Source organism: Eubalaena glacialis, chromosome 1, assembly GCF_028564815.1.
Source record: "Eubalaena glacialis isolate mEubGla1 chromosome 1, mEubGla1.1.hap2.+ XY, whole genome shotgun sequence".
Classification (NCBI taxonomy): Eukaryota; Metazoa; Chordata; class Mammalia; order Artiodactyla; family Balaenidae; genus Eubalaena; species Eubalaena glacialis.
The window spans coordinates 41,480,229-41,552,317 of record NC_083716.1 but is presented as its reverse complement, the minus strand read 5'-3'; positions in this window follow the sequence as shown (position 1 = coordinate 41,552,317).

Below are 72,089 nucleotides of genomic sequence, written 5' to 3'. Positions count from 1 at the left end.
AATGGTAATAGGAACATACATATCGATAATTACCTTAATGTAAATGGATTAAATGCTCCAACCAAAAGACACAGACTGGCTGAATGGATACAAAAACAAGACCCGTATATATGCTGTCTACAAGAGACCCACTTCAGACCTAGGGACACATACAGACTGAAAGTGAGGGGATGGAAAAAGATATTCCATGAAAATCGAAATCAAAAGAAAGCTGGAGTAGCAATTCTCATATCAGACAAAATAGACTTTAAAATAAAGACTATTACAAGAGACAAAGAAGGCCACTACATAATGATCAAGGGATCAATCCAAGACGAAGATATAACAATTGTAAATATTTATGTACCCAACCTAAGAGCACCTCAATACATAAGGCAAATGCTAACAGCTATAAAAGGGGAAATCGACAGTAACACAATCATACTAGGCGCCTTTAACACCCCACTTTCACCAATGGACAGGTCATCCAAAATGAAAATACATAAGGAAACACAAGCTTTAAATGACACATTAAACAAGATGGACTTAATTGATATTTATACAACGTTCCATCCAAAAACAACAGAATACACTTTCTTCTCAAATGCTCATGGAATATTCTCCAGGATAGATCATATCTTGGGTCACAAATCAAGCCTTGGAAAATTTAAGAAAATTGAAATTGTATCAAGTATCTTTTCCAACCACAATGCTATGAGACTAGATATCAATTACAGGAAAAAACCCATAAAAAATACAGACACATGGAGGCTAAACAATACACTACTAAATAACCAAGAGATCACTGAATAAATCAAAGAGGAAATCAAAATATACCTAGAAACAAATGACAATGAAAACAAGATGACCCAAAACCTTTGGGATGCAGAAGAGCAGTTCTAAGAGGGAAGTTTATAGCAATACAATCCTAACCCCAAGAAACAAGAAACATCTCAAATAAACAACCTAACCTTACACCTAAAGCAATTAGAGAAAGAAGAACAAAAAAACCCCAAAGTTAGCAGAAGGAAATAAATCATAAAGATCAGATCAGAAATAAATGAAAAAGAAATGAAGGAAACAATAGCAAAGACCAATAAAACTAAAAGCTGGTTCTTTGAGAAGATAAACAAAATTGATAAACCATTAGCCAGATTCATCAAGAAAAAAAGGGAGAAGACTCAAATCAAAAGAATTAGAAATGAAAAAGAAGTAACAACTGACACTGCAGAAATACAAAGGATCATGAGATTACTACAAGCAACTATATGGCAATAAAATGGACAACCTGGAAGAAATGGACAAATTCTTAGAAAAGCACAACCTTCTGAGACTGAACCAGGAAGAAATAGAAAATATAAACAGACCAATCACAAGCACTGAAATTGAAACTGTGATTAAAAATCTTCCAACAAACAAAAGCCCAGGACCAGATGGCTTCACAGGTGAATTCTATCAAACATTTAGAGAAGAGCTATCACCCATCCTTCTCAAACTCTTCCAAAATATAGCAGAGGGAGAAACACTTCCTAACTCATTCTACAAGACCACCATCAACCTGATACCAAAACCAGACAAACACGTCACAAAGAAGGAAAACTACAGGTCAATATCACTGATGAACATAGATGCAAAAATCCTCAACAAAATACTAGCAAACAGAATCCAACAGCACATTAAAAGGATCATACAACATGATCAAGTGGGTTTTATAACAGGAATGTAAGGATTCTTCAACATACGCAAATCAATCAATGTGATAAACCATATTAACAAATTGAGGAATAAAAACCATATAATCATCTCTGGTGGGAATGTAAATTGATACAGCCACTATGGAGAACAGTACAGAGGTTCCTTAAAAATCTAAAAATAGAACTACCATACGACCCTGCAATCCCATTACTGGGCATATACCCTGGGAAAACCATAATTCAAAGAGTCATGTACCACAGTGTTCATTGCAGCTCTATTTACAATAGCCAGGACATGGAAGCAACCTAAGTGTCCACTGACAGATGAATGGATAAAGAAGATGTGGCACATATATACAATGGAATATTACTCAGCCATAAAAAGAAATGAAATGGAGGTATTCGTAGTGAGGTGGATGGAGTTAGAGTCTGTCATACAGAGTGAAGTAAGTCAGAAAGAGAAAAACAAATACCGTATGCTAACATATATATATATGGAATCTAAAAAAAAAAAAAAATGGTTATGAAGAACCTAGGGGCAGGATAGGAATAAAGACACAGATGTAGAGAATGGACTTGAGGACACGGGGAGGGGGAAGTGTAAGCTGGGAGGAAGTGAGAGTGTGGCATGGACATATATACACTACCAAATGTAAAATAGATATCTAGTGGGAAGCAGCCGCATAGCACAGGGAGATCAGCTCGATGCTTTGTGACCACCTAGAGGGGTGGGATAGGGAGGGTGGGAGGGAGACGCAGGAGGGAGGGGATATGGGGATATATGTATACGTATAGCTGATTCACTTTGTTATACAGCAGAAACTAACACAACATTGTAAAGCAATTATACGCCAATAAAGATGTTAAAAAAAAAACTGTCAGATAAAAAAACTTTAGAACAATGATGCCTATTATACAATCAATGATTTGCCATGTGGTATCCTTTCTTACTCACTGCAAATCTGCAAACCTATAAACTACAAATCTGCAAACCTTCTGGTGAAGAATATCAGCTCATTGATACGTCTCTGAAAAAAAAAGTAAATGATAAAGGCAGATGTTAGAGAAGATGAGCCAAATTTCCTTTCAAGAAATACATATTTATGAAAGACAATCCGTGAAAGGAGGTGAAGACGTGCGTATTACACATTTGTCAAATCATCTAATATCAGACACCAATAGCCTATGAATATAGGGAAGAACCTTTGTTTCTTAACGTTACAAATCAAAGTACCAGTAATTTGAGAAAATGATCACTGGTATAAGTACTATCAATTCTGATGTCCATTTCATCAAAATTATGCAATCCATAGGCATAAAGTTGTTCACAATGCTTCCTTTTTATTTTTTTAATGTATGTGGGATATGGAGACATGTCCTCTCTTTCATTTCTGATATTGGTCATTTGTGTTTTCTCTTTTTGTCTTGATCAGTTTGGCTAAGGCTTATAAATTTTATTGATCTTTTCAAAGAATCAGTTTATGGTTTCATTGATTTTTCTCTATTTTGTTCTGATTACTTTCACCTAGATCACAGTGGTTTCCTGAGCGACGAACAGCTGACCCAATAAGATCAATAAAACATGATGAGAATTTTGTCACTGCATTTATGTAGGCTGAGGCTAATTCCACCATCTTGTTACCATATGCAAAACTTAGTTTGGGCACAAAATCAATACTCAGAAGCAGGCAGACCTTAGAAACAGAAAATCTGGATCCTGGTATATCCTTTGAGTCTCAGTCAAACTGAGCATATAATCTCCCTTTCGACTATTTTTGTTACATGAGCTAATAAATTTTTTTTGATTAAGGCATTTTGGTTTGGGGTGTGTGTGTGTGTGTGTGTGTGTGTGTGTGTGTGTGAGACATACAATCTAAAGAATCCTAACTGATAAAATAACCTTTGCAACTTCAGATATGAAACAAGTCTAGTAATAATTTAAAAAAAAGAATATCTGCAATAACAACAGGCATCTAAGTTTTTTTGTCAGGATGGTAGACTAAGCTGACACATGAATTCTGCCTATCCACTTGATCTTCCTTCAACATACACTCATACTCTCCAAACATAAAAAAAAATACTTGCTAAATTGTTTTCTAATTTAAAATACCTATATAAACTCAAGAGCAAAAAATAATAAAGGAAAATTTCAAGTTATGAGAGGTAGAAAACATGGCCATAATGATGAATTTAAGAGGTCCAAAAGCAGATATGCTCTCAGTATGATTGGGGCTGAAATTTAATGCCCAGAGAAGAAATAACAATAATAATTAACAGTTATATAACATTTATTATATTACACACTGTTCTAAGCAATTTACATACATCAGATTATTTAATCCTCACACAAATCTATGAGGTATGTACTATTATTACGCCTCATTTTTGAAGAAACTGGAGCAGAGAAAGGTAAATTAGCTTACTTATGGTTAGTTGGTAAATGTTATAAAAAGAAAGAAGAAAAACTCTGCCCAATCTGTGAACAAGGCTAGAAAATCTCTACTTCACTAGTCTAGGGGTATAGCAAGAAGCAATTGGCCTAATGGAGCTGTAAGTAGAAACAAATTCCAACAGCAACCCCACCAGGAAATAAAATCAGAATCCTTAGCCTGCCCTGAATAAGGGTGACTAGTAAGGTGCAGAAACCCTGAGCTGAAAGAATAGTATAGAGTAGAGACAGCGGCAACTATAAAACCTCATCTGTTAGGAGAGTTTTCACAGTTCAAGGTATGCTGGGACTCCCAAGAGAGATAACTTTCGTAGAAAATGAACCAAAGGCAAAAGTTAAAATACATGAAAAAGTCTATCACCAAGAAATATAATCCACAGACTCAACAAAAGGAAGAATTCATACCTGAGAATCTAGAGATAATAGAGCAATCTTAAAATGACTTTAAATAAGTATCTTTAAATTGTTCAAAAAAGATAAAAGTATCATTCATTTTTCTGGCACATCCAATGTGCCCTTCATGATGCTCTACATGATACGCTCAATTAAACTTAACAGCTGTATGAGGTAAATAGGCAATGTTGTCTCTAATTTAGTGTGAGGAAAATGAGAGCTTAAATAAGTAGTCCAGGGTCATATATTTAGTAGATGAAGAAGCCAGGATTCAATTCAGTCCAGGGGCTATTTTTGACAAGAGGGGCATTTAAAGATCCTAACTGAATCCAAAATACATCACTACCATAGAGTATTAAATGGTCTAAAGCTATCCAATCTATTTAATTCAATTTATCATTTAATTAATGTGCATCCACTTCAGGTTAGAACTCTGCGGACATATTGATAAGAGAATGTAGTTGCACTTAGGACTCAATTTAAGACAAAGACAGAAAGAAGACATGATAAATTTAGAAGTGCCACAGAGTATGATAAACAAATTAGTGAACACTTCTGAATTAAATTTACAACTTAACTCATTCAGGGCACAGGTTCTTAAAAGGAGGTGGTTGTCTAGAAGGAGAGGAAGGAAGATGTTTGTGGTAGAAGACATAAATGGTAATATCTGCTGTGAGCCACTGTGTGAGACCAAGAGAGAAAGAATAAAACTCACTTCTTGATTGTTCAGAATGGTGAAGCTAAAACCAAACCATGTCAACTATAAAAAGTGTCTCAATACAAGATGACCAATTCTCAGAAACCAATCTTACCTTAAAGTAGAAGGTGTATACACAAAAATATGGGTACACTGGAGTTTAAAAAAAAAAAAAAAGGTCCCATAGAGGGAGACATGGAGTACAAAGGGCATTCAGATTCAGTGGAAGAAGTTGGGTACCATCTTAGTGTCCTTTCTCATTGTGGCACCTAGAATATTTTCATAATCAACCAAATTTTTTTGGCAAACTGGAATAAGTTATGAATGATTTGAAACCCAGGATGAGGCAGCTTGGAAGCAGGTAACAATCAGCAAAGAGTTCCAGCTTCCTCAGGTACCACTCTGAGAACTAAAGGGATTGTCATCTCAAGATACATAGTTTCAGAAGCTCTAGTCCTAGAGACCAAAATAACTTATAATTCATAGCGCATAATGAAAGTTTGGGGATATTATTTTTATTTTTTATTTCAGGGAGATAATTTCTATATACCTGTTTTCTTCCACAGGAAAGGAGATCAGTGACTGTAATGCTCTGTCTCTGGTACATTATTCATTCTGCTCCAGGGGAGGTAGAGTGAACTATCTGATGGATGAATTTGGGTAGAACAAACTAGGTGACCTTTTTTCCTCGTTGGGTTTGCCTTTCATCTTCTCTCAGCTGTTCCCCCAGGAGAGACTCTCTCTACCACATAGCAAAAGCCACCCCAGCCCAGCTCTTCCATGTCTGTATGGATAAGTCTGTATAAATAAGCACTCCTGTCCACAGATACAAGCTGTGTCCTCAAATCTCATCTTTATCTGAAATAATAATTATATTTTGATAATCCATTTTCTATGTTATAATATTTCTCAAATGAATCAGACAGAACACAAGTATAAAAGAAGGGAGATATTTATTATGCTTTCTCTATGTCAACACTATGTGATAGAACATTTTGCAATGGTAGAAATGTTCTATAATCTATGCTGTCCTATATGGTAGCCATGTGTGGTACAGAGCACATGAAATGTGGCTAGTGCAACTAAAGAACAAACATTTTTTTTTTTTTTTTTTTTTTTTTTTTTTAATCAAGATGGTTTACTATTTTTTTTTAATTTATTTATTTATTTATTTTTAGCTGTGTTGGGTCTTCGTTTCTGTGCGAGGGCTTTCTCTAGTTGCGGCGAGCGGGGGCCACTCTTCATTGCGGTGCGCGGGCCTCTCACTATCGTGGCCTCTCTTGTTGCGGAGCACAGGCTCTAGACGCGCAGGCTCAGTAGTTGTGGCTCACGGGCCTAGTTGCTCCGCGGCATATGGGATCTTCCCAGACCAGGGCTCGAACCCGTGTCCCCTGCCTTAGCAGGCAGATTCTCAACCACTGCGCCACCAGGGAAGCCCCCAAGAACAAACATTTTTAAACTGTGTTTAGTTTTAATTTTAAATTTAAAACTCAAGCAGCCACACGTGGCCAATGGTTACTCTATGAGACAGAAAACCTTAGATCCTAATGCCTTTTACTTTCTTGTGTTTTCTTTCCCTCTTTGAATCAGAGGGAATATATGTAGCAGTTTATAGGGCTGACTAAATAAGAAATGTGTTTACACACGAATTCTATCTTGACTTAAACCTCAGTGAGTGTATCATGAAGGATTGGTGGGTAGGGGAGGAACTGTTAATAAAAATGTATGGGACCACCAAGGACAGAGGGAATGACAGTATCTAGAAAGATCCAGACAGACTTCCTAGAGGTGTGTCATTGAAGGTAAAAACTGAGTAGTCCACATTTGGACACTAGATAATAGAGCTCTCGCTATGAATCTCTATGAGGATAAGACACCTACTGCCTACTTTATAACTTTGCCCAGGGTTTTAGTCAGTTTGGTTTAAGAAACCAATACAGATAGGCTGTCATCAGTAGAAAGAGATGTTATTGAAATAAAACCCAGGTATCTATGTCTGTTCTATAAAGACCATATCTGTCTTAATTATTACTCTTTCCTGGGTGTTAGTGATACAGTAATATATGGATGGCAACATGACTGATACCCTGCAAGAACAGGAAGTTCAGAAGGGTCTCTCTAGCAGCTAGAACCTGAACTACAAGTTGACGAACCTGTTCAACTCTGTCGGCCTGTCAAGAGCCTCAGGGCTTTTCTCATCTTAGCTTCCCTCTGTACAACTGCTTCATTCTTTTCCTTCCACAGGCCAACTTCCTTTACTTGAACGTGGTCTAACTCCACTCTACATGGTCTCTGATCTCCCAGTTCAAGGGCTCCAGGATAAACATTTAGAGTGTCTGTGCTCCAATTACACATTTGTCTCGTTGGTTTAGTTTAAGCCAAGTGCCCCAAAAGGGGCAAGGCAGACAAATTACTGCTATAAATACCACCCTTAGGATTAGATTTGATAATGTGATTAAGCAGAAGTGAATGAAAATGAAGTATATTGAGGGGGTTCCATACACATTATTCCATACACAACATTACTCTAGGGGTTCCATACACAGTATTCATTTAATCCTCCAAAAAAAACCCTCGAAGTTCACTTATATTATTTATTTCCTACAGATGAGAAAATTGAAGTTCAGAGAAGCTAAGGAATATCCAAGATATTAGGAGTACCAATAGCAAGTCCTTTTTGCACTAAAACATTCTTCTTCTGCCTTCAATTATGTTTTAAATATTCCTCAGCAGAATTTCGTATGAGGTAGGAAGTAGGACTATTCTGACACATATCATGACTTCTTGCCTGGGTCTCCTCTGAACTCTAAGTTCTTATACTGATTCCTTATGCAACAATTTGGCCTGTGTGTGTGTGTGTGTGTGTGTGTGTGTGTATGTTGCTTTCAGTATACTGAGTGTGCTTTTAACATGGAAGGACTTAGACCTTTTTTCAGCTCTTCACGGAGATTTATCCTTTATGGTGCTAACCCTAGAAAAGTAAATGTGCATTTTCAAAGTTCAGATATTTCAGGGATATATGTATATGTATAGCTGATTCACTTTGTTATAAAGCAGAAACTAACACACCATTGTAAAGCAATTATACTCCAATAAAGATGTTAAAAAAAAGAAAAGAAAAAAAAAAAAAACCTATGCACTAACACACCAGAGCACTAACATGAACAGTAACAATCCCAGTCAAATTATTAGCATAGTGAAGGCTTTTCAGACACTTTTACCAGCCTCACAATTAGTCACGCTTTTGCAGCCTTCAGCCCAGGACTCACATGACCTCCATTTAGATGTATGTTTTTGAGGGCAATCACCTCCAAAGAAAAAGTTCAGATATTTCTAAAGGTAGATTTCAGTCTACAGCCATACCACCCTGAATGTGCCCAATCTCATCTAAAGGTAGATTTCTGGTCAAGAGCATTGTGTTTTGTACCTTTTAGTACAAAAAGATACAAACTCCCACTTATAATGTAAGTAAGTTCTGGGGATGTAATGTACAGCATGGTGACTAGAGGTAACAATATGGTATTGTATATTTGAAAGTTGCTAAGAGAGTAGATCTTAAAAGTTCTCATCAAAAGAAAGTAATTTGTAATTATGGGTGGCTATGGATATTAACTAAACTTATTGTGGTAATCATTTTGCAATATATACTTATATCAAATCATTATGTTGTATGCTTAAAACTATTGCAATGTTATAGGTCAATTATATCTCCATATATATACATATATATGTATATATATGTGACATATATTCAAAAAGCATCTTTCTCATTAGGAAAAAAAACTGAATAAAATACATGGATAATTTTTTTAAAAGAGCATTGTCATTTGACCAAATCTCTTATAACTTGTTTATCCTTGAAAGAAATAGGGGATGGTTAGCCAATGCTACGTGTTTTTTATTTTCATGAAATGCTTGTGGAGGGTGGAGTGGGCACTGCCTAAAAATTCACAGCCTCTGAGTGTGCAGATAAGCACCAGAGCAGAAATGGCTTTAACAGACTTTGGAGGAAAGGAGCCATTGCTAATGGGGAAAAAAAATCAATCATACATACAAAACCATCCCCTTCTTGGGGGTTTGTATAGACCCATGTTTACTACCATTTTAGTATTTGTGTTTCAAATTTTTTGTTTTTATTTTTTGAAGGGTCTCAAAATGTTCATAACAATAGATAACATGTGATAGACATTCACTGTGTTATAAGCACCATGCCAAGCACTTCAGGTGCATCATATCAATCTTTACAACAACCTTATTAGCCAGCTATAAATATTCCCAGTTTGTATCTGAGGAAACTGAGGCTCAGAGGAATAAAATTACTTGCCCTGAATCACCAGATAGTAAGTGGCAAAGTAAGGAGCCATAGAGCCTGAATCTATAGCTAATGTTCTTAACTACTGTATTCCTGTACTGCCTCCTTTAACTTTAGGCCTCAGTTAGCACAAAGTATCCACCCTATATTTAATCAAAACAGAGAAAGGTTTCCTGGGCTTTTTCTCTGTCACAGGATTTTCATTTATCTTTGCCAAGTCTCCCAAGATATAGTTATCTAAGTTTCATAGCTCAGCTCAGGTCTAGCTAAACATTTTGAATATCCCTGCCTTCATCGCCTGCCATGCCCCCCTGAATTTTTGACCATCTATCTCACCACAGTAATTGTTTATAATAGCAGAAAAGTGCCCATCATTATATGATTATTTAAATAAATCATGGTTCATCCATAAGATACATATGTAGCTACTAAAGAGCATGTTATGGAAGAATATCTACTGAAATGGAAAATATTTTCCACTATGCTTAAAAGTAATAAAATAAAATATTCTCTATTACTCCTTTTGGTAAAGACATATACACAAATGTTAACACTGGTTACTTTTATCTAGTAGAATTACACATGTGTGTTTATTTTTGCTTGACATTTTCTACAGAGAGTTTATATTGCTTCTGTGACAAGAAAAAGTTATAACTTTTAAAAAATCATGGAAAATCTTCAATATTAAACTCAATTCCACTGCTTTTACTAAATCTTTGGCAGGCAGCTGTGATCCTTCTCTAATCAAAACTCCTATAGCACCTGGTACCTCTGCTACGAACGTGGTATGTATACTGACTTGCTTTATGATTACTTTGTATATAAGTTTAACTCTACAATATAGTAACTAGGATTTAGAAGAACGAAGAAGAATGTGTACGTGCTGTTCCTAGCCTCAAAGCCAGAGTACTGAAAATTCAGCTAGAAATTACAGCTCAAGGTTTTCTATTTCCTTGTTAACCTCACACATTTACTAACCCTTACCTATCACATAATTCATTCACATAATTACTAAATATATATATATTTATGATATATATATATATATGTCACATAGATCTAAAGAAAAGAAATGCTTAGCACACTTATTGTATATCTGGACTCTTCAGAGACCTGGAGACTCTTTCTCCAACAATTCTACGTTTACCTGGGGAATATCTTGGACTTCCCCTAAGATTCAGTTTGGAAAAGGTGTTTGTCACCTGTAACCTGAAAAATGTTTTTGAAAATACTAGACTGTAGACATAATTCAAAGAATGGAAAATATAAAATTTCATATGGGGGGGGTGGAGGTGAGGAATGGAGAGCTGAATGTGGAGGTTAAGATCCTGTCCTGAGTCATCTCCTAACAATATCAGAGAAATTTCATTGGCATGAGTTCAAGCCACCAAATACTGAATTCCTAGCACACTTCTTAATTCCTAGAATGCTTGATATATTTTGCTATTGAATTTGCTGACAAAACTATTGAAAATTATTTTGTATATTCTACAAAGTGCCAAGTATACACTAGCTGCTGATGACAACTAGTGAGCAAAACATTCATAGTTCTTGATCTCCTGAAGCTTACAGTGTAATGAAAAAAGGTATGAATTGAATGAGCACATACGTAAGTATACAATTTCAAATACTACAAATGAGAAGTACATGGTACAATAAAAAGAGATTTGACCTAATTCAGGGCACACAGAAAGCTTCCTTGAGGAAGTGAAAATTGAGTCAATATATGGAAAACTAAGAGGAATTCATTATACAAAAGGAGAAGAAAAAGGAATTCCAGGTGATGAAAATAGCATAGGGAAAGACCCAATGGCAAGTAAAAGCAAAAGTCTAAGGGACAGAAGGAGGCAGCACAGCCGCAGGAGAAAGAACAAGGGGGAAATGGAATGAGCAAATGCAGGAGAGGAGGCAGCATTGCAGGACAAGCAGAGGGTTTAGTCCTACTCTTAAGCACAATGGAAGCAACTGATGGCTTTTAATAAGAAGGTGATATGATCAGCTTTTCCTTTCAAAGGAGCATTCTTACTGCTGAGTGAGAACAGATTGGAGGGAGACAAGGAGAGATACTGATAATCAATTTAGGAGGCCATTGTAAAGTTCCAGGTGAGAAATGATACCTTGATTAGAGTGGTGGTAGAAATGGAGCAAAATGGAAGGATTCTAGAAATATTTAAGAGGTCAACTAATCGGACATGGTGATGATATGTGGGGGTTATGAAGAGGAAGGTGTAATAGGATTCCGACTTGGGGAAGATAGAGGATACTGGATGAAAAACAAGATTAAGGAAGTCTTAAGAGTCATAAATTTGGGTTTAGACATGTTTATTTGAGGTGCTTTTGAGGCATTCAAGATAAGCTATCTAATATATCTGGAGCTCAGAGAAAGCTAGAGATATAAATTTGAGTCACTGATGTATAGGCAGTACTTCAACCTAATGACCTGAATGAAATACTCTAGAAAGGGTTATCAAGTAACAGGAGAAAGGAGAGAGCCCAGACTGAACCATGAAGAACTCCAGTAAAATGACTAGGTAGAAGTGGATGAGCCTGAAAACAAGAGAGAAAATAAGAACTGAAAAGAAACAGAAAACCAGGAGAGAATAGTATCATAGAAACCAATGGGAAATGAGTGTTTCAAGGAGTAGTTGACAGCATCAAATGCTACTGAGAAGTAAGGAAAATGAAGCCTGAAAGTGTTTAACTGGAATACAGCATCATCAGAGCTCATTATTGTCTTAAATAAGAGCTGTTTGGGTGAAATGATGGAGGCTGAAGTGAGATTTTAGTGAATAAGGAGTGAACAGAGGAAGAGTAAATGAAATAAAAGTTGTAGGAAACTTTCTAAGAAATTGCATATACAAATGAAAGAAGAAATAATCTATAATATAATATAGAGAATAGTATAAAGAAAATATAAATATATGAAGACTAATATTTCACTACAATATGACTTTTTAAAAGGCAGGGATCTTTACCTCTTCTGCTCATAGATATATCCCTAGGACCTAGAATATTGCCTGGCTCATAATAGATAATAAATAGTAAGAGAAAGATGTGAATCTGTCCTTAGGAGCTGAAATAGGAAGGCATCCAAAGCACATTTGGAAGGATTAGTCTCATAGAGGAAGAGGAAAAGCTCTTACAATAAAAAGGAAAAATGACAGTGTGAGGGCAGATCTATGAATATTTCTATGTTTTCCAATTCACAGCTTCTATTTTCTCAAGTAAGGTTGGGGTTCAGATTGAGGTGAAGCAAAAAGAGGAAGTTAGATAAAAGGAGAGAATGTCTGCAATTGTCATTGGTGAGTGTGTGAGAAATATATAGTAGAATAGAAGGGTCATGGGGAAGGTCTCTGAGGTTGGGGATCATGAGTTCACGGTGGAACTCATCTCTACTTCTGTGACTTTCTCCAGCAGAACTCGAACGCTTGTAAGCAGACAGACATGGAGACCAAAGATGGTTTGCTTGTGTCAGGGTTGGAGCTGACATACAGCATAATAAAAAGACACATTTCAAATTTCTTTTGGAATTATTCAGAAAACTCTTTGTTCTGTCACTTTGTCACTGTCCGAAAGTGGTAACTAAATGATTGTGACTAAATATATAAATAGGCCTGAAATAGTTAAATTGGATAACTCAACACCAGCTGCTATATAGCTAAGAGGACTTCTAATCAGGGAGGAGATAAATTAAACAAATACAAATAGGGCTTCCTAGAAATGGAGGAGATTCTTTCAAGCAATACTCAGCCAGAACAACAATAACAACAAAAAAATGTCCCAGTATAAAGTTCCAAAAGCCTGAACATCTTCTTTCACAGATAAAGGAATTTCTCATAAGAAATAAGGCATTTGATAATAGAGGTGTTTGCACATCAACCCAAATGGTTAAAATTTTTCTATTACTCTATTGTCTCTCTAAGTTGTTTTTCTGATAATAGACTCCATGGGATATAAATAAGACTTTTATTTAAGTAAAAATTGATTCTGTGACTAAGTAAATTAGAAAACTGGTTTAAACAGAGTTAGAAGGACTTTTGTACTACAGTACCTTTCGTATAGAAACATATGACATGAATGTCTAAAGTTTGATTATAGCATACAGATTTCCCAAGATTCTTTGAGTAGGAGAGCAGTTTTATGAGAAGTAACTTATGATTACTGTAAAACAGTGCTCTAAAAAAAAGAAACTCCATTTTTTCACATGGCAGTTCATTATGGTGCTAATTGGACTATACTTTTTTTCTTTTTTTACTTCTGTATGACCTAATTTCCTCGTGCTATAACTGAAATAAGAGTTTCTTAAGTGTGGCCCCAGATTACCTGTATCAGCATCTTATTGCTCTTGGTTAAAATTGCAGAATTTTGTGCCTTAACTCAGATCTAAAGAATCTCTGAGGTAGAGACCAGGTATCTACTTTTAAACAAGTGTCCAATTATCATGTTAACGTTTGAGAACTGACGATTTAAGTCTACTTCCTCTTTCCAGTCGTTATCACCTGTATAATAAACTTTCAAATACATTTGGAGACTGATATGAAGTCTCTTCCTTTTACCAAAAGCTGATTTTTACAGGGTACCTGTGACCCTGCACTCTTATATTAGCATCTGGCAAGAGATTCCTTCTTTATGTTCTCCATCTCCAGTTTGTTTTTAATTCTTTGCTGGTGATATGAATTTGCTAGTAGAATTTGCTAGAAACTTTTTGTAAAAACTTTCCTTCTAATGGTAAACAATACCATCTATGCTCATACCAGTAAAGAAGAGAGATAACAAATTATCTAAAAAATTGTATCTAGTCAAAAATCTAGACTGTCTTATTTGACAATAAATAAACAAATGAACAACTTTTAAAATTCTTCCTCAGATAAGGAATAAAAATTACTAAATTAACCAGTATATGACATAAATTGCTCACTTTGGTTTGCCTGTATAAACAGAGTTATAATGGGATTAAACTTCAGAGTTCTCTACTAACCAAGACATTCAGTGAATGAGATGTTCTAGTTGACCAAAATTCTCATCAATGGAGAGAAGTATTTAAAACGTCATAATTTAAAATATCATAAAATACATTTCACATTAATATTGCATTAAAATCCAATGAATCTTAATGGTTCAGGGTATAATTCAAGCTATTTTATGGATACTAGTTAAGTTCTTCCATTATTTTTGCATTTTTAATTTCTGTTTCATAAATCTTCTGGTAATCTCTGGCAAAAATCTAGACTAAGACAGCAAAATGAAAAATCAACATAATTTGGATTTTTGTTCTTATTTTGCCACTAAAAGACAAATCCTTAATCTTCCCTGTCTCAATTTCTATAACTATAAAATGGAATGGTTGAATTAGGGTAGACTGAAGTCCCCCTCTCATTCTAAAGCTCTAATTTCTCTAGGTTATTGCTTTGCACGTGTGCAAGTGCACACACCACACACAGAATTTAAACGTGCTGGATTGCAAAGCACTGCATATGTATGATACAGTCCTCCAAAGACATAAAGGATAGTAACCATTAAATTTATCTGTGGATGTTAAAATTCTTGCCTCCCATCAGTAATAAAGTAGATGTTGCTTTTCCTTCCATTGACTTTATTCAAGGGTTAAACTAACCTTAAAAAAACACAAACATAATTTATTCCATAGAAAGGACAACAACTTGCTTTCAAATGTGTACTTCCATCACTTTTAAATTTTGTTTAATTAGGGTGAGGGGTGCACACTGGAAACGTTTTAATGGTACTGATTATTACTTGGAATGCAGCATTTCGATAAAAGTCATCATAACTACAAGTCTACACAATTTGTATGAATAGTTGCAGCCATGCAGGAGCCACAGCTCCGATGTTATGTCTCTCGTCACTAGCATGTACCATTGTGAGCCAGGCTGCGGCACAAGGCCTGTCTGCTTCCTCACACTAGTTCTCGCTCCCTGGGGAAAACAAAGGCAGACAGCAGCTTTCCTCCTCTTTTCAACAGACACTCAGAGGGTCTGTTCCTTATTATCTTTGGAAGAAAGGACACAGGTTTCCACAAGCGACTTGAGCTGGTATCAGTTCTGAGATCAGAGAAGATGAGGTAGGTCCTTGAGACTCTTCTGCAAGACAAACTTTACTGTTGTTGCTGCTGATAAAAGTAAGATCTGCAAACATTCAGCAACTCTGAGGAGATTCATTTTTACTTACTAACATCTTTATGATCATCTCTTTTGTGGAGAAAAAGAGGCTTAAGTGGAGAAGGTAGGAGCCATTAGATAGGAGGAATATTCATAATAAAAGAGAGAGAGAAAGAAAGATGAGATCCAGTGAGAAAGGAAACTTCCTGGACCCCACAAAGAGTTACAATGTGAAAGACATCCCTTTACCTCCAGCACACAGTGTGGGTCCACACTTACCATAGGAGATTTTCTTACTTGCATCAGTCAATTGACTTCTATGAAGCAATCACAGTAATTTTTTTTTTTTTTAAAGAAAAGGACAACATGGCATAAAAAAAGGAGTCTTGGGGCTTCCCTGGTGGCGCAGTGGTTGAGAATCTGCCTGCCAATGCAGGGGACACGGGTTCGAGCCCTGGTCTGGGAAGATCCCACATGCCACGGAGCAACTGGGCCCGTGAGCCACAACTGCTGAGCCTGCGCGTCTGGAGCCTGTGCTCCGCAACGAGAGGCCGCGATAGTGAGAGGCCCGCGCACCGCGATGAAGAGTGGCCCCCGCTCGCCGCAACTAGAGAAAGCCCTCGCACAGAAACGAAGACCCAACACAGCCAAAAATATAAATTAATTAATTAATTTAAAAAAAAAAAATTCTCTTTAAAAAAAAAAAAAAGGAGTCTTAGACTGGACTCAGGGAGGCGTGGGTTCTAATCCTAGTTCTGATGCTCGACAGGTGTGTGATATTAGGAATATTGCTTTAACATCTCTGCCCCTTAGCCTCCTTGTTTTAAGATTAAGACATTCCATTCAGATTATCTCTAAAGTCTCTAAAAGTAAGAAAATTTAGCTCTAAAATCCACTGAACTTATGTTCTTTCTTTGGTCTAATGGAGTTGTAAATTTTTAACATTTTAAGTTAATACAAATTTATTCATGTAAACTAGAAGCCCCTCAATTTACTTACACTTTCCAACCAAATATTGATGCATTTAAAGAGAAAAACTGTATTTCAGCAAGGCCACCTAGGAGCAAGAATAAAAACCAGCTGTAGCACAATACTCTCAAGGACTGCCCTTGGTAAAAGTTCTGAATGTGTCTGTTCATGATGAAAACCTAAGGGAAAAATGAAATGTTATATTTCCCTTTCATTGGATGGAAACTAATAATACATAGAATAAAATAAGGCACCAACCCAGAGGCTTTCTTCTTTAACTAGAGCATCTGTGTGGACACTGTGGAGCCATCAAGACTGAATTCCCTAAATCCATTAGGAAAATGCTGATTTTGTCCTGAGTGACAGAGCAGTAAGTAGAAAAGAGTAACTGACACAAAGAGGGTAAACTGTGCTGAGAACAGAAACATGCGATCATTGACAGCCCTTGGACAAAATCCCTTGGCCAATTACACTTCCTAAGTACCAGTCCAGAATCTATCCTAGTTTAGCCTCTGCTGATGGCATGTTTATTGTATGGAATCAATCCCAGCTTGTATTTATCTCCTAATTTTTTAAAACCAAAATAAACATTTACCAGCATTATTATAAAACAAGATTCAGGTTTACTGTGGAGCCTAGAGGGCTGATAAGTGTGGCTGAAGCTATACCTAGAGATGTAGAGATCTTGGGAATCCTTCTTCTGGTTGAATTGCAGAGCTTCTCCCAAGGTAAGAGCCACCAGCCCACCCTCTCCTAAAAGAGTCTCATCAGGACATTGGATTCAGTCCCCTCATATATACTCAAAGCCAAATTCTGTCTCTTTGCTCTCTGGAACAGAAATGCCCTTATTTTTCCTATACATAGCTCAAACATTACTTTTTGGAATATAAAAATCACTCACCACACATCTACAGTTTAACTTCCTTATCATTGGAAAGCCCTCTGGCTCACTTTTCACTCAACCAACCATCCTTCCATTTACCACATAAATGTCCATGTTGTCTTGCTGGGGATTTGGGAGCCTACATCATCGCATTTCTTCTTCAAATTCTACGCTGGTTTGTAAACAGGTACAGCAATCAGTGGGGGGTAAAATATGATATTATGTTTGTTGAAGGCAAGATAGAGGTGAAAAATCTGGCTTGAACCCAAGAAAGTTAGATATCTTCATCTTTGCTCCTTAAATTGAACGCACTTAACCAGTTACAGGCAAAGAAGCAGAATTCCAGTCTTCTATTGCATGGGGAGGGATGTAAATTGTGCTTAGACTGTTCACCTATTTATCACAATTATACACACCTTGTAGAAATGTACCCGCACCATTACCTAAATAAAACTGAATTTAATTATTCCTCTTTTATTCTTCTCTAGGTTAGATTGCCTTGTGTCTTTTATTGTTTTAAGTCACGATAGCAAGTATTAAAGAGTCATCCTGGAAAAAAAACAGAAAGGATATTTAGAAAATAATATTAGCACTTGCACAAGCAGGTGAGAATAAGATTTACTAGCCACAGAGCTGTTACCAGGTTCACAGTTCTCAGAAAAGACCCAGAAATGTGTGGGTGTGTGTGTGCGTGTGTGTGTGTGTTGGGTGGGGGTGGGGTGGGGCTGGCTCGGGAGTGAACAAAGCTATGTTTGAAGCTAAAGCTGTTTCAACTTTGTGTTATGGCTTTCTGGAAACATGCCAAATGTTCAAGTGTCTTAAAAAAAAAAAAAACACTAGATTTCCTGGTAGACCAAAAAATAATTAAGAAAGTCTGAGTAATATTAGAAATTGGGCTTTGCTCACCATTTACAACATAATCCTAATGATACGCTGAGAAAACAATAAAGTGATACATCAAAACCCTGTGAGAATGTTTGTTAAAAAAAATACACTATTTAAGATCCTTTTTGCTATCAAACCCATAGTTATGCAGAGTTTTTAACTCAAGTTGTTTCTATGTCTATTATTTCTCTTTATTACCACAATACCCAATAAGATAGGAGGGCAGTGGGGCAAAACCATAATTTTTCTCAAATTCTATTTCTTTCTTTTTTAGTAATAGGACCTTCCATTTTTAGTTGGACTTATAGTAGTCTTAAAAAAAAGATCACATTTTCTATGTTCCCTTGAGCTAGATATGTCCATGTCACTAATGCCTGACCAATGTATTGTGTACAATTTCTGGGAAGTGTCCTTAAGAGCCATGATCTAGCCCTTATTCTCCCCTTCCTCCTTCTTGCTGGCTGAAATGCAAATGAAATGGCTGGTATTCAAGCAGCCATCTTACCTATGACATGAACTTAGGATCAAAAATTACACAAGACAGAGTCAGGAGATAGAAGAAGACTTAGCCCCTGATATGCAGCCATTTTAAAACTTGGAACTGCTTATCTCTGGGCTTTTGCATGAGAGGTAAATAAACCTCTTATTTGAGCCATTTGTATGTGTCTGTTTTCTATCAGTTATAACCACATCTAATTCTAATATAGGTAAGTAGAGAATTCACAGTCTCTACTAAGGGGACAGACATGTTTCAAAAGTAAAATTTGGGGATTTTTAGCAGGATAATACAATGTAAAAAGTGTACATTATGTAACATATCAATGGGGTGTGGAGCAGCAACCTATAATCAAATTCATTAACATTTTTTGCAGCAACATATCAAATACTTACACTAAATGGGATAAGTAAAGCTATAAATAGCTTCTCATCAGTTTATGCCCAATTTTACCAATAAATCAGTACAGGTCTGGTTAACTTTTACCACCAAATTAGCATCAAAAACCTCTTGATTTTTAGAGACTTGAGACTTCAGTATTGTGGCCAAAAGATCATATACCTATATCATCTCCTTTTTACAGGTAAGGGAGCTACAATGTAAGAGATTAAATAATTTGCTTGATGCTTCATGGTGAGATAGATGTTAGAGTTGAGATTTCCTGGCTCGACTGAGGGTCCTTTTCATTACATAATAACATTTCCATTTTTTCCATTTCCATTTTTCCAAAATAACATTTCCATTTTTTCCAAAGTCTTCACTTATTTATTCATTCATTCTAAAAAATACTGACTGAACATAAGCCATGTGCAAGGCTTATACTCCAGGAAGTATACTCTGGGGTGTATCTTAAGCCATGCTTCTCATCAAGGGTATGTATACTCGGTTGCTACAAAGCCACATTATAAATATGGAACATATGTTCATATAAAGACTTGCACATGAGTGTTCTTAGAAGCTTTATTTGTAATATCCTCAAACTGCAACCCAAATATCTATCATTAGAATGTCTATTATTCCATTATATGGTATATCCATAAAATGGAATAATACTCAGCAATAAAAAGGAATAAATTATACATGCTATAATATGGATGTATAAACCATTATATAGAGTAAAAAAAGAGAGAAAAGAGCAAATACTCTTTGATTCTACTTATATAAAATTTTAGAAATACTAACAAATCTATAGAGAAAGAGGATCAGTGGTTGCTTGTGGGGAGAGGTACAGAGAAGGGGAGAAGGGAGGAATTACAAAGGGGCACAGGAAGCTTTTGAGTGACGAATATGTTCATTATCTTGATTGCGGTGATGGTTTCACTAATATATATGTCAAAACTTATTGAATTGTACACTTTCAATATGTGCAGTTAATTATTTGCCAACTATACATCAATAAATCTGTTTTTAAAATATGGAACATCTTCCTGGACTGTGAGTTTTACCAGGAGGTTTGAAAGGAAAACTCAAGGACTTAGACTTTCTTTCTATTAAAACAACATAAATACTACAATGTATAAAGTAAAAGTGAGTCACTTCTCAAGGTAAAAACTCTAGATGTCAAAATTTAATGCTTACGGTGGGCTAGGTCTAGCTAACTCTTTAAGATACCCCAGAATCTGGTTATTTTCACTCTTCTCTGAAGTTAGAAGACTTTGGTGGTGAAGTTTGAAGTTCTGCCAAGGGGTTTACAAGGTCATACACCAGATGTAAAAAGTCCCCCAATACCTATAACATACCCCTGGCTCCAAGTTTCCTGTGGTTTTAGTTCTGTCATCGCATCTTCTTAAATCATTGACTCCTTGTCTATTTCTATTTCTAGGAGCACTAGCTATTTATAATCAAAGGAATAAAAATAGAGGAATAGTTCTTGTGCTACCATAATTGTACTATCCTGGGACAAGAGGAAAATAAGCCCTGTTATATAAATACCCATATTTTGTTTCTAGTATTTTTTCCCAGAGAATTACAGATTAAATCGGGGGCAAATCTTGAAACACCTTACAATTCTGACACTGTGGAGACCATAATGTCCTATGGACCCACCTGAATAATCAGAAACAAGAGTTTATCACAGATATTTCCAATTTTATTCAGATGTTTCACATAAAGAATGTGTAACCTTCTTGATGAAAACAACACCATGATTCTATGAATTTCTAGATTTTATAAAAGTAGAATTTTAAAGATTCAGATAAAACATAATTATAGGTGTGAACACCTCTCTAGAAGATGGTGCATATTCGTATACAAAAGAGAAAAGAAAACAAAACAAAACAAAGCTTTCTCGACTCCTTGAGAGAAGGATACTCAAATCCTATAGGGCTTAGAAAACATCATTCAGAGGTAATTGAAGGGCAAGTTAGAAAACAGTAGGAGGGTGCCTATCCTAAATATTTAGGATCAAGATCCAAATTAGTTTATCTCAGGGTACTAAAAAGATTTGCTTGATATGATCTTAGAGCAACACTTAGTAATCTTGGAGGAATCTTTGAGAAATAGTGGAGAAAACTGGAGGAACAATTTCTAATCTTCTAAATGCGGAACAGATAAATTATATAAACTATGGAGAAGTAAGAACAATGTTAATTCCCACGAAAGTACTAAAACCATCTGCTAAATGGATGGTTTATTACGCTTTCAGAAAAAAAGAAATGTTACCAGAATGTGGCAAATACTCATTAAAAATTTCTGTCTAGGGCTTCCCTGGTGGCGCAGTGGTTGAGAATCCGCCTGCCAATGCAGGGGACACAGGTTCGAGCCCTGGTCTGGGAAGATCCCACATGCCGCGGAGCAACTAGGCCCGTGAGCCACAACTACTGAGCCTGCGCATCTGGAGCCTGTGCTCCGCAACAAGAGAGGCCGCGATAGTGAGAGGCCCGCGCACCGCGATGAAGAGTGGCTCCCGCTCGCCGCAACTAGAGGAAGCCCACGCACAGAAACGAAGACCCAACACAGCCAAAAATAAATAAATTAATTAATTAAAAAAAAAAATTCTGTCTAAAATAATCTGTTTCATCTCATACTAAGTAGGACAAATATATGTGTAGGCCATGATGGAATGTATCTTCAATTCATTCCAATTCAACAAATAACAAATTCAACAAATGAAACAATGTGTTGTTACACACTGATAGATTAGGTGAAGATATAGGAGAGCTGTTCTTTGGACCACATTAGTGCTAAGTGGGATCTCTGGTTGTTTACCACAACACTGTACTTGGCATTACACGTGAAAAAGACACTGATAAACTAAATTGAGTCAGAGGGTTAGAAATAGGAAGGTAAATGTTCTGGAAACTATAGCAAAGATGAATAGATGCAACAGCTGAGGATGTTTAACATGCAGAGGAAAATATTTACATGGAGCTTTTTAAAAATAATTCGAGGGGCTCCCTGGTGGTGCAGTGGTTAAGAATCCGCCTGCCAATGCAAGGGACACGGGTTCGAGCCCTGGTCTGGGAAGATCCCACATGCCGTGGAGCAGCTAAGCCCGTGCGCCACAATTACTGAGCCTGCGCTCTAGAGCCCGCGTGCCACAACTACTGAAGCCCGCTCGCCTACAGCCCATTCTCCGCAACAAGAGAAGCCACCACAATGAGAAGCCCACGCAACGCAACTAGAGAAAGCCTGCACGCAGCAACGAAAACCCAACGCAGCCAAAAATAAACTTAATTAATTAAAAAAATAATTCGAATGTATGTTACACTGATGAATGAAAATACTTAACTTTTGTTCTTCCAAATTGCATGAACAGGCTAGTTGAAATTTACAATAAGGCTGATTTTGGTTCAATATAAGAATGAATTTATAACAATTATAAATGTTCAACAACATATTTTCTGCTTCAAAATGTATCATGCCCTTTGCTCGACAGTAGCTTTCAATATTCAAAATGCATATGCCTTGTGACAAATAATTTCTATTTCAAGGAATTCATCCTCAAGCTATAACACACATATTTTCAAAGATATCTGTACCAATATACTGTTTGAAGCATTATTTATAAAACCATCCAAATAAATTATTTTTAAAAATCCATACATGGTAGGCAGCAGTTACAAAGGATAAGGAAGATCTTTATGACAGGCTGTTTTTTTACTATTAAGTGAAAAATGATTACAGAACACTGTGCCAAGTTTGATCTCATTTGTGTAAAACTAAAAGGATTCTTGTGTGTATTTTATGTTATCATATGTGTATGCTTACATATGCATAGAAAATTCTCTAATATGCATTAGAATCATAGTAATTGCTCTAGACAAACTGGGAAACCCAGAAGAATTATTTTTCTCTTTACAACTTTATTACCATTTTCATTTTTTAAAGCCATGAATGCAAATTATTTTTTAAAAATACTAATTTAAAAGTCATCGCATTTGTTATTAAAAGTGTTACCTAATTACCTGATTATTAGATATTATTATACCTTATCATCTATGTTATTTATATTATATTATACCATACCTGTTATATATAATCATTATATCTAATATAATTATTATACAATCATTAATTCCTATCAAAGACAAACTATTTCAGAGAATCTGTTTTGCCATCAGGACTAGAATCTTAGTTCTGCAACGGTCTAGATGTGAACTTAGCCTGGAAACTTAACATCTCTGAGCCAAAAACTTATTTCCTGTGATGTAAGGAGAGCTTATGAATTGGAAACGAGGCTTAAAAGAGATACAACTAAGAAAGAATTATCTATTTTACTTAATTCTTGTAATATGAATTTATTAATGTCTACTAAGCTTAAGCAGGCTTACTATAACAGAATGTAGTATACCCTGGAGACAAGGAAGAATTTTTTTTAATTCTCCAAGCTTCCCCCTTCAAGACTTTGAATTTGATCATTACCTTAAAAATATAGTAACTTATTTAAATTTCCTTACAATTGAATATAGACTTCCCTTATTATCTTTCTTTTAGTTTGCCAAGCAGTTTCAAACTTTAATGTGAATAAAAATTACTATATAGAGATGTATACTCAATATTATGTATGCTGTACTATATGGGGAATTTTTCATAGGCAATTTTAACAAGACATAATTTTCCTTTATATGCTAATTTTAGATTTTATTACATATATATAAGTTGTGGGTTGAATTGTCGTCCCCAAAAGATATGTCTACCCAAAACCTCAGAATACGACCTAATTTGGAATAAGGGTCTTTGCAGGGTAATTAAGTTTAGGGTCTCGAAATAAGATCATTTTGGATTAGGGTAGGTCCTAAATTCAATAAGTCTCCTTGTAAGAGACAGAAGAGGAAAGACACAAAGACACAGAGAAGGAGGCCACGTGAAGATGGAGGTAAAGACTGGGAATATGACACCACAAATCAAGAATGTCAGGCACCACCAGAACCTGGAAGGAGCAAAAAAGGATTCTTCCCTAAAGCCTTCAGAGGGAGTGTAACCCTGCTGACACCTTGATTTCAGACTTCTGGCTTCCAGAACTGTGAGAGAATAACTTTCTGTTAAGTCACCAAGTTTGTGTAATTTGTTACAATAGCCCTAAGAAACTCATACAATATACGTATATAACGACCATATCATTTGTTGTCCTAAATGGGTCACTTTGGGGAATTAAAGGGGGCACAACCATTAATGATACTAAGACAATAGAGATAAATAGCACTGCTTTTGGGGACACACGATCACCTAGCTCATAAAACATGAGGCTGCATTGTAATGTATGTAAAAGGGTTAGCAGAATATACCTCTGATATAATATGTCCTCAATAAGAAATAACTTATAATTATCTTATATATAATTACAGTATAGAAAGAACTGGAGCCCTGGAAGTGTAGACTATCTGACTAGGGTTATAGGATGGAGGCTGGGCAAAGGAGAGACAGAAAACGGGGATGGGGAGGAAGGAAAATTATTGGCCAACAGAAGGTCTCTGTCACACTAGTAGTCAGACAATCGTTAAGAATTCTGATTACCACAGCTGCTCCTGGCTCTCGTGCATCCACTGATACACCTTATACACTGAGAAAGCTGTATTACCCCTAAATTATTGCTAAGGTTCAAGTTCTACCACAGCTGAATGACTTAGAAAATGTATCCCAATCCACTATTGAGTTCTAAAAGTATTATTGCTATTGATTTTTTAAAAGTAGGTGGGAAAATACTGATAGATGTGAGACTAGATTCCTGGAAGAAATTATTTTTATCCAACCATCTGACATAAAGGTCTTAGTCTGAGAACTAAGAGATCTTGTCCTGACCAGTCAAATTCTCTTTTTAAAGAAACTGAGACCAAGCAACATTATATCTGCCAGATAAAATGATATCCAGAACAGTAGTAATAATACTTAATTTTGATGTCAACATATTTGGGCAGATTTTGTCCTTATTTTGGTTTGTCCATATTGTGTGTACCTAGGAAATCATGGAAGCGTATTAAAGTATTTCATCTTTCCTTATTATCAAAATTGTTCATAAATAATATAGAAGCACTTATCCCATTGCTTTCAAGATATCAAATTATTGATCAGTACAACGAGTCTACACACATATATGAATACAGAGAGTGAGCAGCCCTCTAAATTTCTGACTTTAGGACAAGATATTAAAAATGTATTTTTAAAATAATCAGAAATGTATTTAGTGCTTACCATATGCCAGTTATGTGAAGTACTTTCCATATATTAACTCATTATACAGTCATTATGCAGATATTATGTTTCCATTTTACAGATGAGAAAACTGAAGCTAAAGGATATTACATAATTTGTCCTGGAGCCCACATTCTTAACTAGGCATTGTACTAGAAATTCAAATTCCTACCCTCAAGAATGTCTATTTCATGAACTTGAAGAAGGACTATAGGAAAGTCACCTCATTCTTCTAAGTACCTTCCAGACAAGAATTTTGCTTAAGTATTTTCCATCTGTAAAAATTACAAACCCAAAATTCATAACAGCCAGGTAGATATATTCAAACACTTCTATAACTAATGAATATCTATTTTCCCTTTCAGAATTTAATGCAGAAGAGTCAAGAAGGGTGAGAATCTGTTGAGTGTACTAAAGATTTAATCCAGTTTTTAGTGTATTTCTTCATAGAAGAACTGATTCTTATGCTCCTTACACATGACTCATTTCAATGGGCAGATAATTAAGGTCTCATGCTACATACCAGTCAGTCTTGAGACCAATGTAAAAATAAGAATTGAGATCTAATATTTATTTCAGCTCTTTTGATTGGTCACAAATTAATTTATTTTCCCAGATGGAGTAGGAAAAGTGGTTGAAAACACATGTTTTTTTAATACAATTCAGTCCTTTGGCAAGAAGTTATTGTATTTGTTAGTCTACATCACATAAACCTTTCTACGATGTTTGCGATCTTATAGATAGCCCAGCTTCGACCACTCTAAGAATTAATTCTCCTATTTTATTATAATGCCTTTGCTTCCAGGAAGAATTAGAGGTTTTTTATAAGACATAGAGTAAGACTGTTAAATATAAATTAAAATTTAGAATGTTCTTAAATAAACCAAAAGCAATTTTCTAGGCTAATATAAGTACTGTGGGCATTATATTTAGCTCTGAACATCCAGTCATCACGATGAAATAAGAAGCATAATATCTAAGAAAATATCACAATTAATCAAGCGATTAGAGGTAAGCAACTTATCCCAGGGTCATTTTTCGAGGGACATTTGTACAACATAATAACCATAAGCTTTACAGTATCTTTAACAATGAATTTATAACTAATGCATACTTTATATTACCATTTCTTACAGTGCAACTATAACTGTCACGCTGTTTTTTGAATACTTTATAGGGAAAAAGCATAGAGTTTGGGTTGAAGCACCTCTATGCTAACATATATTTGTGAGGATAAAATCACACAGGTATGAAGGCACTTTGAAAATGATAGTAGTTATTACCATTGGAATACAATGCTGAATTTCCTTCTTTCATATAGTTCAGTTATGTAAAAATATCACTTAGAGGTTTTAGCTCATGATGGGAGTGTATAGTTTTTCACATTTTAATATCTTTCTCCCCAAGGTAAGAAAAGAAAAGGTTATTTTCTTTATTCGTGAATAGCTATATATTTCTTTCCTTGAATTGTACAAGAGAAGAAAGGAGTAACAATTATTATTTCAGACCAAGAAGAGTTAAAGGAATGAACTCTTTGGAATGGTAACTGAATCCTCGAGGTCCTGAACTTGCCAAACTGCTGGGATGATTCACAAAAATTCTCAGCAGAACGAATGAGTTGATTCTGGAAACTTTGAGTGATATTTTGATCAAAGGTAATGGAATACATTAAACAAGAGCATTTCCTTTTCAGTTACTGGTTCTTTGATTATGGTTTTTCTGTGTTTTAGAAAATGTGAAGACTATTACAAAATGTTGTACTAACAATCTTACATGAAATTCCTGCCTTTAGTCACTCTGTCCAGATTTTAAAATTGGAATCTGTAGACATAATTATATGCATGTTTTGCTTTAAATAGGCAAATACACAAATTTAAAGGTCATGGATTTGAAATAGATCCCATTAGGCAAAGAAATGTGTCATGAGTATATGAACAATAAACATCAACAATTTGGGTTGGTCTTAATAGAATTTAAATATTAAATTAAAATTAAATATTAAATGGTTTCCTAAATTATTAGCCACAGTAGATTAAATGTCAACCTTGAGAATGAGGAAGAGACTACTGACGCACAATTACGGGTTTCTCATGGTCTAAATATCCCTCTATTTCCTTCAGAATGCTATCAGTCTTATCCGCCCTCCACTATGCTTAAAACCACTTATCAGCAGGTAATTCAAGACAGGGAGGCGACAGGAGAGAAAGAAAAGGCGGCAGATACAGACTCCAAAACTCATTCCACCTTAAGACCCATATATTCTATCTAAAAGTACAGGACAGTAAACTACTGAAAGACTGCCTAAACTATTTCATAGAACTAAAGTTATACTGGCATGCAGTTAAAGACATTTGCTTATTTTTGTTGGTACATTTAAGTACAATTTAATATTTTCAGCATGTTCCCTTTTTACTATATTACTAAGCTATTTAACAATTTCAGACAATGTTAGTGTCTTGGAATCTAATACAGTACTTGGTAAATAATACAAACAATAATAGCAAAAGCAACCACAACAACATTTATTGAAATTATTCCATGTGTTCAGCCCTGTTCTAAGCAATTTTACATATAATAACAGTTAGTAGTCATAATTACACAATGAGGTAGGTGTAGTTAGTATCACCATTTTACAGGTGAAAAAAACCCCACAAAACTGAGGTTAAGAGAACTTAAGCTTGAGATCACAAGGCTAATTAGCAGAGTAGCCACGATTTGAACACAGCAGTCTAGCTTCGAAGTCCGTGCTCTTAGGTAATCAACATATAATAAATCTAAGCAAAACATAAACTGTTTAGAAGATCATGTTACTTGCCCAATTCACATTCTAAACATGGGCAACCTCCATCACTTGTATTAGTAGTAATTAATTCATTGACCATTTACCATGGACTAGGCATTAGGCTATGTAATTTATATAAATATTCTCCCTGTTTTATATTCAGAGAAACTGAGATACAGAAAGTTTACATTATTTAATATAAGCCACACAGTTGGTGAATTGAATATATAAGCATTCAAAGGTGATCATTTCTGCTTTTCCAGTACTGTCTCCCCTGGTGTATTATTATGAAGCAACAATTAGAACTTAAGTTGGTAACTGGTAACAGTTTAGTGATAATTGGAAACAGGTAATTTTGAAGTTAATTGTAGTTAATACATGTTTTATCATATGGTTATTATACTCATTTTTTAATAACTGAAAAGGGCAGTTACTCTTACCCAGTCTGAATCCCTCCACATCACTGCCAATTAACTTTAGCCAAACTTCAACAATCCTTCATGCAGAAAGGAAGTACAAAGGGGAAGAAGAGACCATTTCCTATTTTACTTAACAGCTTTAAGTTCAAAAGTAAAATAAAAATTAGTCTTGGAATAAGATCAGAAAAGAGACTGATCAATACTTGGCCTGACTTGTGGATTTTTGTTAACTTCAGCCAGAGAGAACATGTGTAAACAGTTGTCAGCTCTGTGGCCAACATTGCTACTTTGTTGCATTTTTGAGATTCAAAATTGTCTCTTCCTATTACTGTGTTTTCTGTACACTATATATCTCCGCCACCAGGTGGAGATAAAGAGTCACAATTGCTTGTCTGTCCTAAGCAAGTGTTTCAGGATTGTAGCAGAATTAAACATGCCTCAGCTACTGGCATTTAAATACGAGGATTTATGATATGAGTTGAAAAGAAAGGTTAGCAAGAGCAAAGCAAGATTCAAGGGTGAAGCTGCCAGTTGATGCAAGATAGTGCCTCATTCCAGAAGGGTGCTTGGGGCATAAGCAAAGCTACAAGGCAGGCTCAATGCTATGTTAGGACCGTTGTTTCTGGAATCAGATTACCTGGGAATTGACTTTAGCTTGCTCCCTCCAACCTGTGTATTTTGAAGCAAATTTCTTCTAACATCTGAGCACCTGTTTTCTCAACTGTAAAATGGAGGAAATAATTACTCTCATCTTACAGGGCTATTGTGAGAATTTAAAAAGATACTCTAGGTAAATTACAGTGGTTTTGAAAGTATAGTTCCCTGGACGGATAGCATCAGCCTCAACTGGGAACTGCAAATTTTGAGCTCTACTCCAGAGCCACTGAATCAGAAGCTGTGAAGGTGGAACCCAGTAACCAGTGCTTTAACAAGCCTGCCAGGTTTTTCTGATGGACACCAAGTTTGAAAGCAACTCATTTAGAAGATAATAAACCATGAAAAAATGGAAGCAAACAAAATTCCTATTCTAATAATGGGAAGAAGGTAGGAAATACTAAAACTAAACAGCTATAAGGGGCATAGGAATTGTCCAAGGCATACCAGTTCCCAGATCTGCTTATCAGTGAAGCTGATTCAAGGTAAACGAGAGCAAATTTGATCCTAACAATTGGAAATGAGTTACCAGCACATAAGCCTGGAGAACACATTTTATTCCTAACCTGGTGGATTTGAAGCTGCTGACCCATTATCCAATCAGCTGTGGTTTGGGGAGTGAGGGTCACATGTTAGAAACATACTCACCTAAGTCTAACTATCCTTCAGGAAAAAATTGGACATAGTAATGTCCCAGGTAATGAAGCTCTGGTGGGAAGGCATCCTACATATATTTAGTTTAGTCATTCTGAGGGTTCCTTTTATCTAGGTTAAGTAGAATTAATTTCTTCTCAAAATTTCAATATCATCCTTCCACCTCAAAAACATATTTTTCCTGGTCAATGTCCTCGTAAAATATGACATAGTACTCCAAAATACTAAGCCCTTAGAACACATTGATTATATCCTCATTCTATCACTCTGTATCTGCTAGTTGATGGTGTTAATTACATTTTCTCTGGCTGTCCTGCTTCCCTGATTATAAGGCCCCTGAAGCCCCAGGATCTGTCAGTTTGTCTTGATCCCTCATATTTGTTATAGGACTCTAATCTACATTCGTGTTTTAAAAAAATGTCTGAGAAAGTTATCGTACATGATGATCTATATGTATATTTAAACTTATACAAATAAAAACATACATTTTCAACCCTCAGATCACTATAATTAGCCCAAATTTCACTGGATCACCTAACATTTTATATTTTTATTTCTGCTTGTTGACTCTAAAATAATATCTAAAAGAAGTAACTAGCGATTTTATCATACATCTAAACAATATCCAAACACATCTTAGGTTTAGGTTTAATGTGTGGATCTGTGCCATCCCTCTCATGTTAAAGCAATGCTCATAAAAATGTCGAAAATTAATGTATATTCTAGAATTAAAAGTAATGTGTACAATTCACAAAATTATTCTTGTAGGACAATGAATTAAACATTTTAAGGGCTACACATCACCTCTTTTGAACTTAGGTATAAAGTATAACATTTGGAAGTGAATATTTTTATAACAGGGCCTTCTAGAAAGTGCACATATTTGCCAGCCTAATTATTAACACATTCCTGCCCTCTTTACTTGGCATCAGAATGATCTGCTGAGGGCCACAATACTGTGTTATATTTATGAGTCACGTGTTAAAGTGAAAACAGTTGCAGAGCATTCAAAGGGAAAACCTCTATTAATTCCCTTGAAACTTTACTAGAACCACTTGAGTCAAGGAACTTTTGTATCTCACCTCAAAAAAATAAAGAAATGTAAGCTTATCAACCCCCACTGCCCCACAATTGGATTGAAATAGCAAGATTGGTGAAAAGAATCCAAGCTAACTCAGGAACACGGTCTTTCTATAGATATATTGGCAATTGAAGTAGACAAGATAACTAATAATAGGGATTCCAAAATGTATAATTTTTTTAATTATTTGGTCTTTCTATAACTTTCAGGCTGGTAAAACTCATCCTACATATCTTCTTTTAAAAATAATTTCATAAATTTTAGCCTTAATGTCAAGATCCAAAGGCAAACAACAAAAAACATTCATTATAAGAGCTTTCTTTTGTAACTAATCTGGATCACTCTTGCTGAAGTCAACTCATGTCCTTTTGTTCTTTCACAGCATTACACACACACACACACACACACACACACACACACACACACAGGATCCTTGTTTAAAAACTTCCTTGCTTTAGATGGCTTGTGAGTGAATTTTTTTTATGTTATACTTTTCAGGATCTTTCAAATTTTCTAAAATAAACACAGTAATATTGAAAACATTTTAAATTATTCTCATTCTTCTCTTTCTACAAGCTGATTCTTCCCCAATTATTTCTTTATTTTTCAACATAACTCATCTTCACTATTATTCTTTGAACTCTCTCCAAATTTAACACACACCTGTATAAACCACCTGAATATAATTTTGAGATAACATCCAGTATTAGTTGACATCTCTGTAATGATTTCACTGTTTTAAATCAAAGAAGTCAAATAGCCAATGTTGCTGTCTATTTTAATCTAGTCATCAAGAGAAGAATTGCACCAAATATACCAATATGTTGTTTCTCTGAGGAGATTTTGGTTTAAGGAAGCTACACAGTTTTTCTTTACATTTTATTATCACTTTCTTCTAATAAAAAAGCTCATTGATTTTGATTTGAACATTTAAATTTGAAATGCCACTTTAAAAGAAAGTAGGAGGTTTGTGTTAATGCCAAGGGATTGAGGCTCCAATCTGGATACACCAGACAGCCAAGTTCAACCTCAATGAGACACCAGGGATCTGTGAAAACCCCTAACATAATGAGTTACTCAATCATCCTTTTAAAGTAAACACACATTTTTGTGTAAGCCCATATTGAAATGTGAAATTGGAATAATAAATACAGAAGAACATATACATGAATATAGGTATCCCCAGTTCGGATAAAAGCTGTGTTCTGGAAAGAGCATTAGTGTGTGGAAAGAACCTGTTACATTATGACCACATCTAAATGGCCAAATTGGACTTTTGGTAGACTTGATAATTAAGAGCTATGGAAGATTCTTCAGCTAATCAAAGGCATATGTGTTCCTAAAGTTTTTAGTTCTATAACACTGCTACAAGGAAAGGAAAAGATTTCATTTCAAGAGGAGAATTGCTTTTTGAGAAAGTTGCTTTTGGCCTCTGGATGGGTAATTTGCAGGTAGAATCTTGGCTACTTGTTCCCCTTGGACCATGATGGGTTGCCACCAAGTGGCCAATGATGATGAGAGTCTATCTGGGACCAGGAATTTTGCTGCCTCATGCTGGTATTTTCAGAAGTTTACAATATCTCCATTCATTTTCACTTAAGGACAGAAGGCTGTCTGGAAAAACTCACTGATGAAGCTCACTCCCTTATTTTAGCATCTGCTCAACTGGACCATCTCAGCTGCCTTTATGGCAAATTAGTGAGCTCATGCATTTGGTTGGAAGCTCTTTTTAAATTGTGTGTGGCTCTCACTGCTGGCAGTTTCCCTTGCTCTCACCAAATATTTTCCTCTTTGGGATTGTTTCCACCTTGCTTTGGGCCTGTTTTGATCCTAGGAGTATCTCTTTTTGCTGCTGCCCAATTTTTCACTGGAACCCTCAGCAGTAGCAATAAGATGAGTTCTAGATTTTCTTCTAATTTCTGTCCTATTCCTATCAAGTGTATATTACCATTCCACAATAGCATGCCAAGCCTTTAGATCCCTGACGTCTTGGGAATCAATTTTTCATTTTTTACATTTTCTCTAAAACCTTGCTGCTCTTCAGAGAGTGGTCTATGATCCAACAGTATGTGCATCAACCAGGAGCAGAATGCAGACCCCATGTCAGACCTACAAAATCAGAATCTGCATTTTAACAAGACCCCAGGTGATATACATGTATGCATAATACATTATGAGAAGCACTGCGCTATGATGTCACTGATATGCGGCAATATCTTCTTAAATGCCCTAGTGATGCAGAATCTCCACTTTATTATTAAGCAGGTCGTTTTATCTTTGGGCAGCTTCCATCATAAGAAAGACCCTTCTTACACTGAAATTAAGTTTTCATCTCCATGAATTTTATTTGTAGGTCTAAGTTCTACACACTTGGGCCAGACCAAAATTTAATCTTTGGTTTATAAGACATTCTTTCAAATATGTTAAGATAAATATCATCCCCACTTAATTTTTTTTCTATTTCAGAGTAGGTACATTCACTTATTTGCTTCAATAGTTACTCAGATCATATAATTTCAAGTTTCTTCTCCTCTGAACACATTCCAGTTTGACTCCACCCCCAAAAGGAACCTCCCTAAGTTTTGAGAATTTCGTGGTCTAGCATTCAGGGACGAGATGATTGGTACAACCTCATATTGGTAAGAATGAGGGATAGAATTTCCTTTCCAATATTCTTACTGCCACACTATTTTCATCAAAATCCTGACCACTAGAATTGTTTGGCATGCCATATGTTGGAAATTTCTTATCTGTCTGATATAAACCTATGGGTTTACTTTTTTGAAGGGCTTTTAAAATATATTCAAACATTGAAATAACCTAATAAATTTACCTAACCTTTTTTGTCTTTTAAAAAATATTTGTTAGGCCCACTGCCTTGTATGGAAGTGATGAGATTTTTTTCCTTTCTCTCAATAAAAGCATTTGCTAATGGGAGTATGATTTCAATTCTCTGAAGCTGCATCAAACAAAAGAAAACCATTAAGTGGACTCAAGGAGGAATAAGGGCATAGAATTGGAAGAGGCAAATCTTAAAAATAGAAGGCTATGTTCTCACAGGGGAAAGTGCAATCACAAACTCTATGATGACATTTAGCCCCATGGAAATAAGAGTGTTCTCTAGCGTTCCAGCACTTAGACATCAATTCATGGTGGTCTCAAGCTATGTTTTTGTTCTGGCACATTAAACAGAATGAAGACATATGTCTAAATTTAAGACATCCTTTTAGGGCTCTGTGCACGAGAGCCAGCTGAGAAATTTGAACTATTTCAAAGCACTAGAAAAGGAATTGTAGACACATCCTTTGTTTGGGCATATATTTTTAATTATCCTGCCTTTTAATATTCTTCTCCATTTGAGGATAATCAGACAAAATGGATCCTGCTGGGCATTGTCATGCTTAATAAAAGTAAGACTGAACATCTGCAAATATGGCGACACCGTGGCGCGTACAATGCACCAGCGACTGGGCTGCATTCTGATGTAATTATAACACCACATGTTGCTGTGATAATGTAATTCCCTGTTTACATTAGTTCTAGCACTCAGAATAAACTCTTCTTGCGTTAGGTGCTAAGCAATTTCAACCAGGGTAGGCACATAGAATAATGAAGGAAGAAATGTATTAAATGCAGGATGTAGATAATGGCAAGGGAAGGCAGATAAAAGCCTGCAGACTATCATGTTTGAGTCTGCAGACCAGGGATCAACTCCCTGGGTTTAATTCCAGCTTCTTCTGTTGCTAGCTGCGTGACCTTGAGCAAGTCCTCAGCCTCTGTGAAATGGAGATAATAATCATACTTTTCTCATAATAGTAAGAATTAAATATATTAATATATGTAATCATTTCTCTTCTTCCTCCTCCTCTTTCTCCCCTTTCTTATTTTCCTTTCTCTTAACTTTTTTTCTTTTTTTGGCTTTTCTAAAAAATTTTTATTTTATATTGGGGTATAGTTGACTTACAATGTTGTGTTAGTTTCTTGTGTACAGCAAAGTGACTCAGTTATACATATACATATATCCATTCTTTTTCAGGTTCTTTTCCCGTATAGGTTTTTACAGAATATTGAGTAGAGTGCTCTGTGCTATACAGTGGGTCCCTGTTGATTATCTATTATATATATAGCAATGTGTATATGTTAATCCCAACCTCCTAATTTATCCCTCCCCCCCTTTCCCCTTTGGTAATCATAAGTCTGTTTTCAAAGTCTGTGAGTCTCCTTCTGTTTGGTAAATAAGTTCATTTTGTATCATTTTTTAGATTCCACATATAAGTGATACCATATGATATTTGTCTTTCTCTGTCTTACTTAGTATGATAATCTCTAAGTCCATCCATGTTGTTGCAAATGGCATTATTTCATTCTTTTTTATGGCTGAGTATATATGTACCATATCTTCTTAATGGACTTTTAGGTTGCTTTCATGTCTTGGCTATTGTAAATAGTGCTGCAATGAACAATGGGGTGCACGTATCTCTTCGAAGTAGGGTTTTCTCCAGATATATGCCCTGGTGTGGGATTAACTGACCATAGGTGCATGGGTTTATTTCTGGGCTTTCTATCCTGTTCCATTGATCTATATTTCTGTTTTTGTGCCAGTACCATACGTTTTGATGACTGTAGCTTTGTAGTACAGTCTGAAGTCAGGGAGCCTGATTCCTCCAGCTGCATTTTTCTTTCTCAGGATTACTTTGATTATTTGGGGTCTTTCATGTTTCCATAAAAATTTTAAGAGCTTTTGTTCTAGTTCTGTGAAAAATGCCATTGGTAATTTGATAGGGATTGCACTGAATCTGTAGATTGCCTTGGGTAGTACAGTCATTTTGAAGATATTGATTCTTCCAATCCAAGAGCATGGTATATATATTGCCTTTCTTCTTTCCTTCATCAAAAAGCCATTAGCAAAGCCCAAATGAAGTAGGTAGTCCAGAGTTGTCAGGCCTCATTGACAGTTGGAGCCAGTGTGCAAAGAGGGTGGCAGCCAGGTGGTGTCATAAAACTGGCTACATTTAGGCGCTTGAGGTAATGAGAGCTGGACTCTTCACTGTCAAAGAAGGGAGGTACAAGTGTGGAGGGGGAAGCTAGAATGAACCCTGTGATGTTGCATTGGAGTTGAGGTATCAACAGAAACTCATCATTTTATAGATAATATATAGAAATAAATATAGACATAAATTCGTGTGCTATGGTCTGAATGTTTGTGTCCCCCAAAGTTAATATGTTGAAACCTAACCCACAATGAGATGGTCCTAGGAAGTGTGGCCTTCGAGAGATGCTTAGGTCATGAGAGTGGAGCTCTCATGAATGGCATTAGTGCCCTTATAAAAGAGACCCTACAGAGCTCCCTAGCCACTTTTACTGTGTGAGGATACAATGAGAAGTCTGGGACCAGGAAGATGGCTCTCACCTGACCATGATGGCACTCTGATCTCAGACTTCCAGCCTCCAGCACTATGAGAAATAAATTTCTGTTGTTTATAAGCCATCCAGTCTCTGGTATTTTGTTAGGAATAAGTCAGTGTGTGTGTGTGTGTGTGTGTATACACACACACACACACACACACACATATATTTCCTAGTTCAGTGCCCTAAAAGAGCCTGGGGAAGGAAATATTACAATAGCAATGAGCATACCTAGTGCAAAGATCTTGGTTTCCAAACACCATTCTCCATTGAAAGGAACCAGGGCTCCTTACAGAAATGGCTGATTCTAGGTCTGGGTTAGGAAATGAACAGAATGAGCCTAGAATTTCTTGTTATGCCAGATAGTAAGGAAATACAGAATGATGAGGCCTTGTCAAAAGAATAGAGAAACTAGCTTAAAGGGGATCAACTAGTCAAATCTAGGACAATTTTTGATCATCAAAATGAATCATAATAGTAGTAAATTATAAACATTGAATAAAATAGGAACCCGTGGGTCTACAGGGATATAAATAAATAAACAAATGAATGAATAAATGAATGAATGAGAAAGCTCTTCCTTATAGAAAGCCAACTAATAATAAATATAGAAGAAATTATGCATGGAAAACCACAATTTGGCAACCATCAGAATAACAATTCAGAAAAGAAATATTAATGATGTTATAACTAATGGGTGAACATGAGTTGAGCAATGGGATTTTTATATGGTCTCTAAGTATCCTCCCACAAAAGATTTATTAATTACAAAGGGAGGAAAGTGACTTTACAGTGGAGAAACCTGACATCATTTTAATCAAGTGATCAAAGTTAACACCACTAGTAACATTATGTGCCACTCAAAAGGATGCAGGCAGAACGCAACCCTAACTTGAGGGATGTTCTGCAAAATGAAGGGTCCATAATCTTTAAGAACTTCAAGGTCATGAAAGTGAAGGAAAGACTGAGGAACTGTTCAGGTTGAAAAAAACTGGAGAGACAAGACTAGTGGGTACAAAGTGTAATTCCTGGATTGAATTATTTGCTCGGATATTAGTAGGATAACTGGTGAAATTTGAATGAGGTCTCTGAGCAAAGGGTATGTGAGAGTTCTTTGTTCTCTTTTGCAACTTTTCTGCAGGTTTGAAACTGATTCAAAATAAAATATTTAATTTTAAAAATGTAGGAAAAACAAGCTGTGTCAAGTACCTGGCACATAGTAAGGGCCCAATAAAACTTAGTTATTGTTTTTCTAATGGCTGTACTATGAAATTTTTTTTGTTATAGTTGTTTTCATTTTCATTCTTCCTAGCTAAGAATTCCCCCAAACAACAGCAAGACTAGAATTTTAATTCTGCAAAAATTTTAACATCCACACCAAGATTTACTAATGCCATTCAGATTCCTTAGGTATGGCCTCATGGGTTAAAGGAACTCAAGCATCTACTTCAGCAGATACTCTAAAAATTCTCCATATATCCAGATTCATGTGTGTGTGTGTGTGTATATATATAGATAGATAGGTATCTATATATATATAGAACTAAAAAGGAAGAGAAAAAGAAAAGATATGAGAATAAATGCAAAGGATTATACTGGTTTCTCCCAAATGAAAACCAGCCTCAGAATTATAAAGTCGCATTTCATACAGTTCCTTTTTGGAACAAATGACTAGTCCTTCTTTTTCAAGTTGGAGGCTTTCACCTATAAATCTCATCTTTTTTCTCTGCTTTGTTTCAACACAACTGCAATGGTTCCAGGCACCACAAATGCACATATCACTACCAGCAAAGAAGGGAGCTATTTCCTCATATGAGGGTCTTTTAATTAAGAAAAAAACTTTCCCAGAAGGTAGACAGGAGACTTTCTCTCAGATCCAATTAGTTAGTATTAGGTCAAGAAGGTTTTTAAACCAATCACTAGTAAAGGGAATAAGACCATGATTGAATTAAATTTATGATCAATTCCTTGAGGCCAGGAAGAAGAGTTTATCTCTTTCCCTGGGTACAGTGTAAACACCAAAACATAATCAGGATTTTTCCAGAAAGGGGGAGTAGAGGGTGGCGACATGGCTACTGAATAAGCAACTTGCAGGGTCTGACATACTAGAGATAGGAAAAAATATAAGAAGAAGGGAAGAAAAAAACCTACAAAAACAAACCCAAAACAATTAAGAAAGTGGCAATAGGAACATATATATTGATAATTATCTTAATGTAAATGGAATAAATGCTCTAACCAAAAGACACAGACTGGCTAAAATGATACAAAAACAAGACCCGTATATATACTGTCTACAAGAGACCCACTTCAGACCTGGGGACACATACAGACTGAAAGTGAGGGGATGGAAAAAGATATTCCATGCAAATGGAAATCAAAAGAAAGCTGGAGTAGCAATACTCGTATCAGACAAAATAGACTTTAAAATAAAACTGCTATAAGAGACAAGGAAGGACACTACATAATGATCAAGAGATCAATCTAAGAAGAAGATACAACAATTGTAAATATATATGCACCCAACATAGGAGCGCCTCAATATATAAGGCAAATGCTAACAGCCATAAAAGGGAAAATCAACAGTAACACAATACGAGTGGGGGACTCTAATACCCCACTTATGCCAAGGGACAGATCATCCAGACAGAAAATTAATAAGGAAACACAAACCTTAAATGACACATTAGACCAGCTAAACTTAATTGATATTTATAGGACATTCCATCTGAAAGCAGCAGAATACACTTTCTTCTCAAGTGCACAGGGAACATTCTCCAGCATAGATCACATCTTGGGTCACAAATCAAGCCTTGCTAAATTTAAGAAAATTGAAGTCATATCAAGATCCTTTCTGACCACAATGCTATGAGATTAGAAATCAATTATAGGGAAAAAAAAAACTGTAAAAAACATAAACACATGGAGGCTAAACAATATGTTACTAAATAACCAATGGATCACTGAAGAAATCAAAGAGGAAATAAAAAATAATATAATCTGGCCATTCATGAATCACGAACTTGATTAAAACAAAAGTATTCATATAAGCTTCTTGATTTCTAATACATAAATGTCATTAATTCTAAAAATGCACATTTTTTTGATATTTAAACATCTCTGAAATTGAGTCTACCTTTAAGGTATTTTATAGTTTAACTGGCAACTCTCTTCTTTCTTTGTGGTCCATAAACTAATGGTGCATCTTATATTTGATGGAGTGTTAGATTAGGTAATATGTAGTAAGCCAGTAATAGTTACCTTATTCACTGTTGGCAAACATTACCTCACTTAATCATTGTAAGAGCCCTATGAGGTAAGCACTATTATTATCCCTATTTGCCAAGAAGGATTCACTGGAAGAAGGCACAAGCCATAGAAAGGAAAGGAGGGCAAATGATGGAGCCGCAGTTGTGCTTAGGGTGGGGCCTTAATTCTTAGTAGCTCCATTTTTTCAGATCACTCACAATTTACTTCACATAGGACTTTCCTCAATACAGCAATTCTAGTTTCATTGGATCTGTGTTTGTATTGCATAAAGTCTTTCCCTAAGCTGATTCTCTTGGTTGCCTAATGCTAATCTGTGGACCAGACCCTACCTCCAGAGGTTCTGACTCAGCACGGCTGGGAATTTGTATTTTATCACTGTGGGGTTTACTAGCATAACTTGATACATGCAGAGGAGAGTAAGCCATGTTAAAGAAACATTCTACAACAGATACTGTCCCATTGGTCTGCACATTCTGGAAAACTAGAATTTTTGTTAATATCTTTTAACTACACAGTAATATATGCTTATCATAGATAGTGTGGAAAATCACACAAGCAATAAAAAATTATTTCTAATAAGCCCAACGCTCAATGATATCCACATCATTCATGAACATTTTCCAGGCTGTAAGTAAGTTTTATTAAAAATATATTCCACTGAGCAAATGTAGCATGATTTACTTGACCATGGGAGATATTTAGAGGTTTTTTTCCCTCCAATGTTTTATATTAATTTCAACAATATCACAAGCATACTTATACTTAAATATTGAGCATATCCATGAGGATAAATTCTCAGGTTCAATAATGTGAAATTTTTTAAAGTTAGGAGACTACTGCCAAATTGCCATTTAGAGGCAATTTAAAATCTGAGTTCTTTAAATCAAAACTTTATGAAAACAACACAATGATTTTTTGAGAACTGACCTCATACTGTCACATGAAAACCACGCGGGATATTTGGCATGAAGATCGAGATGCTTTACTACTGAGGAGCAGCATGATAGTCCATGACATGGTCATTTGATTTTGCTGGGTGATAGTTTGAAAAGCACACCCTACAAAGCAAATAGGCAAGACTTAGTCAGTGCCCAGCACCTGGTCCTCAAAAAAATTTTTTTTATCATCCATTCTTCCATTTATAAAAATTCCATGGCTTAACAAAATGAACGACAGAACTATGATGAAAACTGAAAATGTAATTTGTGTATGGTAAAATGGTATGTGATTCTTTAATGTGCTTCAGGGAAAAGCCAAGAGCTTGCACAGATATTTTTCTACTTGAAAATGTGGGTATTCTTGAAGGTTTTGGCACAAATTCCACATAAGCATCAATGATGTGCTGCTCATCTAACTTACTGTATAATTACCTAACATTTATATTTAGCAAAATATAATATGTAGTGGGTGCTGATAAGAATATCTAATTTTATCCTTCTAAGAAAGCATAAAGACTACCCAGAAGTGACTAAAAGGAAGGAGTCTATTTGGATCTAATCTTCACAAAATGATCAACTATCATTTACCATAGCCATCTCTACACATTCGTTCCTTCAAATAGTATCTACCACAATACTGCACTGTTATTAATTTTGTACAGTTGAGAAATACACTGAAATGGAAAAAATCAACAAAAAACAGCCATATATATTTTTTCAATTTTTCTATACTTCTGTATAATATCCCAAAGTTTAATACTTTTCATAGGAACAGAGTTTTAATACCAGTCATCTAATTGGTAAAACAGGTGCTCACAAAATTTTTACTGACACATAAAGATTGCTTTAGAGTCAACTATAATTTTTAGTGATGTTGTCCTATTACAGAGATAATGACCTTATTAATGACTGACCACCAGTGACTTAGAGGGTAGAATTCTTAGGCTAAGGCTCATGTTTTAAAATTTTACTTGTTTTCAACTTTCTCACAGAGAAATGGCTTAATATGGATGAGACATTTTCATATAGAGATCACTCTATTGCTCTAATCTTTACCGTCCTTTTTACCAATGTATGTGGTCAACCACACGGGGGCGGGGGGGACAGGGTATGCAGAGGACTCAGACAAAAACAATGTGTATATTACAATGTCTCATGGAAAATGAACATAGTAATTCTTTTTTTGAAAGAGAACGTAAAACTTATTTTAGACTCACTACTTATGGATTACTGTTTATTTTCATGACATAGTTATTTTAAAAATTTGTTTATTGATTTTAAATGAAAACCATAACAGTATCCTCTCCCTCTAGGCTTCCTTTCTTTGTTTCTTGTCCTTCCCTCTCACCCATACTCCCACATTATATTTTAAGGTTAATTGAGTCAGAACATTTGCATTTGGTATTAAGGTGCGTAAACCAAGGCTTCCTTCCCCATTGCTCGGCCACGTAAGGAAAATCCTTTTATCCAAGTACTGTATTTAACCAGCTCTTAAAGGGATTTTATTTATTTGGTAGGAACCAAAGCTGGTGAACGAATCTGAGGATCAATGTGGGGCACTGCAGCACCAAAAAATATAGACACGCTTCCTTCTGTTTTTTAACTCTTCAAACTGAAAATAAGAAAATCATTTTTAGGCTGCAAATATTGAGTCAGGAAACATTTCCATTGATCTAAAACTGCATTAAGAGATGAAGCCCAAGTAATATTCCCTTTTCCCATAATGTGTCTTACGCACATTTCACATTCTTAACCCGAGAAAGATGTGAACAAACAAGCTCTCACCATTCATCCCCACTCTAAATTATCCACTGACTTCAAAGCCGGCTGGGAAAAAATACAAGCTAAGAGGATATTGTGCTTTTTCCAACCATACAATGGTAAATCAGAAAAAGACATTCTGTGGCGTTCTTACAGGACTTATTAACTAAATAGTGTTTATCTTCCTTTCCTGGCTAACCCGCTCAGAACGAGTAATGAGCTCAGAGGAAATAAAGCAAAGACTGAGCCCTTTCCAATCCTTCCAGCTGCCCTGCCGCACACCAGTTCTTTGAATGTTTTCTTAATTTTGTGTTTGTTTGACCTAAGCACTCCAACTGAACTGAGCAAGGGCTTCCAGGAGATGGTTTGGGACAGGCAAAGCAGGTTTCTTTGTTTCCCATGTGCTATTGGTAAGGTTCTCAGAGACATATGTCAATCAACCCATTGCCTCAATTAAACATGTAGTTTTCAAGTTAGAAGAGCCTTCTTTTCATAGTCTTCAGTCTGTTGCTGGCCAGAAAAGGTAGATGTTTAGGGAAAAGTATTTACTGTTAGACCTCTGTGGCCTTAATTTGGTTCCCCACTGCTTATAATCTCTACCTTCTTTTCTGCGGCCAGTGAAGGAACGCTGCCATTCTAATTCTAAGGATAGTAGAGAGGCCCAAAGGATGTATCATTTACCACCACCAGCTAAGCCATTTTAGATCAGGCAGTGAGGATCAAGTGCATTACCACTTACTGAGAATCACATCATAAGTTTTTATTATTAGGAATTCTTTTAATTTCTGGTAAAAATAATATCAAAGATTAGCAACTCTTTCATAAAAAACCTTAATACTTCTACTTATTGTGGAGAATCACAATGTGTAATATGAAACTTCCGTGACTCTCAACAAATAAAAGGTGGGGATTAGGGAAGAAACAGATGAAGGAGGATGGCTGAAGTTGAGGAACAACAAATGACAAAGAGCATGAGTTGCCAATTTTTCCACAAAAAGACAATATGTAAATGGGAAAAAGTCAGGAAATCACCTATCATCTTTGATGTTCCCTGATTTTTTCCAAGACCTTCTCACCCCAACGGCAGTTTACACAGCCAATGAAGAAACTGAATCGTACTCCCTGGAGGGCATTGTATCCACTTCTACTACCTAGCCATGTAAAACCATTCCTAACACAAACTGATTAGTTCTCCAGAACTAAAAATTGATTTTCACTGATTGCTTTCATGTAGAGAAATAGCCTAACTTTGAGAAAGCTCTTATGTTGTTTATAGTTGTTAAAGTCATTTACTTCAAATACTGTTGATGTTTATAATTCATTATTTTCCTTGCTTAGATTCACATAGGAGTCATGAGATAACATATATTAAATTAAAGCCATTTTTAATATTGTGGCATATTAGGAATTATGCACATTTGAAAGTTCTTCTCAAGTGAAATTGTAAACATAGCCAAATTATTATCATTTTCTTCATGTAGCAATAAAGTCTGAATATTTAAAAAGTTCCATTTTCTTAACAAAATTAAGCATAAAAAGTTCAAGTTTAATTAACTTTTTCCATACATAGGTCTCCCCAGCTTGGATCTTGCCCCAGGAAAGAGAAAAAAGCTATATAAAAACCTTAAGGGGGGGCAAGATGGCGGAAGAGTAAGACACGGAGATCACCTTCCTTCCCATTAGATACGTTAGAAATACATAGAAATACATCTATGTATAGAAATACATAGAAATACATTAGAAATACATCTACACGGGGAACTGCTCCTACAGAACACCCACTGAACGCTGGCAGAAGACGTCAGACCTCCCAAAAGCCGTGTGGATGAAAAGCTCTTGGTGCTCCAGCCAGGCATCAGGGCTGTGCCTCTGAGGTGGGAGAGCCAACTTCAGGACACTGGTCCACAAGAGACCTCCCAGCTCCATGTAATACCAAACGGCGAAAATCTCTCAGAGATCTCCATCTCAACATCAAGACCCAGCTTCACTCAACGACCAGCAAGCTACAGTGCTGGACACCCTATGCCAAACAACTAGCAAGACAGGAACACAACCCCATCCATTAACAGAGAGGCTGCCTAAAATCATAATAAGGCCACAGACACCACAAAACACACCACCAGACGTGGACATGCCCACCAGAAAGACAAGATCCAGCCTCATCCACCAGAACACAGGCACTAGTCCCCTCCACCTGGAAGCCTACACAACCCACTGAACCAACCTTAGCCACTGGGGACAGATACCAAAAACAATGGGAACTACGAACCTGCAGCCTGTGAAAAGGAGACCCCAAACACAGTAAGATAAGCAAAATGAGAAGACAGAAAAACACACAGCAGATGAAGGAGCAGGGTCAAAACACACCAGACCTAACAAATGAAGAGGAAATAGCTAGTCTACCTGAAAAAGAATTCAGAATAATGATAGTAAGGATGATCCAAAATCTTGGAAATAGAATAGACAAAATGCAAGAAACATTTAACAAGGACATAGAAGAACTAAAGAGGAACCAAGCAACGATGAAAAACACAATAAATGAAATTAAAAATACTCTAGATGGGATCAATAGCAGAATAACTGAGGCAGAAGAACGGATAAGTGACCTGGAAGATAAAATAGTGGAAATAACTACTGCAGAGCAGAATAAAGAAAAAAGAATGAAAAGAACTGAGGACAGTCTCAGAGACCTCTGGGACAACATTAAACGCACCAACATTCGAATTATAGGGGTCCCAGAAGAAGAAGAGAAAAAGAAAGGGACTAAGAAAATATTTGAAGAGATTATAGTTGAAAACTTCCCTAAATGGGAAAGGAAATAGTTAATCAAGTCCTGGAAGCACAGAGAGTCCCATACAGGATAAATCCAAGGAGAAACACGCCAAGACACATATTAATCAAACTATCAAAAATTAAATATAAAGAAAACATATTAAAAGCAGCAAGGGAAAAACAACAAATAACACACAAGGGAATCCCCATAAGGTTAACAGCTGATCTTTCAGCAGAAACTCTGCAAGCCAGAAGGGAGTGGCAGGATATACTTAAAGTGATGAAGGAGAAAAACCTACAACCAAGATTACTCTACCCAGCAAGGATCTCATTCAGATTTGATGGAGAAATTAAAACCTTTACAGACAAGCAAAAGCTAAGAGAATTCAGCACAACCAAACCAGCTTTACAACAAATGCTAAAGGAACTTCTCTAGGCAGGAAACACAAGAGAAGGAAAACACCTACAATAACAAACCCAAAACATTTAAGAAAATGGTCATAGGAACATACATGTCGATAATTACCTTAAATGTAAATGGATTAAATGCTCCCACCAAAAGACACAGACTGGCTGAATGGATACAAAAACAAGACCCATATATATGCTGTCTACAAGAGACCCACTTCAGGCCTAGAGACACATACAGACTGAAAGTGAGGGGATGGAAAAAGATATTCCATGCAAATGGAAATCAAAAGAAAGCTGGAGTAGCAATTCTCATGTCAGACAAAATAGACTTTAAAATAAAGACTATTACAAGAGACAAAGAAGGACACTATATAATGATCAAGGGATCGATCCAAGAGGAAGGTATAACAATTGTAAATATTTATGCACCCAACATAGGAGCACCTCAATATATAAGGCAAATACTAACAGCCATAAAAGGGGAAATCGACAGCAACACAATCATAGTAGGGGACTTTAACACCCCACTTGCACCAATGGACAGATCATCCAAAATGAAAATAAATAAGGAAACACAAGCTTTAAATGATACATTAAACAAGATGGACTTAATTGATATTTATAGGACATTCCACCCAAAAACAACAGAATACACATTTTTCTCAAGTGCTCATGGAACATCCTCCAGGATAGATCATATCTTGGGTCACAAATCAAGCCTCGGTAAATTTAAGAAAATTGAAATCGTATCAAGTATCTTTTCCGACCACAACGCTATGAGACTAGATATCAATTACAGGAAAAGATCTGTAAAAAATACAAACACATGGAGGCTACACAATACACTACTTAATAACGAAGTGATCACTGAAGAAATCAAAGGGGAAATCAAAAAATACCTAGAAACAAATGACAATGGAGACACGATGACCCAAAACCTATGGGATGCAGCAAAAGCAGTTCTAAGAGGGAAGTTTATAGCAATACAAGCCTACCTCAAGAAACAGGAAACATCTCGAATAAACAACCTAACCTTGCACCTAAAGCAATTAGAGAAAGAAGAACAAAAATACCCCAAAGCTAGCAGAAGGAAAGAAATCATAAAGATCAGATCAGAAATAAGTGAAAAAGAAATGAAGGAGACAATAGCAAAGATCAATAAAACTAAAAGCTGGTTCTTTGAGAAGATAAACAAAATTGATAAACCATTAGCCAGACTCATCAAGAGAAAAAGGGAGAAGACTCAAATCAATAGAATTAGAAATGAAAAAGGAGAAGTAACCACTGACACTGCAGAAATACAAACGATCATGAGAGATTACTACAAGCAACTCTATGCCAATAAAATGGACAACCTGGAAGAAATGGACAGATTCTTAGAAATGCACAACCTGCCGAGACTGAACCAGGAAGAAATAGAAAATATGAACAGACCAATCACAAGCACTGAAATTGAAACTGTGATTAAAAATCTCCCAACAAACAAAAGCCCAGGACCAGATGGCTTCACAGGCGAATTCTATCAAACATTTAGAGAAGAGCTAACACCCATCCTTCTCAAACTCTTCCAAAATATTGCAGAGGGAGGAACACTCCCCAACTCATTCTACGAGGCCACCATCACCCTGATACCAAAACCAGACAAAGATGTCACAAAGAAAGAAAACTACAGGCCAATATCACTGATGAACATAGATGCAAAAATCCTCAACAAAATACTAGCAAACAGAATCCAACAGCACATTAAAAGGATTATACACCATGATCAAGTGGGGTTTATCCCAGGAATGCAAGGATTCTTCAATATACACAAATCAATCAACGTGATACATCATATTAACAAATTGAAGGAGAAAAACCATATGATCATCTCAATAGATGCAGAGAAAGCTTTTGACAAAATTCAACACCCATTTATGATAAAAGCCCTGCAGAAAGTAGGCATAGAGGGAACTTTCCTCAACATAATAAAGGCCATATATGACAAACCCACAGCCAGCATTGTCCTCAATGGTGAAAAACTGAAACCATTTCCACTAAGATCAGGAACAAGACAAGGTTGCCCACTCTCACCACTATTATTCAACATAGTTTTGGAAGTGTTAGCCACAGCAATCAGAGAAGAAAAAGAAATAAAAGGAATCCAAATCGGAAAAGAAGAAGTAAAGCTGTCACTGTTTGCAGATGACATGATACTATACATAGAGAATCCTAAAGATGCTACCAGAAAACTACTAGAGCTAATCAATGAATTTGGTAAAGTAGCAGGATACAAAATTAGTGCACAGAAATCTCTTGCATTCCTATACACTAATGATGAAAAATCTGAAAGTGAAATTAAGAAAACACTCCCGTTTACCATTGCAACAAAAAGAATAAAATATCTAGGAATAAACCTACCTAAGGAGACAAAAGACCTGTATGCAGAAAATTATAAGACACTGATGAAAGAAATTAAAGATGATACAAATAGATGGAGAGATATACCATGTTCTTGGATTGGAAGAATCAACATTGTGAAAATGACTATACTACCCAAAGCAATCTACAGATTCAATGCAATCCCTATCAAACTACCACTGGCATTTTTCACACAACTAGAACAAAAAATTTCACAATTTGTATGGAAACACAAAAGACCCCGAATAGCCAAAGCAATCTTGAGAACGAAAAATGGAGCTGGAGGAATCAGGCTCCCTGACTTCAGACTATATTACAAAGCTACAGTAATCAAGACAGTTTGGTACTGGCACAAAAACAGAAATATAGATCAATGGAACAGGATAGAAAGCCCAGAGATAAACCCATGCACATATGGTCACCTTATCTTTGATAAAGGAGGCAAGCATATACAGTGGAGAAAAGACAGCCTCTTCAATAAGTGGTGCTGGGAAAATTGGACAGGTACGTGTAAAAGTATGAAATTAGAACACTCCCTGACACCATACACAAAAACAAACTCAAAATGGATTAAAGACCTAAGTGTAAGGCCAGACACTATCAAACTCTTAGAGGAAAACATAGGCAGAACACTCTATGACATAAATCACAGCAAGATCCTTTTTGACCCAGCTCCTAGAGAAATGGAAATAAAAACACAAATAAACAAATGGGACCTAATGAAACTTAAAAGCTTTTGCACAGCAAAGGAAACCATAAACAAGACCAAAAGACAACTCTCCGAATGGGAGAAAATATTTTCAAATGAAGCAACTGACAAAGGATTAATCTCCAAGATTTACAAGCAGCTCATGCAGCTCAATAACAAAAAAACAAACAACCCAATCCAAAAATGGGCAGAAGACCTAAATAGACATTTCTCCAAAGAACATATACAGATTGCCAACAGACACATGAAAGAATGCTCAACATCATTAATCATTAGAGAAATGCAAATCAAAACTACAATGAGATATCATCTCACACCGGTCAGAATGGCCATCATCAAAAAATCTAGAAACAATAAATGCTGGAGAGGGTGTGGAGAAAAGGGAACACTCTTGCACTGCTGGTGGGAATGTAAATTGATGCAGCCACTATGGAGAACAGTATGGAGGTTCCTTAAAAAACTAAAAATAGAACTACCATACGACCCAGCAATCCCACTACTGGGCATATACCCTGAGAAAACCATAATTCAAAAAGAGTCATGTACCAAAATGTTCATTGCAGCTCTATTTACAACAGCCAGGACATGGAAGCAACCTAAGTGTCCATCATCGGACGAATGGATAAAGAAGATGTGGCACGTATATACAATGGAATATTACTCAGCCATAAAAAGAAATGAAATGGAGGTATTCGTAGTGAGGTGGATGGAGTTAGAGTCTGTCATACAGAGTGAAGTAAGTCAGAAAGAGAAAAACAAATACAGTATGCTAACACATATATATGGAATCTAAGGAAAAAAAAAAAAGGTCATGAAGAACCTAGTGGCAAGATGGGAATAAAGACACAGACCTACTAGAGAATGGACTTGAGGATATGGGGAGGGGGAGGGGTAAGATGTGACAGGGTGAGAGAGTGGCATGGACATATATACACTACCAAATGTAAAATAGATAGCTAGTGGGAAGCAGCCGCATAGCACAGGGAGATCAGCTCGGTGATTTGTGACCACCTAGAGGGGTGGGATAGGGAGGGTGGGAGGGAGGGAGATGCAAGAGGGAAGAGATATGGGAACATATGTATATGTATAACTGATTCACTTTGTTATAAAGCAGAAACCAACACACCATTGTAAAGCAATTATACTCCAATAAAGATGTTTTTAAAAAAAAACAAAACCTTAAGCATTAAGATATTTTACAGTAAATAAGAAAGAATATAATGTTAATAGCAGCTTTTTCTAAGGGGTAAAGTGATAGATTTTCAAAATAATTTTCTTTATTTTCCATACTTTCTACAGGAAGCATGTACAACTTCTATCATGCAAAATAACCAGTTTTTAAAAGGAAAAGTTTCCTTTCTGCCTTAATACAGAAGGAGGTAAAGGGAACAAAAATGAAAGCTATAACAATAATTCTAACAGAAACATTACAAACTTTACAATTTAGATGCATATAGTTACATGTTAAGAGACTGAAGAAGATAGTTTCCTGTATTACCAATCTTAAGAGTGATGAAACTAAGGCTCAAACTAAGTAAATTGCTCAAGGTCGCAAAGTGAATAAATGGCTGAACTTGAATTGGAATACAAACTGTCAGCTCTTAGACTCTTACAAGTGCACTCTCCATCACTTTATCATGGGTCACTATAGAGGATGCCGTCATATCCTTACGTCAGCTCTGGAATTGCTTATCCATACATGCTGCAGCTAATGATAATAATGAACATTCATATATCCATACTAGGTGCCAAGCTCTGCTCTATGTACTTTATAAATATTAATTCATATAATCCTCACAGCAACCCTATGGACTAGATACCATTCTTACCATTCTATTTTACAGATAAGAAAACTGGGGATGTATAACTTGGGCCAAGATTACACAGCTAGTGATAAAACTGGGACACAGGCTAACTGGCTTCAGAGTCTGTGTACCTAACCACCACATTAAATGGTGTGCCGACTTGCCTTTATTAGGTATGTTAACAGGAGAGGATTGATCTCCTTTGGTGCTAGGTAAGCCTCAAGGCAAAATATAGAAAATAGTGTATAAAGTGTGAAAGGAGCATCATTATTTTTCCAAGAAATTGCTTTGCCTATATACTTCCTGATCATTAGGGTCCAACTTGGACAAATTCACTTCCACACTGAGCCTCAGTCAATGCTTGGCCCATTTTATGGAGAAGAAAACTGAGGTCCATAGGAAACACTGATGGTAGAGGCAAGAATATACTACTCAGCAGACTTTTATCCAAAGACAGTTTCATTGAACTCCACCATTGTTTGCGGGTTAAACTGTGGCCTGTGACATTTCAGGGAGCAAATACAAAATGCGCCACTTGTACTGTAGTGAAACTTTCCATTACAAGGAAGTTGATTCCAGCAGGAATAAGGCTGCCTAGAAGCAAAGGGCTACTATAAAAACACAAAAAAACAAACAAAACCAATCGGGAACATGACTTCTTCGTTGTACACATGCATTACATCTGGGCTGCTACACAATACAGGCCACTGACAAAGTCTGTGTTTAGACAGAGAGAGTTACTCTAGGCATAAGAAGAAGAAGACAGACAGAAATAGATTTTTCTTTTCTTAACTGTACTAAAATATACATAACTTAAATTTAGCATCTTAACCTTTTCTAAGTGTACAATTCAGTGGCATTAGTGTATTCACATTGTTGTGCAACCATCACCATCATCAATCTCCACAACTCCTTTCATCTTCCCAAACTGAAACTGCACACCAATCAAATAGTAACTGCCCATTCCTTCCTTCTTTAAGCTCCTGGCAACCACCATTCTAATTTGTCTCTATGAATTTGACTACTCTGAGTACCTCATAAAAGTGGAATCATACAAAATTTGTCTTTTTGTTGACTGGCTTATTTCACTTAGCATAATGTCTTCAAGTTTCCTCCATGTTGTAGCATGTATCAGAATGTCCTCCCTTTTTAAGGTTGCTTAATATTTCATTGCATGTGGTAATAAAATACCCCATCTTATTTATCTATTCATCCACTGATGGACACTTGGATTGCTTCTACCTTTTGGCTATTGTGAATACTGCTGCCATGAATATGGGTGTACAAAAATCTTTTCAAGTCTCTGCTTTCATTTCTTTTGGGTATACCCAGAAGTGGAATTGCTGGATCATATGGTAATTCTACTTTAAAAAAAACACCATAGTGTTTTCCAAGTGGCCACCCCATTTTACAAGAAATAGATTTAAAAGCCAATTAACGAGTTCAGTTTCTCTACCCCCTCCACTTCCTCAAAAAGAACAAGTTCTTAACCCTGTGATTGCCAACTATACTATTTACCTCCTCAGTCCAACCCAGTCTATAGCCTCTCCATTTCTCCTTACCTTAGTAAGCCACAATTTCACTGACAATGCAGAACTTGTAGAACCATAGGACCCGGGCCAAGCCATCCCCTACTAAAACTGCACCCTTAAAACTTCATAACAGAATCATCCCAGGAGCCATACTTGAGCTGTTTACTAAGGAAGCAAGACTAGCCTCAGAGATTTGTCCAAGTTACTACATTTAGACTACATTGATTATTATTGTAATACCCAGCTTATATTTTGCTGTTTCATAGCAGAGCTGAAATATTATCCACAGAAAGCATAGTATGCACCTGTTTTACCATGTCCTGGTAACGAATTTCATGAGTGCTTTCCTAGATGGTTCCATGTATCACTCACATTTGACTCTACCACAGTGCCTAATATGGTTACTTGTACTATATATAAACTGATAACAAACTCAGATGTGTCCCAAACTTGAACTATCCGCATTATCACCCTCAATGACTTTTGCCATGTTCACATAAGTCAACTCACTTTTCTTTTACGTAAGTTATTATCTTTAGCAAGAAAATTTTTATCGCTAATATAGATGGAAAAACTATCCCTTGCAATAAGTAAAATAAATACACTTACAAGAAAACAAATTTATCCAACTACCACCTAAAATTATTCTACATACTACCAGCAGAAATTCTGGACTAGCTGCCTTGATATATGAATATGAATGTATCGACCTCCTTTAAAATAGTGTATTAATAAATATTTTGAGAAGAAAATTACAAATAATGGCAAGATCAAGATGAAGAATTTGGTGCTAAAATGTTAGCAGTGATTTTGGGGGGCTATGCAATCATGGACAATTTTATTTTTTATGATTCTCACATGGAAATAGATGATTTATATAAATAGAATATGTATGTCTATATGTATACATGTACATGAGTGTGTGTGTGTGATATTTTGTTGATAGAGACAATAGGTGAATGAAAAAAAGCAAAAGATGGTGAACCCTAAAAACCAGGTCCATCACATTGATGTTGGACATCAGTGGGGTGATGATTGTTGCAGCCAGATCATTCTCATGTCCATCAACAGTGCCTCAGAGGAATGATATAAAAAGAAAGCAGACATAAGGGATTATCTGATGGAGAGTAAATATGTGAGTCAAAGCAATGACAGCCAGACCAGCACAGGCATCTTCTGAAATGCTTTCCTCCATATTTAATCAATGAAAGGTAATACAGGAGGACCCACAATATGCAGAGTAATATAGCAGGGGATAATATGTGCTACAAGAATTATAAATCACTGTTCTTGCCCCATATTTTTAAAAATCTAAATGATACAGCCATGAAAAAATATATTATAAATTAAGTGTTGCAAAAGTAGAGATACATATAATAATCTGTGGGTACAGAGAGGAGGAAGCAGGAATGAGTGGGAAAGCAACCAGAGAAGATGTCTAGAATGAAGTGATGTTTAAGGCTATTGATGATAGTAATAAAATGTATGAAAAGAGTCCCTTGTCTCCACAGGATAAACACTCCCTTCTCCAGGACCAAAGAGAGGAAGAGATCATCTTGAACCTACAGTACCCCATTTTCCTAGTTAGAACTGAAGAATGCTGGAAGAGTGCACAATTGAACAGACTGCTAAGGAAGGAAAAGTGAGTTCAGGGGAAGTCACAAAGTCCTGAAGTTTCACATGATGCTGGCTAGTTAAAAGAGGGTACTCATGCCAGCTGCTTACACTCCTCTGAGGCCTGACCTAAGCTGTCTTACTTCCTGACATCCTTCTCCAGCTGGGCTATTTCCTGGGCTGCTCCAGACTCGTCCCTTCAACCCCCTTCACAGCTGTGGTTTGGCATCTCTGCAGCAAGAGCCCCAGTGGCCAAAGTGCTCTCTGGGCTTGTCTCCTGGGAGCAAAGGCCTGACTATTTCCACTACTGAATTTACCCACAGAGACAGGCGGAGGAAGCTTTTTTTAGATGGCCAAAGCAAATTGGTCTGCATGAATTACATTGGAGCCCTGTGGTAATAATCAAATTTGGTGCCTGGGACACCCAAGCAGCACATGCATAGGCTGTAAGTAGCTTAGAACTTTTCCTGCTGCATCATTGAAACTGCTGGCTTAAGAAATGGAAGCTTTTGAGGGATGAATGAAAACTCCTCGTCATACACGATGTTTGGCTGTGGCCAAAGGGAGTAGTCAAGTTGAAGTTATACAACAAACAGTTGTTTTTTTCCAGAGCCAAGAAAGTGACTAGGATTTTCTATATCTGGATGGTGATAAAACAGGGGTCTATAAACTCTGGCCTGCAAGCCAAGTCCAGCCCTCCTCCTTGTTTTCATATCTCTACAAGCTCAGAATGGTTTCTCCATCTTTAAACAGCTGAAAAAAAAATCAAAAGCACATTTTGCAACAGGTGAAAATGATATGAAATTCAAATTTCAATGCCTATGAATAAAGTTTTATTGGAATACAACCACACCTATTGTCTCTGGTTGGTTTCCAGCTTCAAATGCAGAGTTGACTGAGTAGTTGCAGCAGAGACCTTATGGCCTGCAAAGCCTAAACCACTGATTGTCTATCTGGCCTTTTACAGACAGTTTTCAACCCCTGTCCTAAAGTAGTGGCCAGTGTGACCAAGAGTAAGGGCAAGGTGAAATAGCAGTGAGTGGGAAACTTTTAAAATGGGAATATTGATGTGTTTTTCTGAGATGCATTTTTTAATGCTCCAGTATACTTGGTTGTAGATTGCACCACACTGAGGAAGAGCTATATCTGGAGCTCAGCTTTAATGCTTAAAATAACACTTAGATTTCATTTTTGCTTTTATGACACTCCCATCCCCCCCCCATGCAAGCATGCGCATGCAAACATGCACACGTGCACGTACGCGCACACACACATACACGCACAGGAAAAATGATAGGCAGACCACTCATGTACCTCATATGAGTTCAGCAACGCGCTTGTGCTCACAGAGGTACAGTGGTAGGAAGAAGTACAAGAGCAGTGAATTACGGACCCCCCACGATGGACCCCAAAGGAGGACTCACTGAAACAATTTTATGGAAATGTATTCAGTATGCACAGATGACAACATGCTAGCAAGCCATTTCAGTACAGCATTCTAATTATAGACACCATTCTCAAAGCTTAGCCAAGCTATATAGTATCATCTCTTTTACAGGGTGTGGTTGAAATTGAGCACTTAAAAACTGGAGAGGTCACTTTTGGTTAACTAGTACAATTTGGTAGCTCAAGGAAACTCTGTCCTTCACTCATCCTACAGGACTAAGACTCTATTTTTGCTCTTAGAGTTCTAAGAAGATTCCTCCAAGCCAGACAGCTGGAAGGAACAGTTAAAAACGAATATTGTGTTAATCAAGAAAAAAGGCCTAGTGTTTTGTCACAAAGAAGTTATATAAGGAAACCTAGTTTCTGAAGAAAGCAAGCTGAGTTAGAGTTGTATTGATGAACTGGAGTGTGGCAGCAATATACATGGGAGTTGTAGGTAGAGGAAGGGGGAAGAATAGGCAAGAAAGTTTTTAGCATATCCCATAAAGATATGCTGGTATATTGAGGGTAACTACTCATGCTTAGGCACAAACCCAGCCAACCAATGCAATGAAAGGGCAGAAGGCAAGGAGTACAATCTATTTAGTCATATGACAGTCTCCAACCATATATCTGATTCCTCCATTTGGTAAAGGTAATATGGTGCCTTTGAAACAGCATTAAGCTATTAAAAGCTGTACCTGAGGGGCTTCCCTGGTGGCGCAGTGGTTGAGAATCTGCCTGTCAATGCAGGGGACACGGGTTCAAGCCCTGGTCTGGGAAGATCCCACATGCCGCGGAGCAACTAGGCCCGTGAGCCACAATTACTGAGCCTGCGCGTCTGGAGCCTGTGCTCCGCAACAAAAGAGGCCGCGATAGGGAAAGGCCCGAGCACCGCGATGAAGAGTGGCCCCCGCTTGCCGCAACTAGAGAAAGCCCTCGCACAGAAACGAAGACCCAACACAGCCAAAAATAAATAAATTAATTAATTAAAAAAAAAAAAAAAAAGCTGTACCTGAGTAGATGTGATCAAAGGAAGCTGTCACAGAAGCCATCACAGAAAACAAAAACAAACAAATAAAAAAATGAATTCAGTGTTGAGTATGCTCTAGCTTGAGCTAGATAGACTTCTAGGTAATAGAAAAGAGAGGGTGACTTGTCAGTGAGCTGCAGAGAACCAAACCCAAGGAGAATTAAGGCTTGGGAAGGGAGTCTGGGGAACATTTCCAGAAAGACCCAGGGCTTACACATTCCCTAGTTTGTGAGAAATCTGATTTGCTCTGTAGATTTGGAGTAAGGAGCAGATATACAAACTCTATTTTTCTCTGTGAACATTGAAAGTGCTTACACTGCCAGGTGGTGGAAACTTGATCTCAGTCAATCTCTACACACTCACTAGCTTGCACTTAGAGTTAGATTTACGTAGCACCAGAGGATTTTGAGGAGAGTAGGCAGTGCCCTATCCCATTTCTAATAGAAAGGCCTATTCAAGTCCACCAGCTCTCTTGTCAAATTCAGAGCCACTCTCATTGATACTGGGATTTTCTGCTACTTCTCTCGTACTCTGAGGCTGCAGATACTTTGCTAAGGCTGCCCCTAAGACCTTTAACAATTCCTTGCTGCTCTTGGGTGCAATGGAATCATTCTACTACTTTCATCCTGGATGCAGGGAACTCTGTGGGACAGCTCAGGCCCTCCTTGCTAGAAGCAGCACACAGTCATCTCCAGGCTTTCCCAGGAAGGAGGACACAGCTTTCTTCCTTCTGTTGTGCCCTCCCCTAGGTCTTGAACCAGAGCTGGAGTGCAGGGATCCTTCGGAGGGAGCTTCCTTCTTCTCTGACTCTCCCCCTTCCCAGGTCAAGCTATACAGAGGTCAGGGGACAGAGGGCACTGACTCCTCTGGTGTTCATCCCAGTCCTTTGTCTTATGTCCATGGCTAGGCTTTTGGATTCAAAGTCAGAATTTGATCACTTTGTTATCTGAATTATTCTGTGTATTTCAAATAAACTAGCTGCTGCCTCAATCGGGGAATGACAGGATTACTATTCTGAAATATTTTCCCACTATCAATTTATGATCTTTGTGCAAACTGACTGATATCTCATTACAATCAAATGTCCAGTATTTCATTTCTTATTTGATTAATATTTTAGAGAATTAGACAGTCTTTAAAAATGAAAGATACAGTAAACAGTGCTTTCTTAGACCAAAATGTTGTAATGACACTATTTTATAACTCTAAAATATGTACAATTAATTCCCAGTGGCTCTTCTGGTAATCATCATAAAGATTGGATCAACAGAACAGTTTACATGGACTCTATAATGTTGGAAACAATGTATTATCTTTGTTTTGAGTCAATTGTATTTTTCTTAGGAATCCCAGGAGGGTTTGAACACCTACATTATACCAATTTTTAAAAGGTAATTCAGTGTGGAAAGTGGGGAGAAACAAACAATATTTGACTGAAGCAGTATGTTTTGCCTTGATCTGAAAATCAATGGAATTGTCAAATTTGACAGCACATAATCCAGCTATTTTTCTTTAATTTAAGAATGAACCAATAAAAATATGAAATGCATAATTATTTTTCCCCCTTGATTTAAAGTTACTTTGTTCTGAGTCTCTTACTTGGCATTGAACCTGTTTCTGTTGGGAGTAAGTAGGATAGAGACTTTCAAAGGGCAGATCATAGGAACAAATTTTGCCTTTATTATTAAATATTTGAATATTCTTCATATTCAACAAAGCACTACAGTTTGAAGAAGCACGTCTTTAACAAGTTCAGGGGTGAAGGTCTGAGTTCTGGTCTTTGATTCGAAGAAAAAAAAAGACATCTTCAGATTTTCAATGCAGAAAGACACTCAAGGATTATACAGTTAAACAGCCCTTTATATAGATGTATCCTCACCATAATTCAGGGTGACCCTCAACCTGCCAAGGTTTTTTTTTTTTTTTTTCAGATTTCAGTCATCTATTTGAATCAAAAGAAAATCAGTCCAGAACCTCAGATCTTGGAAATATTTTTTTCACAAATTCAGAGCTAAACAGATGTGTTTTCTCTTATCATGAGAAGTTCATATAATTAATTATAAGATAAGAGATAATAATGCCTTTCATTTACATTTCTTTCTTTCCAAGCCCTCAGTCCTTGATGTGTGTTACTTTATTTCTCTTTACCACATCCTTACATGATAGAAAGGAAGAGTATTAGTGTCTCTATCTAAAGATAATAATATCTTACCTATGTGTAATACTTTATAGTTTATAAAGCATTTTCACATATATTATTTCATTTTGGTGTTGACCCTCACAGTACCCTGTGATATATGTAAATCAGTCAGGTGTCATTTTTTTCAATTTACATATGGGAAGACTAGAATTCAGAAAGGTGATGTGTCTGTCTGTGTTCTGCATTTAAGAAGTGAAGCAACCAGCTTCCTAGGCCTGTTAGTAATTTTGCACTGCAGAGACACAGAAAGATTAGGTGAATAATTCTATATCATAAAATACCTCAGTGGTCTTTATATTTTACTTTATAGCTTCACTCTATTTTTCTTGTGTTACATTTTTTCAATGTCATTATTATGTCAAATATGCTGTGAAGTACCTCCCAGACTGTATGTATTAGAAACAGCCCTATTTGTTCCATTCTCCACAGAACTCCAGGGGGTTTGTTGGATTTGGGGATTATTTTCTTCTTTGGTTTTACGTTTTGAAAGCCTTGCTCCAGCTCTCAAAGATGCTGTTAAACACAGAATAAATACTGAATTGTTTCTCTATCCTCACAGTCTTCGTGGTAGCAAATAAATGTTTCTGTGAAGGAGTTTGCTCCCTGAAGACCCACAAGTGGTGGTTAGAAAGTGTCCACAAATTAAAGGCAATGAAAGAACATTAACCACAAGTAATAGATGTTAGAAAAAAATATAAAATACATAAAATAGCTTTTATATGCGTGTATATTCTGGGCTCTAACCAGGTAGCTACCGTTTAAGTGTTTTCCCAATTATAAGCATTTTTATATATACAAAGATGCTTTCATAACAGCAATCTGTGTAGGATAAATATTATCCATAATTACATGATTTCTTTTAACTTCGAACAGTAGAACAGTGTTAACCTGAAAGAAAACACTTCAAATTTTTAATCCATTAAAGTTTCTGGATCAGTAGTCATTCTGAAAGGCTTTTCTGATTTTAATAAAAGAAAAAGAAAGAGAAAATATGGAACAAAAACATTGATTCAACATTGGAAACCATTTTCAATGAGGTAGGAGATGTGAATATATAATTTCTAATAATTCTCATTTCTTCTCAATTGAAAGTCATTGGGAATTTAATAGTCACCCACTGTATGTACCGTTATCTTTTTGGAAAGTCAAGACTGACATGGCAGAAATGAGTATCAGTTCCAAGGTAGGATACTGAAGCCTGGGTATTCTCAGCATAGCTGGAGAAAGACAGAAACCAAATATTTGCCTATTTTCCCCACTAAGAATGCTTCCTCTCTCTTTTCTACCTAATAAAAACCAAGTGTATCTTTCAAGGCTCATTTCAAAACCCTTCATGAACTGCTGTTTCCTTCCTCTGAAATCTACTCTTTTCTTCAGTCCTGTTGATTCTGAACCTGCATTTTCTCAAATCCGTCTATTTCTCTGTCTCCAGTGACAATGTTCTAGACTACATCTTTATTACTCTTTGCTGGAAGTATAGCAATAGCATCCTAACTTTTCCTTGCCTTCAGTCTGTTTCTCCACCGATCCCATTTGGAGACACCTACAGCTTAATGTTCCTAAAGAACCACTAAGAATACGTCATTTTTCTGTTCAGAATTTTTCATTGGCTGTTCATTGCCTACCAAATAAAGTAATAACTATTTAATCTGTATTTTACAGTCTTCTAAGAGCCATTACAACTTGCCTTTTCCTCCCCAGGAGTCTCTCACTCATGCTATGCTCAAACAGAGTAACAGAGTAACTCCTAATATCAGTTCAGGTTGTGATCACCAGACTTTCTCAGTTCCCCCAAATTCCTCTTCTCATATCCAAATCGTATCTAATTCTCAGAGCTCCATGTGAGTATTAGCCTTCTAAATGCCTTTTCTGAACCTCCACTTCAGCACATCTACTCACGTTCTATGACAGCCATCACCTTTTACCCCCATGCTTCTTTTGTGCGAGAGAATCACTATATTCTTGGGGGTCAAACTTCCTGAGGTTTAATTCCTGGCTACATTTATGTGACTCTGAGGAAGGATTAATCCTTGGTGTCTCAGTATTAGAAGGAGGGGGAAGACTAATATCACCAATATCACAGGATGGTTGTGAAGATTGTGAGTTAATATATGTAAGTTTCCCCAGTAAGTGCTCAGTGTAAATGTAAGCTACTATTGTGTACATCTTCTCTCTCCTAATACAGTAGGACCTTGGGATGGGACTTCTGGCTACTCATCATTGCATCTCACCACAGTGTCATAACACACACCAGTGTTCAACAAATCTATGTTGAAAAATCACAGGGAAGAGTCCCATTCTGTGCCTTCCAGTGTCTTAGATAGCATCAGAATTCTGTAAAAGACCATTGTTTACTGATGATCTCAGCAGCCTTCCTCCCTCCCCCTTATGATGTAGATGGGAATGATGAATGGGATGTGAAGTGTGTAACCCAATGTCCGCCATAAGAATGCTTCCCATTCTTTCTGAAGGTGAGAGGGGTCATCCTTGCTCATTCTCTTTCTCCAGAGAGTTAGAAACATTAGTGGCAAGGAGACATAGGAGAGGAGACATGGACAATAGATCCAGGGAAATCTCATCCCACGGATTTATTTACACGTTTCTGAAAAATACTCTTTGTGTGATATATAATTCTAAGCAGGAGAAATTAGGAATTAGCAGACTGTGTACATGCTTAACTGGAACACCCAACACTTTGAGGAACATCTTTGTCTACCACTTGACTATGTGCCTTTTAAGGGAACGGGATGCTGACTCTGAGTTGTGCATTGACCTTCATTAAAAAGGACTGGCTACAGAATCAGAAAGTCAACATTCAGAGGCATATGGTATTTATTTAGGGATTCTTAGAGTCTGATGTGTAACATTAATCTAGGCACAGACAGAATGAAAAGTAAGATTTCTCCAAATGGCACTCATGTCTGAACACCAGCTTTATAAATACTGAATTACTCATCAACCTGGAATATGTGTATTTTTTCAGGAGTACCTATGTTTAGCATCTAAAGATTCTATGTTTAGCATCTAAAGGACATTTATGACGGATACAATTTGTCAAATCTGTAATTCCACATATATGTACATTAAGCTAGAAAGACTTGGTATTTTTACTAAAATACTAAGGTTGTTTTTTCACATTAATAATTTGTGTGTTCACCTGTGAAAAAGAAGATTTTCCTTAGCTTGGTCTTCAGCCTCTATCATTAACAATCATAAAAATTGTAACGGGAAAAGAGCTACCATTTGTTGAGTGTGCACTACGTGACTGGTCTTAGAATGCTCAAAATAAGCCTTCAAGGTAGGTATTATTATTCCTGCTTTAGAGGTGAGGGAATGGAGGCTCAGAGTAGCTCAATGGTTTGTCAAAAGTCATGTGATTAGTTAGTAGCAGAGCCAAGATAAATTTCACATGTCTCATAACAAAGTCCCTTCACTAGTACTAGTTCATAAGTTTGGATTTACAAAGTTTTATAAGTTTTACTCATAAAGTTTATTGTATTTATAAAGGTTTAAAGTTTTGTTCTCTATGAACTTTAGCCCAACTTTTGATCCCCCTGCCACATGCTCAGGACTGTGCCCTGCTTCTGGCCAACTACCCCACATGCGCGTATTTATTAGCAAGGCTCTCAGCAATCCCCTCCTGGGGGCCTAGATGTAAATCTGCCTAAGCACTTGTTTCCTAATCCTGTACCCTTTTTCTTGACTCACTTTCTTCAGTAACATCATATCTTCAGAATGATTGGTCTAGGGATTCACACCTCAATCTTAGTAAAAAAATATGAGAGGAGACATTTTCTGGAAAGGTTTCCTAGACTTTCCCAGCTTTCCTGATGGAGAGTGCCTCCCCTTCATCTGTTCCAAGATCCCTCTTACGTGTCATCCTCATGAAAAATAGTTTAAAAGTCTCAGTATAAGGAGGAGCACAGTCAGAGTTGAGGACATGCAACTCAGGTTATAAAAAGCAATGGTTGTACACCCATGTTCACAGCAGCATTATTCACAATAGCCAAGGGGCAGAAGCAACCCAAGTGTCCATAGATGGAGGAATGGATAAACCAAATGTGGTATACACAAACACTGGAATATTACCAAGCCTTAAAAAGGAAGGAAATTCTGACACATGCCACATCATAATAAACCTTGAGGACATTATGCCAATGAAATAAGCCAGTCACAAAAAGACAAAGTCTGTCTGATTCCACTTACATGAGGTATCTAGAATAGTCAAATTCATAGAAATAGAAAATAGAATGGTGGTTGCCAGAGGCTTTGGAGAGGGGGAAATGGGGAGGAAGATTGTCCTTTAAAGGGTATAGGGTTTCGGTTTTACAAGATAAAAGAGTTCTGGAGATTGGTTGCAAAACAATGTGAGTATAATTAACACTACTGAACTTTACACTTACAAATGGTTAGGATGGTAAATTTTATATTATGTATATTTTACCACAGTTTTTTTTTTTTTTTAAAGCAATGGTAAATGTATGAGAAATGTGATTATGCTAAATTTCTAAGATTTCAGTGTGTGAGAAATAAAGACATTTGGAGAATGTAGAATAAGAGAAAACAGTGGTACCAACAGCTAATTCCCAAGACCAAAATGATCCCCCACCTTACCCTGGAAACTATTCTTAAGTCTCTGGTTTGGGGGATAGGCAAGAAGAAATTTGAACCTAAACAATTAGGATTTCATATCATTTATTGACATGAAATATTTGGGTAACTGCTGTTATACTTCACACTATTTTGAAGAACTTAAAAATCAATCTGATTGATGGCTTTTTCTCCCTTAAATTTCATTTAAACAGGTAGAATGATTTGCTTTGAATTAATACTAAATTGAGTCCTTCTAATTGAGTGTATTCAGCCATTGGTACCTTGTTGCATTTATTTCATTTTTTATTGACAAGATATTTCCATGATATGATTAAGTTTCTTTCTTATTTTGTGGTATAAATATTTGCCAGTCTGTTGTATATACAACAGAGGAATAGAATCCTGTCTTGGAACAGGAATGCAACCAGAAGTTCAAGCATGGATTTGAGTCTTACTCTCCTTCTTGGTAACCTAAGCAATAACTTAAAAATCTCTAGGCCTCAGCTTATCTTTCATCAATATGAAAGAATTAGTCCAAAGTAAGGGTTGGCAAACTTTTTCTATTAGGACCAAATATTAAATATGTTAGGCTTTTTAGCTTTGTGGGACGAGAGGTAAAATAAAGGAAAACAAGGGAGAAAAACATTTTCCACAAATGTTTTTACGATGATATGTACATGGAGTGAGAGAGGGAGAAAAACAGGCTTACTAATGTTTTTACTGATGATATACATATGGAGAGAGAGAGGCTTACTAATGTTTCCCTTTGGGGGGAAACATTTTGCTTAACTGGAGTTCAAAGTTAGTATTCTTTATCAAGTAAATTGCAAATGTTTATTTGTAAAAAACATTTTTAGCTCATAGGCCCTACAAAAACCAGCATCAGGCCATCAGGCCAGATTTGCTCCATTGGCTGTAGATCTCCCACTCTTGTTCTAGGATCTAGATAATCTCCAAAGTCTTTTCCCACCATAAATGTCATGCTTCTGCAAATTTCCTTCTCAACCTCTTTTGCTGGATTTAACTCCTCTGCTCAATTTCTAAAAGGTTGGCATGCCCCAGGGTCCTCACTTTCCTTTTAAATAGACTTTTCTCGTGCATGAGCTTATCCAGCCCAATGGTTTTAAAAACAACCAACGTGTGAGGACTTCCAAATTTTTACCTTTATTGTTGACCTCTTCACTACAGGATACTTTCATATAACCAACTTGCTCCTTCATATCTAAGAGGCGTCTCAAATAAAACAATTCCTAAAATTGTCCCCACCCTCATCTTCTTCTCAGTAAATGACACCTTTACTCATCCAGTTATCAAGCCAAAAATCTAGGTGCCATTCTAGTTCATTCCCTTAACCCTTTCCCACACCACCCAAGCCATCGGCATTTGTTTGAACACCTCTTGTATAAGGAGAAAACAATCAGAGCTGAGGATCTATACAGCTGTGTTCAAGACAGAAATAATCAGAGGTATTCTGGTTATAAAAGTAAATGTAAAGGCTTCCCTGGTGGCACAGTGGTTAAGAATCCGCCTGCCAATGCAGGGGACACGGGTTCGAGCCCTGGTCCAGGAAGATCCCACATGCCGCGGAGCAACTATGCCCGTGCGCCACAACTACTGGGCCTGTGCTCTAGAGCCCGCGAGCCACAACTACTGAGCCTGCGTGCCAGAACTAATGAAGCCTGCGCGCCTAGAGCCCGTGCTCCACAACAAGAGAAGTCACCACATTGAGAAGCCCACACACCGCAATCAAGAGTAGCCCCCGCTCGCCACAACTAAAGAAAGCCCGTGCGCATCAACAGACCCAACACAGCCAAAAATAAATAAATTAATTAATTAAATAAATTAAAAAAAAAAAAAGTAAATGTAAAATGTCATCAAGTGGTCACTGGCAAAGCCCATGAACAATTCCCGGGAAACAAAAATAGACTCTGGGTAATAAAATAAAGTCTAACCTTTTTTTTTTTCTTTTCCTTTGTGCTTCATCTAGTCTCACTTGCTCATAGGGTGCTGCATGCAGAGGCCTCATGCCCGCACTTCAGACGCTGTGCCTGACACTTCAGCTCGGCAGACGGTGCGCAGAAGCGCGGCTCAGGCACCTCTATTTAAGATGGCGGCAGCGGGCCACGTACAGAGATGCTTCACCTGGCAGTGCGAGCTGGGGCCAAGAGCAGCACAGCTGTGCCTGCGCCCGACTTGCAAGAACTCCACCCCTCTCCCTGAGGATAAGATCCCTATAAAGCAGCCCCGCCCATGGCCATTCAAGGAGAGCGCGGGGAGAGCGTGCACTCTAAAGTGCAAGCTCCTGCCTCTCCATTCTTTGATCAAAGAATAAAACTTTCCTTTGCTTCTGAACTGACCTCGATCTTATTCAATTGGCTCAAATGACACCAGGCAGGAGGACCCTTGTTGGGGCCCAGCTGCAAAAGGTCAGTAACATAGTCAGCCCCCGAACAAATCTTGAACACATCCACTTCTCTCCATCTCTACTACTATTAGCTGGAGACACCCACCGTCATCACTTACCTGAACTACTGTCATGCCTCTTAATGATGTCTCTTCTTCCATTTGCAACTCCAACTCCACCCCTCCAATCTAGTCTCTACAGGTTAAGCAAAATGATCATCTTAAAACATAAGTCATATTTTGTCACTCCCTGCTTAAGATTTTTTTATGTCTCTCCCCCCCACCCATTAATCTGATATATGTTATTATCTGCTTACTATGTTCCTGGCACTAGTCTCATTGCTGAGGACATGGCAGGGAACAAGATAGACAAAACTTCCTGCCGCATGTAACTTACATTCTACTGAGGGGAAATAGATAATAAACAAACCTGAAAAAAAAGAAGTAAATTATGAAGCACGTTAGTGATAAATACAATGGAAAAAAAATAAACCAGGCATGTGGGCAAGGAGTCTGAGAGTAAGATGAGATACAACTTTAAATAGGATGGTCAGGAAAAGGACCCACTGTGAAGGTGCCTTTTGAGTAAAGACTTGATGGAGGTGAGGCAACAGGCAGGTGGAGTTTGCAGTGAATAGCATTCTGGGGAGAAGAAAGAACCCTGCCAAGGAACAGCAAAGAAGCAGAGTGAGTGCAAGTGAGAGAAATCAGAGAAGTCAGAGATAACAAAACCTGGTTATGGGGGATCTTGTAGACTCTTGAGTGAGGTGTTGAGCTGGGAAGAGACATGCTCTGACTTGGTTAAGAGGAACATGGCTACTGTGATGAGGGTTGTCTGAAAGGGAACAGGGCTGAAGAGAGGATACCAGCTAGCACTCCACTGCAATACTTGAGCCAAGATATGCTCAGCTCCTGTAGGTGGAGCAGAGAGGAATCAAGGGTGACTTCCAAGTTTTTAGTCAGGTCTACTGGAAGGTCAGAGTTGCCATTCCCTAAGACAGAGAAGTCCAAAGAAAGAAAAGATTTGGGGAGGACATATCAGGAACTTGGTTTGGTATGGTTTGCATTTGAGATGTGTACTGGACGTCCAAGCAGAGATGTCAAGCAGGAGGTTGGATATTGAAGTTTGGAGTGCAGAGGAGAAGGACAGGCTAGGGATACATATTTGGTGGTCATTCATGTACGGATGTTATTCAAAACCATAAGACTGGGTAAGGTCATCAAAACAGTGAATGTAAATAGAAAAGGGAGAAGGCCTGAAGACTTAGCCCAATGTGCACTGCAAGATGAGGAGGAGCCAGCAAAGAAGGAGACTGAGAAGGAGCAGCCAGTGAAGGTGGAGGGAAACCGGAAGAGCGTAGTGTCTGGAAGCTGAGTGAAGAAAGGGTTCCCAGGAGGGAGTAGAAATTAGCTTGGTTAAATGCTACATATAGGCTGAGCAAAATTAGAAGATTTTCTAAGTAGAATGTGTTCTAAAATTAATTCTAAAATCTAAAATCTAAAATCTCTCTGACTTCATCTATTATACCCTCCCTTCTTCCGTATGGCCTGGCCCCCAACTACCTCTGCAGCTTTGATTTCTTACTTCATTATCTCTCACATGCACTCTACTTAGCTGTATATACCTGTCTTCTTTCTGTTTTCCCAGCAGGTCAATATTTTGTTCTATCTGTTGTTCCCACTGCTTAGAATGCTCTTTCTCCTCATTATTACTTTTTATCATTACAGTTTCTTTTCATGACCACCCACTCTAAAATACCAGTGTCACCAATACTATTCCCATCTCCTTCCATTTACTCTTTATCACACTGCTTGATTCTATTCACTTTATATGATTTTTTGACACTCCAAAATTACCATTGTTTGTCTCCTCACATGAGAGAAAGGATCTAGTCCATCTCGTTCTCTGCTTTATCCCAGGCTAAATCAGAATAAGGATTGTTGTATTAAGTATTCAATAAATATTTGTGGAATAAAGTAATTAATCTATATCCCAAAAAATTAACAAAATTTGTGTATAAAATACTCTGGTAAATAATTCTGAACTTAGAAGTACAGAAGAAGAAATCTGGGGTATATTTTCATATGATGATGTTATAAAGTATTTTTTCAGGTTTCTTTCAATTTAGCTTAAGCTAAAAATATAGGCAGCCTTTACCAATTTATTTGAGACATAGATCATCTACCTCCTTTCTACAGCCCCTCAAATATAACCATATATCCACCTAATAATTCTGCTGTACTATAGCCTGATGTTATTTTTCAAAGTTCCATGCATCTGTATCCGTAACAGCATTATCTTTATACAGGTCCTAGCATATAGTAGACACACCTTGGTTGTTTACTGAAAAGTTGTTGAAATGAATGAATTAATATTGAAATCCTTAAGAGTAGTTGGTGAATAGTCAAGTAAAGTTTTCTCATCCACTCATTTCCTACCATCCTTCTTAAGAGGGTTTCCTTTTAAGAAGTCTAAATGAACACTACTTATCATTGAAATCTTTTTTTTTAATCTCTCTAGTTAAATTCAGGGGACAACTAGAAATGGGGTATGGGCAGGCTTTACGTTTGATAACTTGCTGTGCTCTTTCATCTTCCCTCTGCAGTCTTACACTCATTGTTTGTTGCTGCTAAAGCAGTAAATGTTGTTTGTCTTAGTTGCAAAACCAAGACTAGGTAACTTTGAAGTGTTTTCTGTTGCTTAATGTCACCTACTGTTCCTGTCAGCAAACTGAGATAAACCTGATGGACTGAGGTGTCTGGTCTAATTCCTTTATTGACACATAGTCCTGTCTTCAAACACCAGTGTAAATGCATAAGTACTGAGATAGTAATGTGTCAGTAATAGGCTGCCAGATAAATGCCATTGTTTACGTACTGATCCCTTCTTCCTAAGGCCCAAACAGCTCAAAAATCTTACAAATTAGCACCTCGCTGAGATCAAAGAATTGTCTTTTCTTTCTGCAATTACCTACTTGGAGAGCTGAGCAAGCAAATGAGACTAGTTTAAGCTGTCTCACTCTAGCCCAAATCTTTCTTTTGAGGAGAACAAATGGTGGAATTATACACTTTTTCAGAAGGAGGTGGTTAAGAATAAGAGACTTTAATTTGCTGTGTAAGAGCAAAGAGGTTCTGTATTTTTAAATGTTAATCAATTATTCTATCCCCACTATAATTCTTATTTCTAAAATGAGTGGAAAAAGCTATGTTCATCCTTAACAACCAGTCTTTTGAGATCAGATTAAACTTCAAATTACAAAGACAAAAATAGGTTTAAATTCAGTGGCACCATAGTACCTACAACCTCAAACAAAAGGTATGAGAAAATTAGTATTTTCTGAAGAAGTGAAAATTTAGACTGCAAACCTAATTTCAGTCTTGTATCTTAAATAGAAAAGTGCACCATTAGTTTAAACAAAAACTAAATGAACTTCACTTGTTCATTAAGTAAATGTCCTCACCCCAAGAACATTCCAGCTCCATTATCCTATGTCCAAAATGGAATTTTTTTAAATTTAAAGGCATTGAGAAAGGAGAAAACAGAAGTGACTTACAGAATTTCATTGACTTTACACTGTTTAGTAATCACGTCTTTCATACTAGTCATACAACCTGGAAACAAAAAATCAAGTGACCAGACCTCATGGTTTAGGACAATGTTGGCTTATTTATAAGAAAGGCAAGATTTTTTCCTGGCGACACATTTTATCTTTTATGTAAATGAAGAAAATGTACTTTCAAATTCTAATGGTACAATGACCAATCTTGTCTTAGTCAAAGTCTTGACACCTATGGAAGAGCAGTTTAAAGAAATGAAAACTGACTGTATTCTCCTTGAAAAGTAATTACCTGGAATAGTAAATATGGGCATCCTTTTTTCAAATGTATGTTTTACTTCACTATTCACAGCCATGGTTTTTAAAGGAGCATTAAATACATTTCTTATGCCAAAGAGTTCTTGAAAATGAATGTGAACTAAGGGCAAATTTAAATATGATTTGTCTCATTTTCCTAAAACAGCTATCTGCAGAAAAATTCTAGTATCCTTGGGACCATCTGAGGTTAGAGTAAGGCCCCCTCCCAGGATGCTATAATCTCCAAGTTTCAGGAGTGCTGATAACTCCAACCTATGACAACTAGCTATGAGACCATCAACATTCAGACAACTCTAGTAGAATGCTGATAATTATCATAAAACAAGGTTTCTTCAGTAGCCCTTGAAACATGTATAAATATTTTATTATATTTAGCCTCTTGATATCTCTGTTGGCTTCTGATGTTAAAGAAAAACATGAGGAAAAAGTAGAAAAGTTAAACCAGTGCAGGGTAGTCAAATGGCAAAGTAACTTCTTAGGTGTATGTTCAATGTGAACACTTCTCAACAAGTATCACTCAAGCTTTTGTTTAGTTACTTGAGAAACTTTACCTTGTGGCCAAAATTCAGAATTGGTAAAGCAACAGCAACAAGCATATCAACTATTTTGACTGTTCTATCTTTTAATGAAAGGGGGTTACATAGAATAGATGAAGGAGCAGAGTATTTGAAGGTGGAACACCCAGCAGGCCTTAAGTCTTTCCATCTATGTGACTGAGGCAAGTCATTTAAACCATAGAGCCTCAATTTCTCCCTATCTAATATAACATAACAATTCAGGCCCTTCTACATCATTACAGAATTGTTGTGACAATCTAATCACAATGAAATATATTTATAGATATTTGTCAGCTGATAAATATATTTTGTCTCGGAAGATGGCCTATTTTATGTCATGGAGCTTAAAGAAGATGTACTTCTAGCAGCTGAATTACACTAACGAGTCTGAATAATCAAAAAGGAAACATGTTTTATTAACTAACCTATATGAGAAAGAAAGTTATGGAGGCTGGAGGGGACATTTCCCTTTTGCATTTGTACTCATTTATACTTTCCCTGAAATAGAGATTGTGATACTCCACCAGCAACTCTCGGGCCTCAGTTCTGGCTTGGAAATTGGAGGAAGGGGTCCAAGGACACATGAACTGAGAGTGCCAGTGAGTGTCCCAGGGCAGACTGTGGAGTCATAGATGTTAATTTGTAAAGTTACCTTGCTATTCAGACTCCGGGCAGTTAGATGACACATTAGATTCTTAATCTTCAGTCTCAACCTAATAATAATGTGTCTGAGGTTAATGAGCCATGAAGTGGACCTTTCTACTTTCTTTTTTTTTCTTAAACCTACCAGGAAAATATAGTAAGTTCCTGTGCTTTCATATATCTGTTTTTGGTCTCTGTAACAAAAAATACAGTGGCATATAAATTCTGGCAATGTATATGACAACGTTCATTTCTATTTTCTAAGTAATAGTAGTAGAAGAAGGAAGGTAAAACTTTTGATGCCATTCCGTAAGTGAGCAAGCTGGGACACCCCTCCGTGAGTCCAGTGCTTACACAAGCACCTGAATGCAGAGCTGCCAGCCTGGGTCCATGCGTCAAATTCTGCTGAAGCCCTGAAAGCACCTGTTGTGAAAAGCTGGAAAAAGGACTTGGCTACCAAAACTCATGTTAATTTTTGTCACCCTTTTGAGCAAATATCCTTTGCAGATCAATAGTCTACTCATTTATTTTTAAGAATGTTTTCTTTTGAATTTCCTTTCCTCTCAATGCGGTTTCAGAATCTAGTCCTGTAAAAAACAATCCTTTTCATAGAGTAGAAGAATACAATACTCAGAGTGGTCCAATTCTCAGGTTCAAAGATGCTATTTTTTTTCCTTTTCTGCAAGTCTTATTGCCTCGAGTTAATTGCCTTGAGACTGATGACAATCCATTACCTTCTCTATTGTAGATTTAGATACTGTATTGTCAACACAATATGAAACAGCATTAAAATTCTGTGTCAGAAAAATTCTAAAATGTACATTTTTCTTGCTTTTTCAAGTTTAAAATTTTACATTTATTTTACAGTAAAAATAGCAGGAAATTTGTTCCTTGTAAGTACTGAGGGATCATTATTAAATAAAATTTACAGCAATTGTGCTTTGTAAGAGTTCTTCTAAAAGAAATATCCAGAGTTATTAGCCAGAGGAAGGGAAGGGAAAAACACATGTATGAATGCAAAGGATCCAGTGTTTTTCCAACGGGGTACTGAAAACTCATTCTTTTGGTGAGGGGAAAGTAAACAACTCTTTCTTTACTGTGATTTATTTCTTGGTATAAGTTATTTCCCAAACCAAGAGTGGACTCTCTCCTGAGTCTCTGTTGACTTATCTGGCTGCCAAAAAAGGAAGGTTAGTAGTCCCTTGGAATCCATATAATTATATTCCTGTGGGCACTTAAAGGGAACCACCAGCTCTGTCCTTGCACACCCCACTTCTAGGCTGGCTTCCACCTTGGGAGTGGTGAGAACTTAAAAGAAAACATTTTTGACCTACTTCATACCTCATAAATCAAACTTTATCCCTTCAAATAACATTCAAATCCCATCTTGTTCATAAGTGCCAAACTGAATCAAATCTAACTTTACTTTCTTGTTTACCTCCTATATGATTGCAAATAATATTGTTCTCATATTAAAATTTTAACAAATAATATGTCACTTATAATTTGCACCCCTACAGAAAGCTAGGAAATTTTTAAAACATTTAAGAAAGTCAGACCTCCAATGCTCTTGAATCAAGTAAGTCCTGACCAAAGGTTTTACCAGAATGTTCCTTCAGTGCTACTAAATAAATGTTTATTTATTTATGA